Source organism: Chiroxiphia lanceolata, chromosome 1 (assembly GCF_009829145.1).
Source record: "Chiroxiphia lanceolata isolate bChiLan1 chromosome 1, bChiLan1.pri, whole genome shotgun sequence".
Classification (NCBI taxonomy): Eukaryota; Metazoa; Chordata; class Aves; order Passeriformes; family Pipridae; genus Chiroxiphia; species Chiroxiphia lanceolata.
The window spans coordinates 132,289,900-132,361,988 of NC_045637.1; the positions used below are offsets into that span (position 1 = coordinate 132,289,900).

General features: G+C 38.3%; 1 long non-coding RNA gene across 2 annotated transcripts; it reads right to left on the minus strand.

Annotated features, from left to right (window-relative positions):
* Positions 1–6,393: 6,393 nt before the first annotated feature.
* Positions 6,394–53,583, minus strand: LOC116790405. 2 transcript variants are annotated; one of them, XR_004358343.1, is made up of 5 exons: positions 53,506–53,583; positions 51,918–52,181; positions 16,451–16,549; positions 13,395–13,427; positions 6,394–6,499 (listed from the first exon to the last, which is right to left on the minus strand). It is a non-coding gene; the product is annotated as an uncharacterized LOC116790405 (long non-coding RNA). The 2 variants fall into 2 exon arrangements; XR_004358342.1 differs by lacking the exon at positions 6,394–6,499 and adding an exon at positions 10,485–11,384.
* Between the last annotated feature and the right edge of the window lie 18,506 nt (positions 53,584–72,089).

The following is a 72,089-nucleotide window of genomic DNA, read 5'->3' on the forward strand; positions in this document are numbered from 1 at the left end:
TACATTTCATTACAAATGATGCTCTGAAAACGTTAATGTAACTCAATTTGGCTCCATGATAAGACCAAACAGCCCTATATTGTACATTTGAGTTCGAAGTACAAATTAAGTTTTTAGCAGTTTGAGTTACTACTAACTTGTAGGATAAGTTTAGCCAGTTTTTAAAATGATTGTGTGCCTTTCCTGATTTGGTTATGGGTTTTTCTCTTTTTAGTCTGTAGCTAATGTGAAACAATAAGCCTCAGTACATTTTTCTTCTTCCGTCAACTTGGTTGCGTTGAATGGTTTTCTTCTCCTCATGTCCAGATGAAGAACTATGCAAGAAAAGTCATATGAGGGTATATACAGTTTCTGATCCCCATGGTAGTCAGCTGATTGATACACATGAAGAACACTTCTCTAACACAAATGATTTCTGGCTATTAGATTTTCAGTGGGGACTGTATTCAGACTGAGGCCTTCTCTGGCTCCATAAAGAAGATGATAGTGGTGATGCAGAATCACATGAAGAGCAAGTTGGCATGTGTCAGAATGGATGTCAAAATAATAAGACTACAGCCATTGGGTATTCTAAGGAGATTGATGACAAGCAAAGCCTGAAGCAATTCCTGAAGACCAGTCTGCTCATTACCATCATCATCTAACATTAGCCATGAGTCATCTTGTGAGTTTCTTGAAAAACACTGGGAAAAATATTACCATGGGTGATGCGAAAATTAAAAATATTCTGGAAGATTTCCTAGAGTCCTTTCTTCATTGCTGTAGTAACAGCAATGTGGAAAAAAGAATACTGGTTTTTACTTTCTTAGCTTGTTATCTAAAACCCCTGTGATTAGTTGAACAGAGGACTACAAGTATTTTTGAGCAGACTAGAACTGGTTGATGACGTACCTGATGCATGAGGTCACCTGTATGCAGTGAAAACAAAGAGCTTTTTAAATACTGTTTCTAGAAATGTTTTAGTCATATGGAGCAGAAAGTTATTAACTGCACAGAGTTTCTCTAGATATTGTTCTTTGTCAGTTTTCTTCCACAGTTGTGTTTTTCTTACTATTTCATCTTGTTAGGAATGCCTGGGGAGGGAATGGGTGCCAGGAGGGCTTGATCCTGACTACTGTAAGAGAGAAATATTAAGGCAGATTGTTTTTTAGTGAGAACTTTAGTTTTATTTTTGTTTTAACTATGATTCAAAAAGTGTTTTGATTAGAAAGTTGACCCTTCTTCACAGCAGGAAATCAGAGTGCAAAAATAGGATGTTTAATTGTCTAGCTGTTACTATTTAAAAGGACAGGTGATAAAAGAGAAATGGATGCAGTGTTCCTCAGGAATTAATAGAATTGCCTCTTTTTAAAATATAAGGTTCTCTGTATCTGCAGTTGGTACACAATTCAGTTGAGAAGGCTCTCCAGTGGTTTAAAGAGACTGGTTTTATTTCTCTTAGTGTTGTTTTTCCGGTAACCAAAAAAGCAGAGATCCTAGAGACCTACAGTGACTGTGTGTAGACTTTTTGTCCATTTCAACATTCATTTTTATGCAAAGCCATTTTTTTCCTTTATGGTGAACAAATAAAAATTTCCATAAGCTGTGCATTTAAGACAGTGTAATATAGTAAGAGCAATAGTTCTAATAATTACTGTAGCTCAATGCCTGGAAATTCAAAAACGTCAAGCTCCATTTGTATTCCTTGGCTCTGAGAGAAACTGCAGTAAATGCTGCTTTTATAGAGAGTTTTTGCGACCGCCAACAGAAGAACTGTAACATATTCATAGGGAGTAAAAATTGGAATTAAACATTCCAGAGTAGAACAGCAATTGTTTCCTTTTTAGCACTGGAAGATGATTAATATAATTAATCATTAGAACAATAATTAGAGAGATGTTTAAAAAGATGGCTTAATTATTAGAAATTATAATTTAATTTCATGATAAATTACAAATAATTATACTTTTGTGTATCATTCACTCCAACCCAGATTTTTTTTGAGGAATATTCATTTCCTCCTATTTAAGTAATGAAGAGGATAAACCAAAACCCCCTAACTTAATTTTTATTACTGTGTTTGTGAAAGCAGAAATTTTTGAAGGCAAAATACAGCATTAGTAGCTCTTAAATGGAAAAAATGAGTGATCATTGGTTATTAGAAAGGTCGTCTACTGACAGGCAGTAGATCAGAGTATGGAATTGGGAAATAATTAATGTGGTATTCTATTCCAACTATTTACTGTACATATGTAATATGAAGTTCACAGTATGTTTCAAAGCAGTCATGGCTTCTAGGTAACAGAAGATCACCCATTTGATTCTTTGATTATGAAGTCAAAATACACATCTCTGTAGACGCTCAGATATCCTGCCTCATGTAGTCCTCTGAATGCCTTCAAGCCATCCTGGTAACAGGACTAGGACTGTGCTTTGAGACTGTAGGTGAAGGAAGTTGTGACACTGATAAAATGGACAGATCATTGTAGGACCACTGAGACACATTTAGGGAACCGGAGCACCTGAAAATGAGAAGATGGTAAAGGAACTGCATTTGTGTAGCCTGGACAAGGAAAGACAGAATGGGTGGTAGCCCATAATCTTCTGCTCCATAACAGCAGTCACAGGGAAGATGGAACTAGACTCTTCCTCTGAGGTACACAGTAAAAGAACACAAGCCAACAAGAGATTCTGGTTAGATACGAAGAATGAGAATGGCTATGCACTGCAACAGACTGTCTAGAAAATCTGTGGTATTTTCACCCTTAGGAATTTTCAGTATCTGACGTAGCAGGGCCTGTGCAACCTGATCTAATTTTGAAATTAGCATACTGTAAGCTGCATATTAATAAGATGATCTCTAAAAAATCCCTTCCAAACAGAATAATTCTTTGACTCTGGTGTCTTTTACTTGAACTTTGTAAGTGTGGTGGGGAAAAAAAGTTTTCCCCCTGGAGTTAAAAAAAATGGTAACTCCTGAGGGGGTGGCGTCACTTGATGTGGACCCAATGAGCGCTCCTGCAAAATATAAACGTATCACAAGCAGACTGGAAAAGAAGGGTGATGTGGTAGTTGTTGGAGAGAAGTGGCCATGTTCTAAAGCCACGAGGAGAAGGGGCAGGAGCCCCCCTGGGGGGCCATGGCCCCCCCCCCAACCCCCCAGCCGGGGCTGCAGGGACTTGGAACAGTATTGAACTGGGCCGGGTATCTGCAGCTAAGAGCTGGGCAAGTTTTTCCACGTGAGTGGGCAGCAGAGGACTGAAAAGCAGCAGCAGAAACAGCACTGACCGGAGAACAGTGGCGGAGAGCTAGAAGAGATAAGGAGAAGCAGCAGAGATGGCATGAAGCAACACAGAGAGAACTCTTGCAAGGAGAGAGAGAGCCAGCAGCGAAGAGAGAACTAAGCTCTACAGAGACAGGGTTTTGGGGTAAGAACTGAAACAAACTACCCAAACTCCTCTGAGACCTCCTAGAGAGGAGGGGGGATGGACTCCTGTTTGAGAGAAGTCTTGGAGTGCAGCATGCACCGGAGAGAGGAGCTAAGAAGCTCAAGATGTCCTGGAGTGGACTGGGATGGCTGGATAGAATGTGGAGGGGGTGACCTTGCTCCCCCCCCGCTGCTGCTGCCAAGTTCTGAGACAGAGCACAGGAGCTCTGGTAGAACCCTTGAGGCAAAGGCTTTTCAACTGAAAGCTGCCTGAGATGTTCTGACTCAGGGGTGAATCCCCTGAGGAAAGGGACCGTCACGAAGACCCCCTGCATTTCGTGATGTGATGTGATGTGATGTGGTGAGGCGAACCTTTGTCCTGGTTACCGCAGTCCATGGAAGAGAGAGACAGACCTCTGATTGGAGCCGAAGGGCTGAGAGGGGGAGAGGAGACCTCCTTGTGTGTATTGGAGAGAGATCCAGCTACAACAGTCCAGCTACCACTGCTGCATAGAAGAGAGACACTGCTGCCCTGAGAGTGGAAAGGATCTTTCCTTTTCCCTTCTGGACTTTTATTGTAGGGAGAAGAGATTGATCCATTGTAAATACTGATTTATCATAGGAGAGATAGTTAAGATTATGTATATGATGTATTGTAATATTTATTTGTACAGTGATTGTAATATAATTCCCTTCCCCCCACTGAATTGTGTACCAACTGCAGATACAGAGAACCTTATATTTTAAAAAGAGGCAATTCTATTAATTCCTGAGTCTTGTGTTGTGTCTGGAAAACCCATCTCACACTGCCGTGAGATGTGGGAGGGGGGCTTGGACTCGAGAATTGGATTTTAGGGGTCTCAAACCACGACAGTAAGGTACAGAAAAATGTGTATCTTGTCAGTGTGATCATCAATGTTAGCTTAATAGGGAATGTAAAACATTTTGCAATTGTATATGAAATGTACATAAGAAAGATCGGTTGTTTTGTCATTGTGAGGCTTTTTAAAAAAATACTTTCTGGATAAGGTATGTTTCTTAACTTGCAGTATCTTCAGAAAAGCAGAATTATGTTTTCAATGTTCCAATTCTCGATTCTTATATTTTCCTGGAAAATTGGTAAAAATCTTACTGCTAAAACTTTTTGTTCTTCTTTCTAGTAAAGTTTTCTTAGTTTCTATCAATGATTGTAAATGGTGGGTTCTAGCTCCCAGGTGGTTTTCTCTTCACGCATTTTAATATCATAGAATTTTCTCAGTGGTGAAAAACACCTCTGAAGAATAAAATATTCTGAAAAACAAACACCTTTCCTTACTCTCCTCACCACTGTATGTGACTACAGACAGCACAGATAAAACTATTCAATATTACTGGGATGACAGCTATTTTAAAAACTGAAACAAAAAATGGCAGTATGTTACTGGCACAGCTGAGGAAAAATGCTGTGATAGGGGAGGAATGGTGACAGAGCAGAAGTTGCATGGCTGTTAAAGAAGCCACAACATAAATCATGGGAAGGTTCTATGTGGGCCTAGACAGTTAAGCCCACTTTGTCTCAGCATCATGGAAAAGGATTAAAAATCAATAAAAATCCTCTTCTTTTATAGCAGAATACTTTGCTATATTATAGTCAAGAAGGCCAAAACCAGCCAGCCAGATCTGGTAAATGGCAATGTTTCTTTCTACTGAGAATAAATTTCATGAGGGAAACAATTTTCTATCATGGTTTCTGAAGTCAAGGGATTTGAAGAAAACATCTAGACTATGAGATAATTCAGAGCAAAAGCCTGCACATGTGCTATATGTAGGAAAGTGCTATGTTTTGTCTACACATTATATACTTCTAAAAATAATTCCTTGGCATTCTATGGAAATGGAATATCCCTTTAATCAGTTCAGGTCAGCTCTCCTAGTTGTGCTCCTTCCCAGCTTCTTGTGCACCTGCATGGAAAACTGAAAAGTCCTTTACTTAGGGTAAGGACTACTTAGCAACAATGAAAACATCAGTGTGTTACCAACATTCTGTCATACTAAATCCAAAACACAGTACTGTACCAGCAATATAGAAGAAAATTGACTGTATCCCAGTCAAAACCAGGACAAATATGAGGAAACATATAGTTCTGGGAAACAATCTAACACATAAGGTACCTATTTGGTCTAGATCAGGCCGTTGTGTCTTTCACTGAAAATACTTTTGGAGCTGAAAATGAGAGAAAGATGAGTTATCACAGAACTCCCAAAGTTTTTTGCAGTCAAGTGCATTAGAATTTGCAGTCTGTGTGAACTTTAGAAATTTCCTTACAAAAAATTTTTTCTCAGTAGAGATGAGAATCCTTCTCTTTCTTCAGTGGTAGAATAGAGACTTTATGAGAATATTGACAAATTTGAAGGTGAGGCTGTTTTCAACATCTACCAGAGTTCTATGCATTTTGTGGGAAGCTGCTGCTGACAGAAATACTTGTTTTAATTGGTTGCTTCTGCTAAGCAGGTGTCCTTGTTTTCAGTATACTTAGACATTGACCTGGGCTTGTCTTGAGACTTGCTCCTATTTGTAGATGTTTCAGTGTTTCTTAAGCTTCTTACATTCCTGAAGCTCTGTGAGCCCAGTAACAGAGGGAATTAAAAAGGCAACCATGTCAACTACTTGACTTCATTATACTGCATAGTGAGAGGTCATGTTTTCATATATAGGAAGTGTGCAGACATGAACTATAGGAGTGTAAATCCTCTCTGCTACCAGATCATCTGAGATATAAGTTTATCTATTCAGGAAGATCCAATTTACTGTAGAGAGAGGCATGAGTGGTGCTTGAAAGATTCTTTCAGAAGGGACATGATAATTCACTTTATTTTCTTTCCTCTCCCCACATTAGAAAGAGTAATAATAAGATAAATAGAAACCAACATGGTAGTTTGTAAAAAAATAACACATCTCAATTTTGCCAAATAATAAATTTGCTATTATTGGGAATGATACATGTGAATGGCACATAAACATTGCTGTAAGATGTTGAAAGTAGAGTCCTTGTAGAAAACAATATCCTGATTTCCAGTCAAATAAATGCACAATTAGCTTCTCCCTGACATAATCTGAATCAGAAAAACAAAATTTAAGAACAGACTCAATATAGTACATCAGCTGAAAACTTACTAGTTATAAATCTACCTCAGAAGAGGTGACTAGTTTAAGATAAGATGGAACTTTCCTATCTGAGAGAGGCCCTTGAAAAACTAGTTGCAAGAGCAGGAGAAATCCAACTCTCACTTCCCTTAAGGAGCCTGCCTGAAAATTGCTGTGCAAAGGAATGGGTTAAAAATGTTCTAGATTAGCTGAGGTACTGGCAGCCAGGGCAAAACAAGCAAAACGATCTGTTCAGTGGCTCCTGCCACAGATGACTTAGAGGGCAAAAGGAATTCCAAATGTTTCATGTTAACAGACCTGAAACACTGGCACGCAAATCCTATGTTTATGGTATTTTTAAAAGACTTTTAATTATTAATGCTAGATTTCTGGGATGAAGGGGGGACAGAGAAAGTGCTGCTAAAAGCCTCACAATGGTCCCTTTCTGTGCAATGCCAAAAAGAAATTTTAAATCTTTCTTTGGCAGTCAAAATAAAAATTGCTTTGGGCTTTTCATGCCTTAGACTTTTTTTTTATATATATGCCATATGCTCCCTTAAAATTATTTGTTTTAAAAATGTTGTTTCACTTGGAGGAAACCTGGAACAGGAGGAGAATTGCCACCAGCTGGAATTCTGTTATAGCTGTACAAGAAGCTACAAACTATTATTTTACCTTATCAGACTTCACTGCTGACAAATTTAATCAAGTTTTTTGGTCTGCATGACATCCCAAGGAAGGATGGCATCTTTGGCTAAGAGGACTGGGTGTGCACTTTGTTAGATAGACTCATGCTGACACTAATTTTTAATATAACTTCCCAAAACATGGCTGGTATTTAACAAAACTGGGAAGATTGTCTCAAAGAATTTGCAATAGGGATTGACTCGATATAACTCTTAATGTTATGGAAACAAGCAAGAGGGGGAGAATGGAAAGAGGAACTAATACAGTTATTAATGATAAAAGATGTAGTTCCTGTTGAGTTCTATTTTCCTGCTAAGCTTCTGAAATCCACATTTAAAAGAGAAAGTACAGAGTGCACTATTGATTCATTTAGCACAGGACTTGTAGGAGAAGGAATTTTCAGGGCTGATTTGAAGCAGAAATCACCAATGCTGAGGGGGTAGGCTCTTGTGAGATCTTCACACACTGGGGGAAATGAGGCAGTCACAGACTCCTGCTCGTTAGCAACAGCACAAATTCATTCCTAACACAGGTTGGAGCGACTCAGCTGACTTTCATGGCACAGCATGCTTAAGTAAGCCAATGAGACTCTTGTATTGCAACTACCACTAGTAACAAAGACTGATTGCAGAGTTTTAAAAAATTATGATGAATAGTAAAATTATCAGTTCTTTAGTCTCCTTATAGGTGAAACTATCCCAAAAGTATGAGAACAGCAGTGGGCATTTTATTAACTCTCTAGGCTGTATGTGGAACTCATTGCAGTTTGCTGGTTTACAGTCTTATCTTTGTCCCTGATTTCCTGTTTCTCTGCTCTCTCTCACTTGTACAGACCACCAGACTGCATGCACTATCACATTTAAGGGAATTTCTGGAGATGTGGTTTTACAGTCTGTCTCTGCTTTTCTCAGTGTCAGCAAGCTTTTTTCTGCTATCAAGTTTATGAATGGATTCCCTAAACTCAGCTTCCTTTTTTATTCTTGTTTACTTGAAAATATGATGGCACTCTAGGTCCTAGTTAACTGCTGGTCTATCTTAAATTTAGGCCTCTCTTTAATGTACAAGAAAAAACTTTAAAAAATTTTCATTGATTTCTAATCGCAGCAACCCATTAAGTTATTTCTGTTCTTTCACAAAAGGAAACTTTAAGCACAAAAAAATAATGCTTTCACTATTGATTGCTATTTACTAAATTTTTATTTGAAGCTATGTATTTACAGTTTATTAACTGAAATTCTATCCCTCCCCATTCCTCCCTTCCCCTCCTGCCAGTATTTTGTTTCACTGCAAATGATTTCTTCCTTACACCATCTACAAATGACCAATAATGTGCTACAAAAGCACAGGAAACTCTTATAACCTTTTACTAGGCAGAAGTAAATATACAACTAGTTTGTACAAACACAGTTGTTTTGTACCCCGGCTTACTGCCAGTGTGTCCATTACTCCTGAGCCCCTTTTACATGTCAAAACCTATTCCTGCAGGTATCCTAACCATGCTCATTCTCAAGTCTTTTGCCATGCTCTCTGTTCCTTTCTCCCCTGCTCTGTATTAATTCATTCCCTTTGTGTGGCAGTGAGAACAAATGAGACAAGAGAAAGGAAAGAGCAGCTCTGTTGAATTCTTTCTTAGCAAGAAGCATTGTCTGGAAATAAAAGTCTTGCTAAAACTTACTCAGCTGGGAGTTGGACTTTGATGATCCTAGTGGGTCCCTTCCAACTCAGAATATTCTGTGATCTATGATTCTATAAAATGGGCAGAGGAACCTTCCTCCATGTGCCCAGGGGCAAGGACTATGTGATTCTCAAGGAGACTGAGATAGGCAGAGGATATGGAGAGTGCTGCTGTGTAAGCAGATGAGAATTGAGATCAACAAGTTGGTGATCAGCATTTCGGTTGTTTTTCCATAGGGGAAGATAGCGTATCATTGTATTGATAAAAGTTTGAAACAGAGTGCATGCAAACTAAAGAAATTACTTAAGTTTCTCAAAGAATTTTAGTTTCTACATTTCTAAACTCCTCAGCACCTTTAAGAATGCTTTTCTGACATAAGTTTTCTGTAAAGTGCGGAAGTGCCACAACTCTGTTAGCAAAACACAAGAGAATATATTCTCAGTGGGTTGTTAACCAGTACTGAGTGATCACAACTCAAAATGCCTTAAACTTTATTTCTGTAAAAAATAAGATTCTGTGTTTTAGTTAATCCAGATTTATGCTCCTTTTCATGAGGGTAGTTCTGTCTTTGTCTAACTGGCCTTCCTGCTGCTTGCAGCTAGATGGGGTGAGTGCAACACTAAAATTTAGTCTAAACATCAGTACTGAATTGTAAAATATAGTGAGTAGCTAATTTGAAAGTCCAAGAGTATATTTAATATATAGCTACAAAGAAAATTTGTTTAGGTGAAAATGTGCTATTTAATTTCTGGCAATTCAGTAAACAAGATAAAATTTAAATTTTGGTTTTATTACTAGTAAATTATTTTATAACTTCGCTGTAGTCTTCATATTCATCATGGCTTATATCTATCAGGTATACTATCATGTGATATTTCTTGGCATTGTCTATACCTATGTAGTTGACTTGGATGGTTATATATGGAAATTAAAGGAGATGGGGAAAAGGGAGTGTTTTTATTTCATAAAACAAATTAAACAATTGAGGGATAATATAATATTTTTTTATTTTTCCTGAAATGTTTATCCTTCAGGACCACTTAATGGAAGTAACCACTAGATAATCATCTGTCTTGCTGCTTTTATGCCCAATCGTTAAGAAGTTTTTAACTGCTTTTTTTTTTAACCACAGACGGCTGAGCCTTCATTTATCTCCTCTGTCACTTAGCTCGTAAAAAACATGGCAATGAAAGCATGGCAAGACTTTGAGAACAAAATGTTTTCTAATTACAAAACTTCAGCAGCTAAGGGAAAGAAGAAATTGGATGCTTAGGAAAATGTTAAATAGAACCAGCTGAATTTTTTAACTTTGCAAGATTGAACAGTTGCATAGACTTTCTATCTAGAAGATACAGAGCCATAGATTTTATGTCACTTATGCCTTGATAATCATGTACAATCCACAATACTTACTGTAGGTTTTTTTCACAGCAATTCCTTTGTCAGTCCCAGCAGCTTTGCTAGTGAGATAGCTACACATGGGGAGCTGAGGAATGGAAAGAACACTTGACTAGCTCAAGGTTCTACAGGAATATGTAGTAGAGATGGCAGCTGAATTCAGAACTCCTGAGTCACAGGTCAATTTTATATGAAACAACCAATTTTCTCTAGTTAGCACAATAAAACACTACCTTTTGTCAGTGAACATTTTAGCTGCGTAAAGAAGGTTGTCAAATCATGGCAATCATCTATATTAGTTCATTTGGGTCCAGTTCCAGAGCTGAAAAGTGCCACGGAATGAATTAATTCATTTTGTCTATCCTGAGTGGATCTGGAAGACTCCTATGGTACCACCTCTGTGGAAGGTGCCTGCAGTTGTTACTGCATAGTTTTGTTTTTCCTGCAGATAAACAAGCACTAAACCATTACCAGTTTTTTGCTTTCTTATGTAGTATGTTGCATTTTCAAAGTGTGCCGTGAATGTTTAGCACTCCAGTTATGTCAATGAAAGATGAAAGAGTATTATAGCATATTGTTTTACTTTGGGGGAGAATGAGACATGCAAAGGTTAAGTAATCTGATTGTAGGAAAAGCGGCCTAGTGATTTACAATGGATCTGGGTGGCAAGAGACCTGAGCCTCAGCCAGAGCTCTGTCTGTCTCATTATGTGATATTAATAAGTAATCACTTGCCCAGTGTTTTTTCATTCCTATGAGCAAAAGACTTACAGCATTTTGTGTGATGGGGCACAATGCTTTGTCCTGTGATCAATCTAATATACCATACTTGTAAATACCTTGCAAAGGAGGTTATGTTCAAACAAAAGCTACACTGCTTTCTCAGTCAAGGTAAGAGGGTTGTTATACTGCACCAGACATACTGTTTTGTCAAAGGCACTATGTGAACAGAGGAAATGAACCATTTATAGACCTCTGAATATCTGAATGTGTGTCTTGGCTCTAGTGGAGTTTAGAGCAGTAGTTAAATGTCAGTCTGGGTTTGCTGCAGTGCAGAATGTCCTGACTCTGTATTCTCTTCTTGTTCTGATGAATCTGCAGAATAGACAATGATAAAGGGCTCACTCCAGGAGAAAATTGCTGATAGAAGAGCTAGCTCATACTTTCTTCACAATAAGAAGAAAGTTCACTGATGACTGCACTGACCTGCTCTCCAGTCTTGTGCTTCCCACAAAAGCCAAAGGCCCCTGTTTCCGAGGGAGTTGGATACATGATGCATATTGTGTTTAAATACAAGGGGTATTTTTGTTGCTGTTTTCAGATATTTGGGTGTGACATTCGGCTTCTCTAGCAAAGCATGACTCCTTCTCCTCTACCTGCTGATGAAATAGGACACCACTTTCACTGAAAACTGGTAAAGGCAGCTTTCCTGTCTCAAAAATAGGCTAAGATTGCCTTAAGCTCTCATATACATAGTGCTGGAGAGAGTGCCAAGCAGAGCTCAGTGACTGCCCTCTGCACACCATGTTACACAAGCCATGGCATCTTGGTCATGAACGAGGTGCAATAAACACTACTCCCTTTTTGGCATTAAAGATGTTTTCTCACCTCTCTTGGATCTGACCACTGAAAGATTAAATAAGCCTGCAATCAACAAGAAGAACTGAAGATTTAACAACTGTTCTTTGAAAATGGCCTGAATCTGGTACGTCCTGTATCTTATTTGTCTGTCAGTAGGCTGGGTAAGTGACTTCCTGCATTTCAAGAGGAGTGCTTGCAGAGAGGGATGATTGCTCATGCCAGTAGCTCTTTCTGGTGAAAAATGGAAAGCAATGATTGTCTTCAGAAGTCCATGAAGGTTCAGTTAAGGTAATATATGAGACATATGATCAAAGGACTAAAAAGTACACAAATCCTGAGTGAAGGTCTGATTCCATGACAAATACTCTGTTCAGCCTTTACCAAGAGACATAAGGGCACCAGAGAAACCATTCTGGATGATTGAGGATACCCATCCCATAGTTCACTTTAGGAGGATTAAGAGCACATCTGCTTCCTTTTGTCACTACACATATTTCCCAGCCTGTTGATAGATTAGTAAGATGCATCAGTAAGATGCAGACTGCCTGACATGTATCTTTTTATCATCTTGAAGTTTTCTTTTTCTTTAAGAGTCAGAAGAACACTCAAATAAAAAAGTTTAACAAAGTATTTTTTCCTCAGAAGTTATATTTATTTTTTTGAGGAAAATTAAAAAAAGGCTTGTTATGATTTAGCTTCAAACAGTTTTTTCAATCTATTTCATGGTTTTGACAGTGAACTGGAATGTTGATCATTGTTGAATTTCGGTAATTTTTATTTCCTAATTTGTAGTCCAAGGACCTATACCCTTATCTGGTAGAGAATCCCATTAGAGCTTTTAGTTTAAATGAGGCTCTGAAGTACCTTTATGCCTGAATGAGGAATAAGGGGTTTCAGACAGAACCAGGAGTCAGGACATCTTGGGGTTTCTCTGGTTTTAATTCCATATATTTTTCATTAAGTCCCATGTGCTTCCATGTTAGAAAAAAAATGAGGGTATTTTCTATTCTTCTCCTTCTAACCATTTGTTTCAGGACAGCCACAGGCAGGGTTGCTCTAAACTAAACTGCTTCCTAATTACCCTTAAGAGACAATTTCACTTGGGTGATGAAGATAATGGATGAAAGAGGGAGATAAAAGAGTAAGTGAAGTTCACTGTGCTTTGACCCCCTACCCTGTCTCCCAGCCCCCTCTCTTCCCAGGCCTGGCAAAAAGGAGACAGGATCTGGCTCTTAACCTTTTTGTAGCCTGGAGCAAGTCAAATGCTGAATCTCATTGTCCTTTTCTTTTTTTTTTTTTTCCCATTTGTAGGAAATAAAGTAGCAGGTCTATCACTGTGAATATTTTGTTTAGCAATTTAATCAACAATAGAATCTCCACTGATCAGGCAGATATTACAAAAGCTTTTCAGAAAGCAGCACTTGTTTTTTATGCACCATTATAAGAAGATCTAAAAACGTTGCTCTATATGTTTATGTAATGTACTGGGATTGCCCTTCTCAGAACCTTTTTGTTTTCATTTACTTCTTATTTTTCAGCCTGGATGTGACTGCTAGCCTAGAAAACAAAAAGAATACGCATTTATCATTCTTTAGCAATGTTCAGTGTTTAGTTTTCTTGTCTTTTTAGGAAGAAAACACATTTCACAGAGACTATCCACTGAATTGATAGTGCATTGCCATGGTGATCACTATGGAAAACAATAGTTATGAACTATCATGTTCCACAAAACATTAAGAAAATGCAAAATTTCTTACTCTGGTGACAGCTCACCTGTCAACCTGAGGTTCTGTTTAGCAAACTTTCCATTGTAATGAGAATCACTGAAGTAATTTCCTTTAGATATTTTTATCATCAAGGTTAAGAGCTTAGTTTTGGTTTTACAGGACTGTTCTGCTTTTAGAGGGAATGTGGAGCTTAAGATGATGTGGGGAAGAGACAGTGGTGTGAAGCTGCAGCTGGGGACCTGCTGCCTACCTACAGGACTCAGAGGGTGGGATCTCCCTCAACAGCAACCTCTCCTGGCTGTGGATCATGCTCCAACATCCCTCCGTCCCCACCCAGGACCTCATCTGCCAAACTTAATTTGTCAGCAGTCTAAACATATGTATCTGATGTTGGATCCCTGATCTGGAGGGAAGCTGAGGAGCTGTTGTGTGGTCGCCTGAGACTGAAACACCACACTGAAGAGAGCAAGATGGAGCCAGATGGATGTCTTGTGTGTGAAGTATGAGGCTTGACAAGTCTGGCACTACTCACTTCGATACTGCTTTTGACTGAATTAGCTTTTGATCTGAGTTACTCAGTGATAAATCTATGTCACTCTACTGAAGTTTACTTAACGAAATTAGGTATCTGAGTTTATTTTAAGAGAGTTCCTCTGTGTTTTACCAGATGCAATTAGGAACAAAATTCTGTCTGAGTTATACTGTTGTCTTTAATTCTGAACACTTGAAATATAAACAACACATTCAGCAAATTTATGGCATGATGAAAGAACAAATTCTCTTCTTACTCATATCTATGGAAAATGAATGTTTAGGACTTGACACTGGTTCTGTCAAGGCAGAGTGTGGCCCTGGATGTATATTTTAAACAAGACTCAAACTGTGGTTGAGTGAGGCTCACCTCAAATGGAAGCTTAACCAAATCTTTTCCTCTCTTGTAGTAACTACTTTCCTCCTCCTATTGCCATCCACTTTTTTCCATATTAATGATTAATTGCTTATGTTCCTGCTTTCTTACTAAAATGCTGAGTCTTTCACCTACTGTTTCCTTCTGGTTTATTCCTTTATAGTTGTTCCAGCTGAGCACCATCTATATGCAAAACATCTAACTGTTTATATGAAACATGTGGTTCGTGTTTTGCTTTGCTCCAGACATGACGTGTATGTGCATAGGAAGGAAGATGAAGCATTTAACAGTGTTAACAGAAATCTGGGTATTTTAGAAGAAAACCGCTTGCTTAAGCAAACTAAAAAAAAAATATAATCTTTCCAATTAAAATATTCTTAAATCAATAAAAAAAAAGGAGATTCTGGATTAGTATTCCAAAAGGAAATATCTTCAGCATTGCAAATTGTTGCTTTACAGTCTGAAACTACAGTAAGGTTTCCAAAGTCTGGTTTAAATAAGCAGGATTCTTAAGGAATGCAAAATTTAAAGCTTAAATATGGGTTCCTTGCTTTTCTCTTTTCTTTTTCTTTTTTTTTTCCCCTCCTATTCCATTTTTCTTTTTTCCTCTCCTTTTCCTTTTCCTTTTTTCCCCTTTCCCTTTCTCTCTTTTCTACTTCTACATTTTTTTTTTACTTTTTATACTTTTTACCTGTTCTTTTTCATTTTCCTTTTCCCTCCTCATAGAGAACTTTCCAGATATTTTTTTTTAAATCACTCTTCAAGACATGAAAGGTTTATCTCATTTTGCATATATTCAGGAGGCAGTAGTACTTTAAATTTAATTTAACAAGGAGGTAATCCACGGAAACTCTAGCCCTTTTTACAAGCTGACTCTGGGAAACCTTTTACTGTAATCTATATAGAAAATCAATGATGAGGAATACTGGAGCATCAGGGCACTATTCTCAGCTTGACATTACTATGGTTTACAGTGAGGATTTAGATACTTGAGGGCTAGATATTCAAGATCTTACGTGGACGTTGTGCACTTACACATTATTGTGTTTCTGAGCTCCCATACAGGTTAAAATTAACCCAGCCTGCCTTAAGGAACATCATTTAAAGGGAAAGAAGAGCTATATATAAGAGTTTAATGCTTGCACAAAGAGGGAGTAAACTGTTTTTTGAGGAGAATGAAGTGGGGACTGAAGGTTGAGATGTACTACCATCACTCAGAGGTAGGACACAGTTCATGGGTTAGAGTGGTACCTCCATTATCTTTATTTGCAGATCTCTCAGGTGGTAGGACTCTGTGTCCCACTACCTGAATGATCTCAGCAGTCTCTAGGAGTGTTTCTGTCTCAGGAAGCTTTTGTGTTGCAGAACATGTTGTTTAGGACAGGGGTTTGGATTCCACCTATTATTGCAGCAATTGCCATTCTTTCCAAACAGACATACATAGTTTATGGTTTCCATGGTGCAGAGAACTGTCACTTGTTAACCAGAGGCAAGGGATGGAAATTCAATCAATCTACAGTGCATATTGCTTGCAACATCAAGGTTACTTTGCATCTCTCTCAGTGTGTTGAGGGAATGGAGAGTAGAAGTTAGACAACACCTGAAATAGATTTGTTGATTTAGTTCTCTGTAAAGTGAACAGATAGGGTCTCTTATGTTTTGGTGTCTCTGTGCTGCTCTCTGACAAAGTGTGCCTGTTCCCCTTTTTGCCTTACTAAGTCCTTTTGGACAGGAACTTTCTTCTGTGTTTGTGCTGTATCTAGCACAGGGGGTCCTGACCCTCAGCTGAGGCTGTGATGAGTAGCGTGAAAATGCGAACAGGAATATAAAAATGTACCACATAAAACCAAACCCAGCTAGCACAGACTCCTTTTGGACAATTTTGACTCTTAGGGTACATACATAAGATACAGGGCAAGAGTAACAAGACGTTTATAATTCTTTACCTTCCCAATTCTGGCACTCACCAGCTGTATACAGACTTGTGTAGCCAGAGCATGTGCAACAGACACTAATCGACCTGCCCTCTGCATCCATTTTCTTCTCTAAAACAAAGTGTAAAGTAAAACTAGGCAAATACCACAGATTATATAAATATTAGTGTGTGTGTGTGAAACTTAATACTACAGGAATTACATTTAGTTCCAAAGTCCTTCCTCAAGGACTGTAAAGCAAAATTCCCTTTGACTTGAAAAGTTTTTCAGGGTACAGCTCATGAGGAAGGTCTTGTATATAGGGTAAAAATAAAAGGGAGATGTGAGTGAAGATTCCTTTTAAATCATGTGGAAGATTAGCATCTTCCACATTGAGAAGAATAAAAGAAATCTGTATAGTCAAGAACACTTACACATTCCGTTTTTCAAGCAGAAATTTAGTCTCAACATTGGGTGCAGCAAGTTATGTATTCAAATTTTAAATCATGGTACTTGTACATCAACTGACTGGAAACAAATGTTTATTTTCTGTCTGAAAAATGCACATTTTCCAGCTTAATTGCCTAACAGCTCTTTATTTATGTTGGACGTAAATTCATAAATACCTTTTCAGAAATAAACTTGCCTGCAGATGGCTGCTATATGTTTCTGGAAATCTTTTAAAAAAAAATCTGTCTATTTAAAATAGCTTTGGTGGAAATCTTGTAAATAAACTAAAGTTTCAGCTAATTCTTGTGAATATTCTGGAAAGAATGCCATGTCAGGCCAATAATAGGCTATGTTCTCACTGAAATTATTTCACTGCTAATACTGGTTATAATGTTTGGTTTTGCTTATGAATGGGCAATGGCATATATGCTTTTTCATACACCCTCTACTTCACTATTTCTGGTAACATAAATAGCTTGTGAGCTGGCAGTTTTTCAATGCATTCGTTGAAAAAATCTTTGAACCTTGGTTGATTTCACTTGGAAATGTTACTTTACATCATGCATTAAGCAATTCTCTCCACTACTTCCGAGTCTTCAAACACAGCTGTCCCCACTTTTGTAGCTGTAAAATCAGGTGGCTAATATACTACACTGAAGCAAAAAGAGATCTTATTAATTGGTTTTGATTTTCTCAGGGCCAGAGGAAGAACCTAAATCTCTGCAGCCAAATTAAAATTCAACCATTGTGCACAGTCCCACAGTTCGCAGACGCATCTTGATTTTCAGAGCAGATGGATCAGGTCACTTCAGATCCAAAAGCACAAGCATGTTGTGTTTGAATTACAAATTACTTCTTAGAGTGTTGATCACATGTCCTTTATACAACCTTTCCAAGGTCCTTCTCAACCCTTTAAATTCACACCTCATTTCTTACATAGTTTCTACTAGGAAGTCTCTGCCCCTCATCATAATAGCATGTGGGTCCTTGAAGGGGAGATGGCTACATTTGCTGTTTGCAGTTTCTCGCGGGTAGAACATACCAGGGGGGTTTGAGAAGTACTGTCTTAGACACTGTGGTCAATCATTAAAACCAGATGAGAGAGAAAAGGTTATTGCAATTCACAACCTTCTCTTAGACCACTGCAGGAGAGCTGCCTGCGCTGCTGGAAAAGCAAAGAATCCACGATACAAAATGTCTGTTAGACCCATGTAAGGTAGAGAGAGTAGTGACGGAAGGCCAGCTTTACTACCCATTGCTCAAGTCCCAGCTTTGAGGCACTTACTACACTGATAGATGTGGTTATGTGAGCAGAATATAGCCCACTCTGTGACGCCACCCCATCCATATGCAGTTCATTGTTAATATATAGCTAAAACAGGAAACTTCTACAATCAGATAAAGAAAGCTCTACAGTATGTGATTATGGCTTGGTCAGATGTGAGTGTCTGTATGAAAAATAATACCTCAGGTTGAATAACAAAGAACAGCTTGTATTTGAACTTGGCTGTGGTGAATTAAAATGAATTCCCTGAGTCCCTTTGCTCATGGTAGCTTTCAATTTTGTAGCATTTTTCAACCCTTTTGCTCCTTCAGGGTAACGAGTGATTAATTTTATTGACTTAATCTCAACCTGATATTTTTACTGTAAATCCTTCCAATGTTCAGAGTATAATTATAGTTTAATGATTTAAACTTGTGGATTCTATTCCCCAGAAAGAAAGGACTATATTTCACTTTATGTTTTTAAAGCTGTTTTTCAGTGTCTCTTACAAAATGAGCAAATAAGACATAAGGAAATTGGGAAAGTTTGTTTGTTAGTGACACATTAATCACTACAGGTCTCCATCATTGATTTTTTCATGTGCCCTCAATTTATAATTTTATAATGAAATCTACAAGCAATTTAGTTTTATCCTTGAGGAGAACAGGTAGCAAAAGAATCAATACTTCTATTAAACTTTAGCTGAAGTTTAATACAGAAAGCAAAATTGTGATTCTTTATCTTCAGTATAGATCTATATTGTGCATTCTATGTATCAAACCAGTATTGATATTAATGAAATTTCACTGTGTGTAATGAGGGGAGAATATTCACTGGCGATTTCCAGCACAGTTGAAGGATCCATGGCATTGACTTTGCCTAAATGTAGAGCTCTGAAAACAAAAATATCCAATTTTTAATATTTAATGTTTAGTTAACCTTAAATCTAGCTTGTTACAATGTAACAAGTACAATACTGTTCGGATAGCATAAGAAAGAAGTATTGCAAATTTAGTGAAGGTCAAATTTTTGGAGACTTAGTGTGATCTCCATTCATATATGCCTAAGTCACTCGCATGTGCTCTTCTGTCCATTACCTTTTGTGTTAACAAATTTATACCTGGAACTCCTGTGCACCAGTTGTGTCTGCCCTTTTTTTTTTTTTTTTTTTTTTGATAGCCTGATTGGTATTAAGGCTCTCAACTGTTAAGAGGAAAAAAGGTACATGCAAGAGATTTTGCTTCGCATAGCTAGACACTGAGCTGAGGCATATTTCGAACATCTGGCCTATAGAGGGGTTACATTCCATAAACAGGATAATAATTGTTTGACACAATAACAACTAAGGCTAATCAAGATGACTAAAATAAATATTCTTTTAGTAAGTAAAGATTTTTTACCTTCTCCTTGTCTTTGCTTTCACTATACCTCAGATATCCAAAATGAAATATGAACCTGAAAAAACATGGTGAGAAGGTGAAACTTTTTTCACCTTCTTTTTACCAGCATAATTACTTTTAGAGCATCATGCTACTCTCTCAGCAAGTTACTTCAAAGGAGTCTAGGAGGATGAGTATCCAAACTGCTCTTAAGTTTTCACTTATGTTCCGGTTACTAACATTCAAACTGAGTAGTATTGCTACTTGAATAATTCAAAATTGCAGTGGAAGTTTGTTTCCCTTTGTAGAATACTGTTTCTGCTCCTGAATTTACATTTTGGGGTACATGTGGCTGGGCACATGCTTTGCAGCCAAACAGTCGATAGAAAGTTTGATAAGAAGCTAAAAGCAGCCTAATCTGCACCTTCTCTGAACACAGAAAAATTTTCCATTCTTCATTGCTGCATGGTTGGATACTAGACAAATATTTGGCTCATTTTCCTTTCTAGAGGAATCCTTCCCCTGTCATTTTTCAGGAGTCAAGGAAACGCAAAAGATTTTGTTGGTATAATTTGTGTAATGCAGACACAGTTAATGTCTTCTTCTGATGGCATTCCTTAGACAGGAGCCCTGAATGAAGGAAGTAGCACTGGTAAAGGGGGTTTTGATTGTGGAACTGTTCCTGCATTGGGACTTTCTGTTGATACAAAAGTAGGGCATAGTCCCATTCCTAAGTGAACACTGTTTCTGATGTACAAACATACTTAAAAAAATAATGTACTTTTTGTAAGCCTCAAAGATTCACAAGTTTTCTATTTGGAATTGACTTTCATTTCTTTCTGAGGCCCAATGCCAGCTCTTCCTAGTTTGTTATGAACAGTCACTTTGTAAATAGATTTAATGTAACTACTTAATTCATCATCTTGTCCTTAAATCACAGTAGCAACAGTTTTCATCCTACCTTTTCAAAAGAGTGCTGTTCACAATGAAAAAGAAAGCCGGGAGCAACATTGTGTTTCCTGGTTTCCACAGACAGTATGAGACAGAACATGGACACTGGCTTCTACTCTCTACAAGCAAACTTTGCAAGTATCATGCACAATTTAACTTTCCAGAAAATGAGAATCAGCTCTTGAAATTCTCAACCCACAGAAAATTCTCTGATCCAAAACAAAGTCTTTTAGTTGGGTAAAATGAATCAAAAGGCTTAGGAGTTTGCAGCTCCTATTAAAAGGATTGCCATAGTCCTGTGTCCCAAGTGGATATGGAATGTGTTCTGAACACGTTAGAAGAGAAACACATTAGTCAAAGAGAACACATTAGTAGAGAAACAATTAGTTTATAAATATCTGCCTGTCTATTTTTCTTCAGAAACAGCACATCAGGTTTCACAAGCATTGCTGGATGAACTTGTGAGGTCTTGTCACGAATTCACTGCATTTTTTTCTGAGCAGAATTGAGGCTTTGATGAACTGTGGATGCAGAGACACCCTGGTTAGCAGGGCTATTGGATTTCAATCTATGTGAGCTGTATCCTGTAGATTATTTGTTTGTGGTGATGGTCATTTATATCTGAGTAGGGGGAAAACTTCACAAGTTAGTCTCCCCTATGGATCAAGGGGAGAGTAGGAAAGCTGGCACTGAAAGAACAAGAAATGGAAATGAAAAAGAATAGTTTCAATTTCCTGATTAACAGGTGAGCCCCTCTATTGCTTTTGGATTTTGGAAGGAGGATCATCATGGCTGGGCTTCGCGAATGAAAATTTGGGAAGGGCTCTACCCACATTTGCTACAAGTGCACTGGTGGCTAAATAGGCCAATGAGAGATAGACAAGTCCGGTTGCAAAAGGCAGAGCAGAAAGACTCCTTAGATGATGTTGACAAGACATGATTCTTTCCGCGTTGTCTTTTCTCTTAGAGAGTGATCCTGTGGGCATTCTCAAAAGAAGCAGCAGCGTTGTAGGTAGTGTGTCTCCAGACCTCCCGACTGGAGGCCAGAGTAGACCAGTTATGTTGATCAATGTGGCCAAGACTGAGATGTTGTTTCAGGGAGTCCTCGTATTTCCTCTTCAGGGCTCCTCTCTTGCGGCAGCCAGTGGCAAGTTCACCATAGAGCAAGATCTTAGGGAGGTGGTGGTCCTTCATCGTGGAGATGTACCCTGCCCAGCGCAGCTGTGTTCTCAGTAACATGGCCTCAATACTTGTGACTGCTGCTTGTTCTAGAACAGATGTATTGGCCACATAATCTAACCAGTGGATGTTTATTATTGTACAGAGACAGTGTTGGAACCGTTCTAGGAGTCACAGGTGGTGGTGGTAGATGACTCATGGTTCGGATCCATATAAAAGAGTAGACAGCACTATGGCGCTGTAAACCCTGATCTTTGTACTTTTCTTCAAGCGTTTATTTCTTGCCAGGATTTTGCCAGCAGTGGAGAGCAGAGTAATACCTTGATAATTTGAACAGTCTGATTTATCTCCTTTCTTCTTATACAAGGTGATAATGACTGCATCACGAAGGTCTGATGGTAGTACACCTTGTTCCCAACAGCACACCACACACTCGTGAAATTTAGCATGGAGTGCAAGGCCCCCACGCTTCCAGACTTCAGGTGGAATTCCATCAACCCCAGCTGCCTTGCCAATTTTCACCTGCTGTATGGCCTTAAGAGTTTCTCCCAAAGTAGGGGCAGTATCCAATTCATACTTCACTGGTTGTTGTGTAATGTATTGAATTGCTGAGTCTTGAACTACACGGTTGGTACTGTAAAGAGTCTGAAAGTGTTCAGACCATCGATTCAGAATGGAGGTTTTATCTGTGAGAAGCATTTGACCATCAGTGCTGAGTAGAGGGCTTTGGACCTGGTATGTAGGCCCGTATGCTGTTTTCAGGGCCTCATAGAATCCTCTGTAATCACCCATATCTGCGTGTAATTGAATTTTTCCTGCTAGATTGATCCACCACTTCTTCTGGATGTCACAAAGTTTCTGTTGGAGCTTACTGCATGCAAGATGAAAAGCTGCTTTTCTTACATGACAAGATGGCTGAGCAAGGTGTGCTTGGTGAGCAGTTCTCTTCTTCCTCAACAATTCCTGGGTCTCTTGATTGTTTTCATCAAACCAGTCCTTGTTCTTCTTGAAGGAGAACCCTCAGGATTCTTCAGAGGACTGCAGGATGCTATTTTTAATATGTTGCCAAAGTGTTTCAGGAGATGGATCTATGGAAAGATCTTCGAGCCTAGTTTGAAGGTTTGCCTGAAAGCTATCTCTCACTGTAGCTGTTTGAAGATCGTTAACTTGGAGTCTCCTCCTTGGAATATCACTCCTTTCAGGCTTGAACTTAAGGTCAAAGTTAAGTTTACAGCACACAAGTCGATGGTCTGTTTGGCATTCTGCACTAGGCATCATGTGGGTACGGAGGACATCGTGGTCATCTCTCCGTTGCACCAAGACATAATCAATGAGGTGCCAGTGCTTGGATCTAGGATGCATCCAGGTTGTCTTCAGTCTATTTTTCTGCTGAAAGATAGTATTAGTGATGGTGAGCTGCTGCTTTGCACAAAACTCTAGCAGAAGGCGACCATTACTGTTGCAGTTTCCAACACCATGCTTGCCTAATACTCCTTTCTAGGCTTCATGTTCTCTAAGGCTGCCTTCCTCACGGAGACGAACTTCACTGAGAGTGATGTTGAGACGTGATAGTTCGTGGGCAATTAGGGCATAATGATGCTCAGGATGTCCATTATCCGCAGTATCAAGCATGGTTCTGATGTTCCAGCATGGGAGTGTCAGTTTGGGTACACCTTTGGAGGCAGGTTCATGCCTTTGTCTTCTGATCTTTGTGTGACCGCATTTGTAGAAGATGCCCGTTGGCTGCAGTTAACCAACCGGGTGAAGGGGGAGATGAGCTTTGGTTAGGCTCCCTTTTCTAGGCCCCTCTCCAAGTGGAGCAAACAGTGCTCTCCTTGAAAAAGGCTACTTGGTCATTCAGGATGTTGCCAAAAGAGACTGTCATCTCCGGGATCAGTCTCAGGTGACCAATGTCCTGAACTGCCTGCATGCAGGGTCGGATTTGTGGCTTCCAGTGCACCTTTCACCTGCCGTTTCGACCCTCGCCTGTTGCTACAGGGCTTTACAAATTTGGGTATAACTTTCAGGCCTGCACAATGGATTTTTTAGGTGAGATGCAGCATGCACAGAACTGGACCCACCCTTTAGTCCTAGGGTTCATCTGCCAGGACCGAGCAAGCTTGGACGGTGGCAGTGAGGTCCTCAGGACATAGGTTTAATTAGAGTATCCTTCTCTTAGATGGATGGCCTTACAGGGCTAAGTGAGTTTCATCTACCTGGGTTTGGAATTGGAGTTGTCCTTCTTCTAGGATGACTGCCAGAAGGCTAGTGAGCCCATCCTGCCCATATACATATTTTACTACAGGACTTTTCGTGCACTGCCCACCCACAACCCTCCAAGCAGGACTGCCCTATCCACCCTCCTGCCCGTCTGGGGACCCCACAGCCCACTGGACCCCCTCCCACTCCCCCAAATTGAACTGACAAACCTCTGTGCGCCGTGAAGTTCCTCCTCTCCTCTCCTCCAGGGCTGCAGCCCCCGTGGTTGCTGGAAGAAGCCCCCTCAGCGTGGCTGGGGCTGGCTGAGCCGGAAGGAGGATCAGTCATGGAATAACAGGCTTGTGAAAATTTTTACTTGGAAAATTGCAACAGTTTCTTATAAGTATAAAATGAGACTGTTCTTCTGAAAGTCAAGCCCCATATCAAGATTATGATTTTAAATGTAGGAAAACCTAGTAGTTGTTTGCAACGAGCACAATTTTCAGAGTTTAAATTCTCATTATATATCTTTGTGGAATGTTCAACTCAATGCTTTTCACTCATTTTATATCACAATGGAGCAGGATAATAATAATGCTTGGAAATGCTCAGAGGCACTGCATATTTAAAAAACTGAAGTCAGCTATCCATAAAGACATGTAGAAATGCTTATCTCCTTTAAGAGCATCTTTTAGAACCACAGCCTCCCATAAACACATATACAGACTCTGCTCAGCAAACATTTAATAGATTCTATCTTTTTTTGATACCCTTTCAGACCACATTGCAGTCCTTGTATGTGCCCTTACACACCTTGGGGTTTTTTTTTTTTTTTTTTCAAATTGCGCCATTATACAAATACATGGGCTTGATAAGAGTTCTGTTTTCTCAATTTCCACATATAATTGCTGTCTTGTGCTTGCAAACTTGAACAGCCAAATACTTGAGAACTAGAACTGGATGATGAATTGAAAATGTTTCAACCTTTAACCCCATATGTCTTTAAGTCCTGTCTGCTTGCATAAAACTGACAAACCCACATTTTACGGTTTGTTTTCTGTGCAGCAGAGGAAAAGGGAGGTAGATCATATTCTACTTCAATTAGTATCAAAGTAATGAGAGAATTTTGAATTACAGAAGCATAGTGTGTTATTGAAGAAAGTGTAAGAAAGAGAAAAGATCTAGCTTTTTTTTGCAAACCTGAGCTGAGAACAGAAGGTTGACAACTTTGGAAAGAAAAAAATCTCCTTTCCTATAATTATGTGCCCCACTATGAATTGCTTAGGAGGTAATTCAGTTTAGGATTTCCAGTCACTGCATTCTGCTTCCAGCTTCCCAGCTTCAACTAGAGATTATTCACATCTCTCTAGATTATCTAAATTTTAAATCTAGGTTTCATATCAATTCTTTGATATGAGATTATTTCTAGATGTCTTTTTTTACCTTCTACCTCGATGCTTTATTGTGCTAGCGAGATTGACATTTGAACTGTGTGAGTAGCAAGGATGTCCCTACGCATACTAGACAGAGAGATAACTTCTAGCAGGGGTGTATACAACTTACAATAACCCACAACTCAGGCTGTCATCTCTTATCTGTTTCTTTTCACACTTGTGAGACCCTGTTTTTTCTGCTTTTTGTCCTGTCAGCAGTTCTGCTCATCTTTGATAAAAATAGCTAACTAAATTTGGGAAAAAAACATCCTAATGCAGGAGAAATGCTGCATATACTGAACTGAAGCCACCTTCAAAGAAGGTTGAGATGCCGCTTTGAAATTAATGTTGCAAGCAATGTTTTGTAACTATATGTTACAAAGAGGTTAAACTGCACTAGGGATAAAGTAGCAACAGAAGGAAAACTGTAACAGGAAGAAATAATTATTCATATGAAAATAAAGAAGACTACACGTATATAAATTATTTTTTGTGCCAGAGCTAAACAGGCCCCTTAGGAAGATAATAAAGGCCTCTTGAACCTCAAAGGCTTCTTGCTGCTTTCATATACAGCTTGTTCTATAATACCTGTTTTGTTCAAATTAAAACCCACGTTCCTGTTGCCAATACAGAAATCTTTTCAAGCACGTTGAAGGTACAGCTCTTGGGACTAGAAGTGGGGTAAAGCATTCTGAAGAAATATTTTTTCTAAAGTGAATTTGTCATTTCTTTAACCTCATCCTACAAACTCAAACCGTAACAGGAATTTTGATAAATATGTTTATCTTCAGAAGAATGTAAGATGTGAATAAAATGTGTCTTGCTTTATTGCTCAGAATGAATAGTCTTGTAGTGTAAATGCAAGTGACAGAGATTATTTGAGCTGAAATGCATTAGGTTATTTAAGAGGTATGATAAGAGTACAATATAAAGTATGGCTGCACTGGAAGATCTTTCTGAATAATGATGAAACTTGTGAAATTAATCGTAGCCATACTGAACAAATGAGTCCAACAATAAATTGTGCATCAGTAGAGTAGTATAAATGGAGGCCAACCGTCTAACTTAGTAACTGCCAGCTGATGCTTTTGTTACAGAAGTTATGAACAGTCCACAGACTGTGGTTTTCTCCATAATGTTGTTAATTTTTGATATATATATCAGATGACATGATAACAACTGAAAGGTATCTTTTACTGTTTAAAGAGCCCATATGAAAGTAAAGGACAGGATAGTTTCCCTATGAAAGAGTCATGATCCCATAAAGAAAGAAATGAAAGTTGGAATGATACGTCCGAAAAATTTTCATCAGTGCAGGATTATGTCTGGAGGAAGAAAGCAAGGTATCTAAGCAATGACAAACCTGGTGGTGGCATGAGCACTGGAAATCTTGTGGGATCATGCATTTTGTCCAGATGAGATGTTTTCTGAAACCAAATTTTTGTTAAAGATATTGTGTATTATAAGTATTTTAATATTCATATGTTTCACTGTAAATGAAAAGTAAGGAAAGAAAAGCAACAGTAGAACTGAAAATCACTCTAAAATGCAGAGAATGTGATTTAGGGAGAAAGAAAAAGTATATAATTTGTTAAATGATTCTCAGAAGTAGAATGCCAGCAAAAATGAGGATTTATCTGGAAGTGGTAGGAAGGCTGAAGAACTGAAGAGATCATCCTACATTCCAGAAGTGTGCATAATTCCACCATGGTGCAATTTGACAGTACAAATATGTGGTGGTGAAATACTTTGGGTAAAGATAAAAGGAGTAGAAACCAAAAAGAGAAATAATAACAACCATCTGTTACACTTCAGAAGATCTGTGAAAGAGTGGGGAAAAAAGAATTCCTGGAGCCGTTCTTTATGCTGTGGGACGCTGCACTCCTGAGGAATGTTTACAACTCATATATTTGTTGGTTAGCCAACCCAATAATCCTGCATCACTGAAAAGATCTGTAAAATATGCAGAAAACAAATTTTGGAAGCAGTGCTTAATTGTGCTTGTAAGGTAAAGGCCTACTGTGAGGGACCGGTGAAGAATCATTTTCTTTAGCAAAACCCACATGTTTAAGATATAGTCATTATTCTGAATTCCACCCATTTTTGGGTGGAATTTTTGATGACCTGGCAGTCAGTTTAGGAGGAAAGTGTGGTATGAAGAGATAAACATTTATCAAGTCTTTGTTCTTGCCAAGGCAGAGCTTAGCTGAACTGTTCTTTGAAAGGCCCAAATCACCTGAGCCTGTGAGACTTCACAAACTGATAAAGTTCAATGCAAGTTTGAGCTTTGTTGTATCACTGTGGATGTTTGACTGCACTGAAATGGCACACACAACTCAAGGCACTGCACAGCTGGAAAGGTGAACTGCAAGTAATTTTCCAAATATACCTTTGAAAGAGCTATTTTGCCTGAGTTCCAGGAAATGCTGAAACAGAGGTTTGAATTCTGTTTTTGCAAAATAGAGATTACTATTTGTTGCTTTGTATTATTTTCAGAGTTACAAAAAATCTAAATGCAAGAGACACAGTTTTCTCTGTCTACTGTGTGACTTCTCAGGTTGATTTATATGATGACAAGCTGGCTTCGGGTGAGAAGTGTTCACTGACAGAAAGAGAAACACACTATTATTGCTAGAAGAAGTTAAGGTCAGATCGCAAATACATTCTCTCTCTCTTTTTTTTTTTTTAATATGTTTTTGCAAACTCCGAAGTTAATCTGGTCAAGTTCTTCATCCACACCAGGGTCTCTATTTCCTGTCCAGAGAAAATTTAGCCCCACAAGGTACATGTTTCATTCCTGACTTATATTGAAGTCTTCTCTCTGTGGAGCTTGGTCAATACAGGAAACTGCACATTTTGGTAAGGGCAGCAGCAGCACACTCAAGATACTCTTAGAATTGGTTCTTATGAATTTTTGATTCTTCCTTAACAAAAATAAATAACCAAGCTATTTACAAAAGAATCCTGGTGAAGAATCTTGTTCAGTCCCTCTTCAGTGCTAACTATACTGGAGACCTCGTTCAAAAATCTGCTGTAATGCAAACAACGATTTAAAGGAAGAAACAGCTTTGTAAAGAAACATGCTTGACTGCTGTGACTAATTCTTATGGTCATAAAATTCATAATCAAAATGAAACTAACCTGGAATAGTAATGAAAAAAATGCCATTATATAGGAAAAATATGAAAGGACATTTTTTCCTCTTGTAGTTTGAGAAACCTGTGAGCAGTGCAACTGTTTCCAGGGTTTTCTGAAATACAAAATTATATAAGTAAAACAAAGGCATTTTTCTAAGCTAAATTAATACAGTGTTGAAATTATAATTTTCCCAGTTAATTCATATTTCTCTCAAAATCAAACCATGCTCTTTCAAAAGGCAATGTGTTAAAGGAGGAATGAATTCTTAAACATACTTAAGGTGTCTTCAAGCTGTTTATTTGGGAAGAAAGCTCTCAGTAGCAGAGTTAGACTGCAACAACATCTACAAATACTTTTCAGGAAAACAAGGGGACATCAACTTAACATGTCCAATATTGCACACAAAACTCATAAACTTTATGATAAGAAGCACAGCAAAAGGGGGCTTGTCCCTATTATGATTTTTTTAAAATTCTCCCATAAATTACACTAAGCAGAAATATTGGCTTGGATCATAAATCCCTCTCAGAAACTTCCTTATCACAGATTCCTCAAAAGCACTAACCTACGTGACCTTTGCGTGAGCCTCAGATGACTCCAATTATTCGGCTGTGAGCTCATTCTTTTACACAGCCTGACCTTAACTTTAAAAATTGAAGAGGGAGGAGGTCTGGGGGGAATGAAAGCTGTATCGCATGGCCTGACCACACTTTGTACCCTATGAGACAGGCCGCCAAAATCTTGGAGAAGTAGAGGGAGGGATTTTATCTCCCATATCTGTAGATATCAAGAGGAACGAAGTTCCACCACGCTGGGGTCAACTGTGCAAAAGCACTGTATTTTGACACAGTCAACTTAAAAAGTGATGCGGGAGCGGAGATAAATGAGAAACAGAAAGTAGGTTACGAAAGGAAACAGAAATGTGGACCAGGTTATGCAAGAACAGAGGGGTCAAGGCTTGAAGAACCTTGAAAGTTATCAGTAAAATCCTGAACTCAAATCTCAATTTCAGAGGGGACCAATATTGTGGTGTGAATGAGGGGTCAGCATGGTAACAGCAGGGGCAGCAGCAGTGGGATGAAAGCGAGATAGGATGCTTTGATAAAACATGTGTTGCTGATGCAAATCCTCAAATCAATGTTACTTCTATGCAGAAATTCGAGGCCAGGTTAAGGTCCCATCTAACCTTCTAGCAAAATTTCCATCCGTTTCACTAAGGTCATGTTTTGTCTCTTAAATTTAAGTAAAGTTAGATACAAGATTGCTGAAATACACAACAGTATACACTTCAGTAGGTGTCACTTCAAGGTTTAGCTTCAGGATTCTGTTTTAGGGGTTTGTGTGTTTTCTTACCTGTCAAAATACCCCAAGTATACCTGTCCTCTGCACTACATCGCTTGTTAATCTGTGGCCAAAAATAGCACAGGATGATGGACAATTCTGAACTTAGATTTAGGCTGGAATTGGGAGGAGAATCAGTTTGCCTGTTTTGTAAGAGTATCCATTTGTCAGAGTCTTCTTGTCTAAAAGCGGATTGAAAAATCACAATGCATTTGTTAAATTCATTTTAGGAATTATAATTCAATGGGTAATCAGAGTGCAGTGGCTGAAATATTGCAATAGGTTCACCATGCCTTCTTTCAATTCCGTCCTTATAGGTTTTATGTTGTTTTTTTTTTTCTCCTTTTTAATACTTCAAATATAAATCAACTCCAAATTTGAAATTTTAAAAAAATGTTGAAAAAATGCCAAAAAATGTTTTGACAGTTTCAAAACCTCTTTCCAAGATTTTCTTTAAAAAGGAAAATTAATGAAACTTAGTATTTTACAGGTAGATAGATAGATCAACATTTTCCATTGGAAGGTCTTATGCTAAAAATATTTTCACTTGCTCTTGAGTTTTAGTCAAAACTTAGACCTTAAAATAAATGACAGAATTTGGTATTGACTTTGACCAACAATAGAAAACACCTTCCTCCACTGTCAAGCTGTTATCCTCTTACAGAGGAGCTACTCATTTGGGGGTGAGTGTGAGGTAAATTGCACAGGCATATGTGCTACATGTTGAGAATTACCTTGTTCCTACACCAGTATGTGGTAGTCTTGATTTTGATGGAAGCTATGATGAGTCATTTCTATGACTAAGCTGCATAAAAGCTGTAGCTGTTAGGCATAAGTCCAGTACATGTCACTGTCTCTCCTCTGCACGGCAAGTGGGCTCTGACCACCTTAGACTCACTCCCCAAAATGTTTAAATAGGAAAGTGCATCATTCTAGCTCACACAGCCAGAGTTCTTTCCTATGAAAACCTTGATGAGGAGGGAAATGCTTTTGACTCTGTGTGGCAGGAAGCACTCTCGTCTAAGCAAATAAGTGTAGATGTTGTTTATTTGAATCTACTTTTCGTTATTCCTTTTTGCTTTATTTATCAACCTCTGCTTCAAATAAAGGATTCTGATTTCACTAATGTTTAGCTGAAATACAACAACTTCAAAGTCAGGTTCAGCAGTATCTAATCTATGTTTTTACCCCATTTTATATATTAAACTGAGCTTGCTTGAGACAGGGAATGTTTATACTGAATTGTCATATTTTGCAAATAAAACAAGTGGGGCCAGATTATGGTTCATAGTTCACAGATGCTTTGGGGAAGGTAAAGAAGATAAAAAAAAAAAGAGGGTTTTGCTCGACTAGCAAAGATTCATTTTCACTTCTCATTCCGAAGAAGGAAGAGGGGAAGGTTATTGAGGAGAGTGCACTGGGTGTGCACAAATCCTCCATGAATATTTCAGTGCTGGTTGGCCTGTCCTCACACTCTCTGTATGTAAATAGCTGTGATGTGGTAGAAATAAATATTATGAAATCAAGATTACCATCATTCCACTCATCATTAGACAGTAAGAAATAAATAATAATTTGTGGTGGGTTCACCTTGGCCAGATGCCAAGTGCCCACCCAGCCTCTCTATCCCTCCTCAGCTGGACAAGGGAGAGAGTAGAGTGGGAAAAGAAAACAACACAAATCATGGGTTGCGATAAGGCAGTTTATATTTATGCAAAAGAAAAAAAAAGCAAAAGCAGCGTGCGCACGCACAAAGCAGAAGCCAGCAGTTTATCTTCCCATCAGCAGCAATGGTTGGCCATTTCTCTGAGAAGCAGGGCTCCAACTCGCGTAACAGTTGACAGCAGGCAGCCATCGGACACAATGAGTGCCTCCAGTCCTGCTCCTTGCCTCAGCTTTTATATCTGGGTTGACGTCATATGGTCTGGAATATCCCCCTTGGTCAGTGTGGGTCAGCTGGCCTGCTTGTGTCCCCTCCCAGGATCTCACCTTTGATTGAAGGAGTATTACAGTGCTGTGCCCAGCAGTAGCCAAAACATGGGTGTGTTATCAACATTCCTCTAGCTACCAATGCAGAGCATGGCACTGTGAGGGCTACTAAGGGAAAATAAATTCTGGCTCAGCCAGACCCACCACAGATTTTTGAATAATATCCTATATATCCCCCTTTTTCCCCCCTGCATTACTTTAAGACAGTAATACATTCGGGATAGTACCATAGCTGACTTGGTTAATGGGGTGACCATCCTTGCACTTTTTGCTGAAGGGTTTAAAAATGCTTTTTTCAACACTATGATCCAACTATAAAAGCACAAAAAAACCCCCACGCTGTTTAAAGCTGTATTCACTGTAGAAGTTTAGATGGATTCTTGCTCCAGAATATTTTTTAATGGGACGTCTCAGAAGATCTGTTATAGAATGAAGTGTAGGCAAAAAAGAGTTTTTTGAAGAAAATAGATAACAATTGTTAGAAATATTTTGAGGTTTTTTTACTAGAAAGAGTAACAGACGAGCTGTAGCATGTGGTGCTCACTTAAGAGTTATATAGGAAGTTAGCTATGAAATGAGTAATTTTGGCATACAGTCTTCTAAAATTTCGTCCTTGCTTATGAAGATAAAATTACACAATTTGAAAAAGAAAAGGCTTGATGCTGGAGTTGAGGATATAAAAAAATCTTAGTAAATCTGACAAGCAAATTGGTGGTAGTTATAATAAAGAATAGAAACAATGAACATACATGAATATGATTGTTATAATAAAGAACAGAACCAGTGAACACACTTACATATAATTTACTGAGTAGGACACAAGCCTTGTGTTTACATAGTGAATTACTCCTAAACACTGTGGATTTCATTGAAGGAATCAATCAGCACTGTATGGGAAAATCCTGTTGATATGCTCTACTCTGTTTTCCAGAAGGCTTTTGAGGAAGTTTTTGTCAAAAGCTTTTAGGGAAATAAAGTGGCATGGCACAAAAAGAAGGGTCCTAACATGTTTAAATTCAGGGTAGTTTTGAAGGGATCTTAAGGTGCTGTTGGGATGATAAAATGGAAGATATAATTCAGTGTTGGAAGATGTAAATTGATGCACCTGGGGTTGACTCTGGAATTAATAGTTGAAATTCTTAAGAGAAGGATGGAAAGCACTGCATAAGTCTGTGAGTTGGACGTACCTTGAAGACTGCATGTGGTCTTGTCCTCTGCATCTCAAAAAGGATAGAGCAGAACTAGAAAAGGGTGACAGCATGCTTAAAGCTATAAAATAGCTTCCAGATGAGGATTGACTACATAAACTTGGTATACTATGTAGAAAAAGAGTTGCCGGAGGAAGGAGGGAATAGAAATCTATAAATCATGATTAGCAAAAGGGAGGTAGCACAAATAGGGCCATGGAGTAGCAGGTTTGACAAAGAAAAGTAGGGGTTTTTTACAGAAGGAGTAGGTATATTGTTGATGGCATTAGCACAGGATTCTGAGAATGACAGAAGTTTACATGGCTTCAAAAGGGATTATATAAATCCACAGAAGAAGAATCTATTAAAGGCTGTAAAACACACAGATGCCATTTTTGGCTCAGAAAATATTGGAGGTCATTGAGTGCTCAAAGCCAAGGGGACATTACTGCATGTTTGTCCTCATTTCCATGCTTCCTCAGCCGCTCTCGGCCACTGCTGGGGCAGGATGCTGAACCAAATGGGCCCTTGGTCGGACTTACGATCATCCTTATGTGTCTGTACCTGCTTTCCCTCTGCCATAGCTTGGAAACTCGTGTTTGCTTCTGCTGAGGTGTCTGGGGCAGTTGTTAGTGTTGGGGACAGAGGGAAGATGTACCTTCTCAGCTCATTCTTTTCCTTGTTCTTCCCACTCTAATAGCAGCCTTAAGTGCTGACTTCTACATCTCTGGTAGGTACAGCACAGTGCCGAATCCTGACATCTGAGGAGGTAAATTTCCATTTTCTATGTATTACAAGAAGCTCTGCACGAACTTGTCCTGTGTTTGGAGCCTTTCAGAGCCAGTAGACCTGACCAGTAGAGTCGTTCTCACCTGCTGAGAGATTTTAGCACCCAGCATGAAACCCCTTGGAGTTTCCAGCCAAACATATAAGTCACTCCAGGATCTACGGGAAATTGGCCTGGTTTTACTTAACCAAGCAAAGTCAGGTCAAGCCAAGCAAATAAACAGTAATTTTCAAAATATTTCCTGAGTCTTCAGGTGCAGAATTGAACTCGAAATAGGAAGTAGCTCCTGGTTTTTACTGAAATTGTGTGAAGGGTTTTGTGTTAACAGTACAAACTAGAATATTTTAGAGGACTGAAATTGCTTGCAAATATGATCATCTGCAGATAAATTAAACTGAATGAAGCGTAAAATAGATATTATATTGAAAAAGAAAAATTTAATCCTGAATTTTCTGAAGGAAAAAAACCTTCTATTTTAGAAATGATAGAATGTTTACTTTTGACATTTTAAAAATAAACTTCTTTTTAGTGTTTAGTAATAGCTCACTGAAACAGAGAGGTTTTAAAATGATAGTAAAAATCATTACAGATTAGCTTGATCCCCTCCAAAATTCCGTATTTTTCAAAAAACCGTAAAATGTGTGTTTTGATCCAAACTCAACTGATTACATTTTGTTTTCTTTTTTCTCTAGTGACTGAACCAAAAAAGCATACTTGTTTGTCTAGCTCTTTTTTGGGTTATATTACGAAAGTTTTGCAGAGTGATTCACACTAAATTGAATGCATTCATAGCAAATTAGAGCTACATTTTCCAGCAAGAGTAAACACTGGTTTTTATCTTTGTTTGCAAATAATGGTTACTACCCCATGAATATCAGTGAGGAAGGGTAGAAAGGAGAAGTTCAAAAATTTAAATTTGCACAGTTATTGAAGCTTCTTATTTTAAGTGCTTAATGCCGATTAATGCAGATGCCACATTTTCCCTTTCTTCTTCATGATCGTTTTGACTTCCTCAGCTTAAGGAAAACATTGAGAAGAAATAATTTTCCCTCTTCTCCCCCCTCTCTTCTCTTTTCTTCTTTTTTGACTGGCTATGGCTCCCCTAATTCTTCTCTTTCTTTGAATCCTTCAGTGCTGATAAATTCTTTTAAACTAAAATTTGTTTAATGACTTCACGGAAAATTTGCTTTGTTGATTCCTTTAAAAAAAGTGAGTTTATTTTAACAGAAAAATAACTGACTTTTTGTGTAATCATTCAGTTCAGTAGGCGCTTGCCAAGAGGCCTGTACAAATGAAATGCTGTCTCTAATCTCCCTTGGCCATGCAGAGGAGTGAGGTCCCCACATGCTTATTTGCAAGTTGATTTGGGGGACAGCTGCAAGGGAAGGAAGCTTCCCTGTGAGACTGTGAATCCCTGTGAGCCAGAGCTGCTACTGCTTTTCTCCTAGCTAGGTACCTGGGAGGTATGTGAAGTGGCATAAGCCTAAAGAACATGTTAGTCCCCACAGACATTATTAGCAAGGACTTTCTCTCCCCCATGCGGTGCATGACACTTCTGGCTGAGCCAAATTCCTTTTTCCACCTTCCCTTGGAGCAGCAGATGTCAGTCACTGCTCTTGGCTGGATACTGAGGTAGTTTACTACAGGTATGTCTCTGTTGCTAATTAGAGATGGTTTTCACTCACAGAAAACCCTTTGGCAAGTACATAACACAGGCCAAATCCCAACCTTTCACCCCAAGACCAAACGGCATGGCACTCATCGCATCCATTCTCTTCCCATTCAAAGGGGCGTGGCTTCACTCTTGCCATCCTGTCTCCAGCTCCTTAACTCTCAGATGATGCCCAAGCCAGGAGAGTGTTCTGCACCCCCTCCGTGATTAGACCAGTGCTTCACCCTGCAGCCTGTTCATTTACACAGATGAATGTGGTCATTGTGACTAGACCTACAGAGAGGGCTGGTCCCTTGGCCTCTGCTCTGCCATACATGGCAATGTAGTAGAAGGCATTTTGGAGGTCTTTGCCCAGATGAACAATACCTGAAACCATTGTTATTACTATTTGCCATTTTATTGTGTCAGCCGAGAGCTACCTCCCAAAGGAAAGCAGACACAATCTATATCTGTCCTAAGCAATTTATAATTTTATGGCCCTGATCCTATGTTGCTATTTGTGATGAGTGTAGTCTATATTTGCATTAGATCTTCACCCAGATTTACTTCTAGAGTTTATCAATCTTCGTCAGGGTGAGGGTTTCTAAAGACAGCACAGCTGAGAGATTTGGAAAGTTTGGACACATGTAAAGCTTCCAAACCACCATTATAGTTTACACCAAAAAGTTTACTCTTATTTTTAGATTCATTCATAACTGTTCCAAAACACATATCGGCATATTTAGTCTTCACCTACTTCAATACTTCTTGTTCTTTAAAGTCTTTGCATTTTTATTTGCTTCACTGTTGGTCACTGCAATTTCGCTTTCAACCCTTACAAAAGTTTAGAATTTTCACTTCTCCTTTTCTCCTCTTTTCAGTGGTGGAGATTCTCTTCAACCAAACACACACATTTTTACTTCGTGTTGATTTTCTGATATCGTTTTTTTAAAAGTATGGCCTATTGTTAGTGTGGGAAAATATTGCAGGTTTTATTCTCTTGAGTTGTTTTTATCCAGTTATCTGCTTGGTATCAGTGGCATGACTGAATAAGGAAGAGTTATTCACATGAAATGTCTGTGTGATCAAGCCTTTAGTTACGATGACTGAGAGACCTTGAAGCCTGCAATAAGAAAGACATTTTTCTTTCACATTTTCAAACCCAAAGTGTCAGATAGTAATTTTCTGTTGCTGGGCTGTATTAGTTTCTGGTGTAATCTCATAAAATGTTGGAGAGTTACACCAAGAAGGAATTTAGACCCCCCACTTGAAATTTCAGTTCTGCTTCACAGAGCTGTAAATTACAGTGGTCTGGCATAAGCATCAGTGGAAATAGTAATTGCTTAAAACTAAACGTATGTTGTTGTGTACAAGGGGGTCACACAGCTCTACTTACGTTTTTTGTGATTATTTACATTAAACATCCAAGAAGAAAAAAGCAGACCATGCCATATACATGGAAATACTTAAACGAGCACAGCAATGAATGATTTAGTGCAGATTATCTGAAAGATATTTCCACATTTTGCACTTTAAACACTACCATGTTGTCTGAAAATTCTAGGAAATGTCCATGAACCAGTGCAGAACAACTCCTGTCAGAAGCACAGGTCAGTAATGGCAACCTGGAATAACAAACTATAATTTTCAGTTTGTGGAGTATGATTTTGGTGCATTATGGGTTATTACGTTATTATATGCAGTATTGTAAAGCTTAGAGGCTTCAATGAATTTGGCACCCCCTTAAACAAGGCATAGTAGAATCACATAATCAGAGACAATCTTTTCTGAAAGTGTTACTTAAAATCTGCAAGACAAGAGTGAAAGAGAAGCACAGAAAAATGAAGCCTGTGAAGATCATAGTGTAGATCAGGGGCTGAGTCAAGAATATAAACTGAGTGTCCAAACCCTCAGTTGATCCTTTTCTTTATTCAAATCCCACTGCCATATTCATGAGATTAAATCTAAGCACTGGGAACCAAAAGCTTAATTTTTCTGTAATCATACAAATCAATAACATGCGATGGCCATAACTGGAAATAAATTAGTTTAACTTTGGAACTTTCTCTACATAAATTGATGGATTTTGCCACTTCCCACCATAAACATGTCTTGTGCATTACGCACAATGCTGCTGCCAGCTACATGGCGAGCACGGGGGAACTTACACATGGGAAGCTGAAGGACTTTCCACAACTGTTCCACTGTGAGGAACAGTTTTTTTTGTCTGGGTTTAGTGACATACTGAGGGATTCAGCTACAACATAAATAATTGAAAACATTCCCAGGACATCTGAAAAAAAAGTGGTCATGCTCTCGTCTTGCTAAAATATCAGTGAGTGCAGTAAAAGCAGTATCACATTACTTTAACAGAAGCATTTAACATTTTTACTGACAGAATCTAAAGCATGTGGTTATGGAGTGTGAAATCCTCATTAAAATTCCTCAAGGAAAATCAGTTGAATAAATACCCAGTAATTGTCACAGTGCCCTCACTGCTGTAGTTTTACAATATAATAATTCTCTCCATTGATCAGCTTTATTCTCTTATCATACATAGAAATCAAGTTCTTGTTAAGGAATTTATCACCCATCAGGAACAATTCTGATATTTCTAAGTCTAAAGAAGTAAAAATATGCTGCAATAACTGTGGTCATACTGGTCCATTCATGGAGCTCCCCTGTGCTACTCCTGTGGAGTGGTGGCAGTTGCCTTTCCATGCACATCTCTCCCATTTTCCCCTTCATGAGATGCATACAGAAAATACAGACAAGGCAAAGTGGGATTCTGAAATAAGGGGGTGAATCAGAAGCGGAAACACCACCAATTCTACTCATCATGCTCAAGTCCTCTTTAGGTTTCTCCCTTTGCTTGTCTCTGTAGAGAGGATTTCTGTAGACCATAGTGTGCTTTTGGACTATGTAGCCTGTCAGTGAGGGGACAGGATGCTGAACCACTATACAAGGGGTGTGCCCTCCTTCTAAAGGATCTTGGAATAGATGAAGGTTTTAGGGAAAATTTCAGTATCTTGAATTAAGTCCTAGAGTTTCTTCAAACGTAAAAGGCAATGGATAAACCCTGCCCCTGGACTGAAAGGTATTGGAGAAATTTGATATCTCTGTGTGTATGTGTATGTGTGTCCAGTATTAATTATTAACTCTTCCAGCTATTCAGTTTAATAAGCAGTAGCACTACCTTTACCTTGATCCTGTCACTATTTTAAAGTTCAAAAGGACCAGAGGAGTGAGGTATTTAAGGTATATTAAAAGAGCTGGTACCTTCCCTGGTGGCAAATGTTTCTTATTTTGATTAAACTGGGAAACATTTAAATCTTCCATATCTCAAAACTGCTATGAAAATGTCTCTGCATGTTACAGAGTTAAGAGTTTGTGGCTATATGACTCTAATAACACATGAGGCTCTCAAGAGAAAATTCACAAAGGCCTAATTTTAAAACATTTGTGCTGCCAAAATTGACAAATCTTTGAACAAGGAAACATTATTAAAAAATCTGATACTTTATGAAAAATGAGTATGTTAAAATTGGAGGCCAAACCCCGTCGCTAGCATATGAAATAGAGAGATTCTTGTCTTCAGATATAAACCTGTACTGAACTTTAACTGTTGAGTAGCAAGACTCTGCCTTTAGGCTGGGCTCCAGAGAGTTCAGTGGTGGATATATTGTGGTCTACTAGTCCGAGCAATCGAGTGTATGGCTGTTGTGAAATCATACACAAAATAATCCAGTTGTGCGCATGTGTAAGTAGATAAGTGTTCAATTCAAAGCTGGTATATTTTTAACCAGGAGGTGGCATTGTATCACATCTTTTGCAAGAAAACCATCATTGTTTTATTTTTATTTTTCCTTTACAAGAAGACTAGGACTTTAGAAACAACACTAACTAGTGTTTTTCTGTTTTGCTCTTTTGGAGGGGTTTATTTGTTTTCACAGATGTGATGAATCGTCACATTGTCACATACATGTTTCTTCCTCACTGACAATGTGCTCTAGCTGGCAGTCTGATACTTACATTATTGTTTTACTATCCAATTATATTTCTGGTAAAAACAAATTGAAGAACTGTATCTAGAGTACTACCTGTATATACTCTGTTGTGAAATGTTGTTTCTGTTCACATCTATGTTTCAAAAAATGTGTAGTGGTGCCAATAGAAATTACAGTCCATTAATTCACAACCAGGACAATTGCATATCACTGAATTACAAATCTCTTATTTATGGTGACTCAATAAAGCTGTTCTCCTATAACAGACACAACACCTTTGTAAAGGTCAGAAACCAAAGCAGGGAGCTGAAATGATCTGAATCTTTTACATTTTACGCACTGCTTAATCAGAGTCCTCAGAGGTTTGAGCAGGTATCTGAAATCAGGAAGGAGTGTCAGCTGTTTGAAAAAATGTGTTTGTGTATGTGTGTGATTTTTGAAAGACATGGGATTGGCAGATACTGAGAGTCAGATGTCATGTCCCTGTAGCTGTGGACTCATGTAGATTGTGGGGAAAGATTTCTAAAGCAGATGACAGTCTCAAAAATTGGATCAATCTCTTCAACCACCCACGATGTGCAATGACTTCTCCTCTGAGTCTGTGATAATTTTAGTTGTGTCCTGTGCAACTGTCCTTTCGAAATCACACAGCAAATAATTACAGGAGGTTGACAGTTGCTTATCATCTGAAGTAATGCATCATCCTCCATACTGAAAAGCTATTTTACCCATCGTTAATCAGTCTCTCAAACAATTCTCTACAGGAGTTACAAATAGTGAGCCAACAAACACATCCCGCTGAGCTGCAGGCCCCACACAGGAAGAAAGCATCAATAACAACTTCTCTGGTACTTTGCTAGAATATTTTCACATTAAAATAGAAATAGAGCTGTATCTGAAAGTGAAAGGTATTTAATTTTTCTATGGTCCCATAACCAACACCTCTGCTTTTCACATTGGGAAAGGCATATGATTCTGTCGTTTAATTCCTTGTGCATATGGGATCAGGGTCAGTTCATAATGGCATTCATACAAACCTTTAAATACAGCCAAAATCAAGGAAGTAGAGGTGTCAAAATCAGAAGTGCTATTGCCCTAATTTTGCAAGGGTCTGTGGTCAATACGGCTGCTTAAGATTTCAGACTTTCGGAAGCAGCAGCCTGACTCACCACAAGGAACTCATATAAATGCTTTTGGAAACAGGCATCATAATCATCTCCTTAACCACCAGTTAGCAAATCATGTTGACTGTTTGACATAGAAAAATCCCTGCAGCAGCATAACAAAAATCATATAATGCAATCATCAGGTTTGATGTTTTCCTGTGCTGTAGAGGGTTACAAACTGTATTTATCCTCTACAATGTGCAATCCAATCCAAGATATTACAGTAATACAGTTGAGAACTACTGATACTATACTGCATCAGCTTGAAAGTACTGGCATGGTCTGTACTTCTTATTTTGAGAAACAAATACTGACATTGCCAAATCCTAAAATCTATGGGCAGTGTGCTTTCACTGTATCTCAACACTGAACCAAACCTATCTGTATTCTGGAGGGTACTGCAAGCACACAGCTAAGACCTTTCCATTTCTAATTATATATGATGGAAAAGGTCATGAGACAGATGAGAAACCATATTCAATCAATACCAGACTGATTTTTCCCCCCACTGATTTTGGAAAGTGTTTCATGGTTAGTAACACTCTGGGATACACAGAGAAAGAACAGTAAATGATGTACCTATAAATATATTTATTTGGCATTTTGCTTCACTGAGCATAGAAGTCATCTGGCCAATCTTAATTTTTTTCTAAGGGACCATCACAAAAAGTCCCTGTAATACAAAGGAAAAACAATCTGCAAATTCTCCCTTGAAATGTGGCCTTTCCTACCTAGTTACAGAATGAAATCGATACAGCTGCAGATTTGTTGACCTGCACATGAGATTGGAACTACAATATGAAAAAAACGAAATTCTTCCCTGATGATAGGTTTTTCTCTATTTAGATACTACTAGTGGGAACAATATAATGACTGGAAGGATCTGCAGACCCCTGTATAATGTTAGAGAATGTCATGTTGAGAAAGGGCATATGTTCTCTACATCACTGCTCCTTAATCTTCTCAGATTTTCACAAAGAAATCATATTAATCAAATCTGCTTTCAGCTATATGAAAAGCGTAGTTTGAATGGTTCACAGCTTAGGAAGAAATTGAATGTAGAAGGAAACGTTGGATAGAAATAAGCCCAGAACTTAAAATAACTTCCTGTTGTCAGTATCTCACTTTGTAATTCTGAATAGATATGACAATTATGCACCAGAAAGCTCTGAAACTGCCTCATACTGTGGCTGTGGAGTGGTCCATGAAGGCAATGCAGGAGCAGGGGAATTGCCAGATGAAATCAGACGGGTGAGCCATCTGCCACTGGCTTGAAAAGAAAAAAAACTAAACCCAACAAAACATCCTACCCAGAAATACATCAGCGAGGGGCAGAATTCTGCCTGGCACTGAAAAGACACCCTGCTCTCCTACCTCATCTGAAAATCTGCTTGGTAGTTTGAGGATGACTGGGTTCCATATGCATGAATTGCAGGTTTTGTTCCAGTCTTGCTCCTTTTCCATTGTCCCATTTGGGACAAAGTGAGGGGGTAGAGGGGGAAAGAGAAGAGGACTTCCCTTCAGTTCCATGCAGCAGGGGTATGGGTATAGGGGGAAAGTGGTTGGCACTCTGAAATGACCAGGATCACCTTACAGTGCTCTCTCTGACATGGGGTTGTTTTGCAGACAGTCTTAAACCTGTGATAATGCATTGTTTTATTAGATATACCAAATAAAATCCACAAAATTTGTTGTGATTTCCTCATTGCTATTAGTGTTTAGTGTCTGCTTGGCACAACTATTGTGTTTGGCATCGTTCAGACTACAGAGAGAGACCTGATCCCTGTGCCCATAACCCAATATTCTGGTGTCCCAGTCTTGCTCTCATTGAAATCATGGGGAAACTACCCTTGCTTCTGACTTTGGATATGAAAAATAGAGAGGGCATGAAAGTGCACTCCTTTCCTCTCTGTTAAATGTGAATATCAAACTTCTAGCTAAATGATCATCATATCACAAAGTAAACTGTGATAGAAATGACAGAATGTTGGTTCTGGCAATAAGATCTGAAGAGCACTTCACTTAAAGGTAACAGGATTTCTTTTGAAGGCAAAATATATTTAATTCTAGAAAAAAAAAGGAGACACCAATCTAATGAGAATTATATTTTAAATTGGTGCCAGAAAAACAGGATATTCCTGAGGTCTTTCTGAACACATTTACTTCTGTCTGGACTCTGGAGAAAATCTACTAATAACAAAGGCATGACATTAGATTGCAACCACAGAATTACAGCCTTAAGACTAATGAAAATGGGTTAAATCTATACCATTTCTTATTTGTAATATAATCCCTGCCATAAGAATAGTCTTTCCTGGAATTATTGAAAAGGAAATTCTCTCCTGCTTATAAATGTCATTTCATTTTTTCTCTCACTACATTTGTAAAGATAGCTAAAAATGTTTAGCTTACCACTTCTTGGAATGCTATCCAAATCTGGAGGTGGTTACTATAAATGGAATCTAGCTTGGTCTATATTATTATACTGCGATATTTGGAATCAGAAGTATTTAATTATGTACAGATACATGGTAAAGTCAAACTTCTGAAGAGAAATGAGATTTCTAGTCTATGTGGCTTGCAGACGCTTAGGATTACAGAAGCTGTAAGATTTCTGTCTGCTCTGGCTGCTGTTGGTAATGACTACTTGCGTATCCCATGGAATTTCTTGCTCATGACGGGAAGACAACCTTCAGATTTGCAGGTCTTTTGGTGGGTGGAATATGATAAATCTCAGTTAAATGGGGGAATACATCCATGCTAGTGCTAAAACAACATGATCTTACAGAAGAACTAGGTGGAGAAGTGAACCAGAGTAGCCCAGCAGAAAAGGACTTGGGAGTGATGGTTGATGAAATGAATCCTGATCTGTAACAAAAGGACCGTGTCCAGCAGATCAAAGAAAGTGATTCTGAACCTCTACTCTGCTTTTGTGAGACTCCACCCAGAATGCTGCACCCAGCTCTGGTGCCCCCAACATAAGAAGGACATAGAATTGTTGAAGCAAGTCCAGAGGAGACCCGTGAAGTTGATAAGGTACTAGAGCACCTCCTTGTGAAGACAGGCTGAGAAAGTTGGGGCTGTTAAGCCTGGAGAAGATTGGATGGAGACCTCATAGCAACCTTCCAGTATCTGAAGACAGTGGACAAGGAAGCCAGAGAGGGATTCTTCATTAGGAACTGTGATAGAACAAGAGAGAATGGGTTCAAACTGAAAGTGAGTAGGTTTACATTAGATGTTAGGCAGAAATTTTTGGCTATGAGGGTGGTGAGACCCTGGAACAGGTTGATCAGAGATGTTGTGAATGCTCCAACCCTGAAAGTGTTCAAGGCAGGCTTTGCTGTGCGTGCTGCAAATGTGCACCTGCAGAGGTGCTGAGTTAGGTCCTGTGGCCTGCCTTTGTGGGGAGCCTGGGCACCTCTCATGTATGCCACTGTTTGCTTTGAAACAATCACTCGGACATAAATGACTCACTGTGAGATGCTGGAAGTCATGCTGGTTGGTGTAGCATTCACTGGTCTAACAGCCTGAAGCTCAGTGCAAGAAAAAAAAAGACAAATTTTTCACAGGGTTCATAAAAAAGTAAAGAGAGGAACATGCTGCTTACACTGCCTTTTTGATGCTATTGGAAATCAGTCTATCTAGAAATTGCACTAGACAATCTGATGTGAGCTATGATGTTTTAAAAGCACTGATCGAAGGAGATGATGCAGTTTGTTCACGTAGAGTCAAGCTTCCTGGCATGTTAAAATCGATGGCTGAAAGTATAGAAGAACACACTTGACTTGAGAGACAAGGTTTTAGAATTATTTACATTATTTTTATACCGCTCTTTCTATTTTTTCTGGCTCTTCAGTCATTGACTTGGAATGGCCAACTGATGTGCGAAGGTCTGTGGTGTCCTGCAGCAGACTAGCTGTAGAGGTAACTTAGCAGGAAACCATGATTCAGGTTTACTTGACTCTTCAATTTTCTTTTTGTCCAGAAAAGTAGTTGGAAGTTGAAACCGACTCTTTTCAAAGTTGTACTGAGTGCAACATTGCTGGCAGCAGTGGAGGGAACCTGAACTCATCCAGGTTCTTTCTATAGCAGACATGACTTGTTGAAGAGATTCAGAATGAAAACATGAAATTGTTTTTATAGATAGCCAAACGCAGTCTATTCAACGAGGGGTTTGGACACATGTCTGTTCATGACCACTAACTTCCCTCTGTCTCAAGAAAGCTTTCCTCCCGGGCAGAAAATACACAGTAGGCAGAGGTCACTTTGTACCTGTTGTCTTTATTCTGCTTTTTCTCTAAGGAACTGGTATTAATCACTGTCAAATACAGGATACTGTGCTGACAGTCTTCGCTCTGACTCCGTAGTATTCTGAAGTTATATTCTTATGCATCTCAGTTTCCATACCAACTGCTTCATGTTGCATGTTCTTGTGAAATGTTTACTGCGGACATGGTTTTCCAAAAACTGAAACCTGAGAATGTCCTACATAAAATTCATAGACCTCCCATTTTATAAATCTCTGCCTATCTCCCCATGTAAGTTTACTTTCCTGCCTACCTTTTTATTCCCTCCATTGCATCCTCTAAAATGCCAGGTGTCTTGCTCCTTCTCCGGATACATTCCTGAATATTGATATTTTCTTGCCTCTCTGTTTCATTCTCAGTAACGATTTCACTTGTACTGCTTGATCCACCAGGCCACCTACCTTGGTGAATACTACATTAGATTGTTGTTCCTGGTGGTCTTGGACTTCACCAGAACTAGGATTAGTTTTGGTTCTCTCATGTACCCACTAAACCACAGTACAGTTAGAACATGCTTTTTTCTGTATTCAGTAGCTTATAAAAAAAGCAGCACATTATCCTAAACTAAATGCTAAAACTTACTATATTTTGAATGGCTGGTTACACCTCCTCTTTGTCACAGATGGTCAGGTTCATAAAAGGAGAGGAAAAAGAATTGTAAGCATACTAAAATTACTGAACTTTGAAAAGAACATCTAGTATAGTCCCTGTCTGTCTGTCACAGAATGGTTGTGTCCGTAAACATCAGAGTACAGAGGACATAGAGAAAAAATTAATGTATAATTAATGAAAGTTGAAAATAGAAAGAAATCATGCAGTCTAGATGAGGCATTTGTAACAAGAATCAGACTATCAAGATGGGAATAGGGCTGACTGGAAAAAGTTTTTAGGTAAAAGGGAGAACCCAGAAGTTTTGACATTAAACACAAAAATTGTCTAAAAATCAAAACTCAAATATGCACCTAGAGACTTGATAAAATTTCTAGTTGATTTTCTTGTTAGTCTGTCATTCTCTATTGCTCAGTTTGTTTATTCCATGATATGCCATCCCTTGCTGATCCATCACGTAGTCCATCAGGAAAACCAGGCTTATGAGGACCTTTGGGGGAAACCAATGAAAACCTTAAAGTTTTTGTTGAGAACTAGATATTGAAAACTAATTTATTTGAAAAACAATAGGAAAGGAAATTTATATGTAACCACTAATTGAGACCAGTCTTCTACAATCCTAACAGACATTGTGATTTTTGTTTTCTTCAGATATGCTATATCATGATAAAGTAAATTACTGGAGGAAATGTATATAAAGGACAAAAAAAATGTTTTGGTTGTGATGCCATCTGTCCAATGCTAGATGACTGCTGAAGCAGTGGAAATGGAAATTAATATAGTACAATTTCTGTAATCTTCTTAAATCATAAATTAAATTAGCATCATGTTTGACACTTTTAGACAGAGTTGATGGCTAAGATTATGGGTCCTTCTTGCCTTCTCCAGTTTCATTTATTGTTAGTTGTTATTACATGTTCATTAAAAAGTGATTTAATAAATAGTGGGGTTTCCTGCCTGTAAAACAATTACCAGAATGAAGAGTGACAGCAGTGGCTGGGGAATATGCTGAAATTTGGTAACCCTTTGTGAAGGTAAAGCAAGACACAAAAACCTAAATATTTTATAAAAAACTATTCAGCATAATAGTGCTTTCCTCCACTCTCCATAAGTAAGTGAAGCAGAATTTGAGGCATCTTCTGGGTTCTAACTCTGTCTCTGCCATCGATGAGGCCACTTGTGTCAATACTTTTGTGTACCAGTGCTGATTAATCAGATAGAAGGACGACTGGGCAAAGTCATGACACTGTGGACAGGAATTCACAATTCTCTTACATAGGTGAGTTCTGAGGACTGTACTGAAATAATTTGGACGAATCACTGACAGATTAGTTTAAGAATTTCAGAGGCCTGTGGGTATCCAAATAGAGACTCTGAACTTCATTATGGCATAGACGTATGTGAAGCCATTCAGGACCAGGTGTTTTTTAGTAGCCTTTCTATACTGTTTGAATACCTCTATTCAACTTGCTTAAAAGGTCTCCAATCTCACAGTGAGAGTGAGGAATGGTAAAGGAAGCAAGGAAAGTTTGGTGACAGTGAATGGGGGAACCTGAGAGAAAAAGAGAGAGATTGTTCAGACAGGCAGAGAGCATATGAGCAATAACTGGGACTGTGTTTATACTGTCATGTTAGTTTAGGATTCAAGGTCACACTCAATGGTTTCCTCATTGCTTACACATTAATGTTCACCCTGGCCTTACTGGCTCTCAGGCAGACCTTGAGTCTGACCATGAACACAGTTGCATACACACTGCAAAAGCCTAAATGATTTTGAGGTCTAGGGAAGAGTCAAAATTAATGTGGAGAGAGCTGAAAGAGGCAGGCTGAGGGGTGATGAAGTGAGATAAATGATGGAGTGCTGGACAACGAAGAGTTAATCTCAGGGGAATTCAGGAGAAAGTGGAATGGTAGCCAGACCAGCCTGAGGGACAGAGGAGGCAGTTGTCTTCTCTAAATGGAAACTGTGTCAAGAGGTTTTTCTATAACTTCACTGAGATGCAGATTACCAGGAGCCAATCTTTTTACAGGGCAAGCTCATGTAAAGCGTGGAGAGAGCTACTGACAGCAGTCATCTTCTCTGACGTCTCCTCTGGTAAGCACATAGCCAAGGGCAGTACCCGCACTTGTGTTTCCCATCAGCAGGGAAGAGAAATTCTCAGCATAAAGATGCAACAATGGCAATAGTTTTCTTTCCTGGAGATCAAAATAAATAATTCCAGTTCATACGATAGCTCTTTAAAACGGACAAATATTTCCTCATAATAGTTGCAGTACAAGGGATTAGCATAACTTTGAGCACTCTCTGAGGACAGTGCAGCCTTCAGCGCCAGAGAACACACCTACGCTGAGTATGATGTGTGTTTGTATGAGTCAAAAATAATATTCACAGCTGTGGTGGTTCAGTTCCACAGAGCATGCCATGAGCCTTCCTTTCACACTATATTATCCTAGACTGCATTGTTCTGGAAAGGAGACATGGAGTCTGGCTCCCTTTGGGGATTCCAGGAAGCCAGAACATGTGCATGTGGTGCCGACTCCTACAGGATCACTCACATTCATCTAGAGGTGGCAGGCTCGTTGCAGCTAATAATTCCTCTCTCAAAACCTGGCTCCTCACCATCTTCATAAACCCTGAAGCAAACATAATAGTACCCGCAGGCCCTCAAGAATGCTTATACAGCAGGAATCTGGCATCTTCCAAATGTGATTCATAAGCTTATTCATTACATCGTGCCCCTTAAAATATCAAGAGGAGAGTCCAGGTACCTACTGCGTGCATGAATTTATTCCTGTTTGATGAGAACATATGTTTACCTGACCTGGAGGACTTGATAACTCTCATAAACTTCTAATTGTAGGAACTGGTGAAGAAGCAGTTGAGAGCGCAGGTGGGGAAGAAGAATTAGGAGCAGTCAAAATTTATATGGAGAGAGGTGGATCACCTGAGGATAGACTTAAATAAATAATGATGATAGACCGAGATAAATGATTAAATAATAATTAGAAATAAGAAGATTTAGAAGGATTAAGAGAGTGAACAAGGAACAGCAATCAGATAGCCTCTGCAGACAGGGGCAGGCACCATGGCTGCCTACTGAAGTTACATTGAAGAAGAAGAGACAAGATCCCTGTGGCACTTTGCTTTGGATGTTTATTCAGCCACCATAAATTTGAGAAGTCAGTTAACATATGAAGCTTAGATACAATAACTGTGACCATCCAGTGCTCAGTATCCAGGAATTTGCCTGTCAGGTGCACAGGGCAAATTCTCAAAACCAGTATAGACTGTTCTCATGTTGCAGTTATTAAATAAATAAAAACTATAGATACTTTTTTTTTCAGGATAGTCAAAATATATGACAGGAGTCTGCAGAAGGAAATAAACACAAGTGACAGGATTAATAATATTGACAGGTACAAAGTTTAAGTTGTAGGTTTAGTTACTTACAGATTTGCAACGTCATCTAAGAGACCATTTTAGTTTTCACTGTTCTGCATCTTTTACAATGGAAGATATTAATTGGTTAGAAGATATACTTTCTTCAAAGAAAAGTCACAGTAAAAAAATTATCTTTACTTCCTGGAAATAGAAATGGCTTTAACACAAAGAAAACTCATCAGTTTGCGTTCAGTGGTTCCTAGGTTATTCAAATACCGTTTTTCTGCCTTGTTCACCTGAAGAGGCTGCACAAGACACAGAAGGAGTTGTTTAAAAAGGCTTTAGGCAAGAGGAATAAGAAATGACTATAATGGTAAAAGTCCTTAGCAGAATGTAGGGCTGGACAAAAGTGCATGGTGAAAAAAAAGAGGTAGTTATAAAAGGAAAGGCAGTCTTGGAAGGAAGACCTTAAAGATGGTACTAAACAAGATAGGACACTTTGGAGGTAATTTGGAGTATCAGAGGGAATTTCATATCTTGCAAATAAAATCCACAGTCTTTTTAAGGACCTGCATAATAATTTGCTGGTGAGAGAGAAACATTTCTTCTCACTATGCGGTCATTCAAACCATGCTAACATACTGGCACCCTGTGCTTGTTATGGGATTGCTTCTCAGTGAATACTGAATAATTACTCTTACCACTGGAGAGATTAATAGAATGAAAATTAAGCTTCTCTAAATGCAGTCTTGATTATTAGGGCTCTGAGTGTGTTGCAGGGAATGCATTGCTCAAGTGTTCAAAAAAGTGCACAGTATGTACTGTGTTATCAGTATTTTGAAAGTTAAGAGTTTGACAGGAATTTCAGCATTAAATGTAATCCCATATGAAACACTCTCCAGGAGCTAATCTATTGCCATTTCCTGTTTATATAACTAGATCAACCATAATGAATTAATAAAAATACATAGCAATCCTTGATGCACTTAGCAAAGCATATACCACTGACACATTCTTGAAAATACTACTGGTTTATACAACATATTTCTTTTGCCCACTGCCTAGAATTTTGGAGAGTGTCTTGTCTTGAAGTTTAGCTCAGGCACAGAGCTACGTGGAGGAGGATGTTCCTCTCCCATGCCCAAATTAGGTCCTAGGACAGTACTCTTGGTTCTGCACCCAGAACAAGGCCAGACTTTTCATCCTGGTAGATCTGAGGTACCTTTGTGGAGAATCAAGGGTCTGAAAACACTGAGTAGAGACATAGCCCTTCAGTGTCAGACTTTCTAAACCTCATACTGGCCATTACTGACCCACTTCCACATCTTCTCACACCATGAGAGGGAATTGTGGTTTCCTATGCAGCCCTGAGTGAGGACACAGAGCCAGCACAGATCAAGCAATGTGCCCCAGCCCCTCTTCGAGCAGGGACCATGTTGTGTATTCAGCAGGACTTCTAGTCTTTGGGAGATTTCCATGTTTTACTTCTCAGCACATGCTTTTCCTATTGTTGGGGTGATGTTTTCTGATAACTGTTTCTCTACCCAAACACACAGATACCTTAAGGACCTGGTCCCAGCAAGCCACAGTGTAGGGGCATTTTTGATGTGGCTTGTATGAGCTCAACTTAGTCAGGATAAGCTTATGAGTTCTGCGTCAGCACTGGCCAAATTACACTTATGCTGGATCTGTGGTTAACTAGCACCTATGTTTCCCACATATTTCCATTACCTATGGTATCCTAGACCTTTTTCATTTCAGATAATGGAGGTTCTTTTGCTGTAATTTGCTTTAAAAAAGAGAGAAATGTCTTTTAAGGAAAAGACATGTTTTTCACTTGTGGATTTGTAAAACACAGGAAGGGGAAGACCCATACTAAAAAAATAATAATGAAGAATAGAAAAAGAATAACCATGAAAAGAATCAACTCTGAAGTCATTTGGAAGGAACAGACCAGGGCAGAAATATCTTGTTGTAACTGTTCTCTGGTACCACACAGCTGGGAAAAAAGGGTTCTTTTATTTAGCATTTATTATTCATACTCAGTTACTCAATGTTTAATTAATTCTTTAAACAAAGTTTTGCAATGAATATTATTTTATTTTCTTTTAATTTGAAAGGGCAAACCTCTAAAGAAGGACATGAAGAAAAAGGAACTGAACTTGTATGACGAAGTGTGCCACCAGCGGCAGTGCCACTGTAACTGTTCTGTGAATTTATTCTGATAATGAATTTGTCTCAGATAAAGATCAGCAGATGTCCATGATTCTCTCACAAGTGGCCTCATCAAGTTTCTTTCTAGAAAGTTATAAAAATATTTTAAATCTTAATTAGTAATGAAAAGGTTGCATAAATGGTTTTACTTTCATGTGACAATTACAAAACAGCTGTTTAGCCAGTTGATTGCAAGTGAAAAAAGAAAGGAAAATTTTCAGCCTTGAAAGTTCTGACCAACATAGTTTTGGTTTTGAAAGATAGGAGGCTGCTATCAGACACAAAATGCTGGAGGTGAAGGGACCCTGCAAACATAATTATGTAGAGATCTGTTTTTCAGAGTTTTTTGCATTTATCTAAGATGATAGTCATCTGCCAGTTAAGTGACAAGGATTAGAGCTTTACTTTTGGTTTCATTCCAGGGAAAAAGTAGGATCATTAAGCTCAGAAACACGCATGGTTTTCTTTAAAGCAGCGATTGGTAGAAAATGAGAAGTTATAACCAAAAGTCCCTAGCTGGTAGAACAAACTTATTTTCAATTTAACTAGAAATTTTTGAAAAAGCAAACATTTACTCACAAATTCGGATGTGTACACATTGTGAAGTCCTTGGAAAGGCAGGAAGAAGATAATGTTGAGCAAGTATGAAAGCAAGGCACTCACGAACCTGGTACTCTCATGAACATACTTTTCTTTTACTTTTCATAAACATGCTGGCTTGGTAAGAAATTTACTGACTGATTGTTTTCTGAGAGTTCATGGGATTGTTGCAAAATTGAACTTGCTTTCTTTGAACATTTCTCTTTTTAAAATCTGATTAAAGTCAACATTATGGATAAGAGATTTCAATCATCCCTACTACTGCACCTGTTCTCTTGTTATTCCTATCTGTCACTGTCATTCTTTGGAGCACTAGAGCTGAAAGCAGATTAGGGTATCTTTCAGAACTGTTCCCAAAACCAGCAGAGGTAAACGGTCTTGGTCTATGTAGTTTGTCAAATGGCTTTTCAAATGGCTTACACTGATACTGAGCTTACTGCCTGCAGCTCATTTTTTCTCTGCCAGTACTTCTTAGGTCTCTGTTTATGGATTACAGCAGTCATTGGAGTGCTGCAGGAATCAGCAGCCCATCTGTTGTGACGGAAGGGTGAAATGTTGTGATTATAAACACAGTCTTGAACAATTACATGGAATCGTGTGGACATGGATAATGGTGATAATAAAGGGCCACAAACACAGAAGGTTCAACTGGAGATGCCATGCATGATTCCCTGTTCTTTTCTTTTGATTGTATGCAACTTGGTTAAAATTTCCAGGTAACTGTAAGTTCTGACTCCAGTCTGCACTCTCTTTGCAACATAGGCCATGTACACAGCTCTGCCATGGGCTGTCTATAGCCCACAGCACAGTGAATAAGTGTGAGGGAGGCATTTTACTCTTTGGATGACTAGCTTTACAATCCTCCAGTTCCTCATCTGGGGCTGCCACACTGGAAATCTCTGCTCCTTAAATTGTCCTTAATCATCACATAAACAGAAGGCAGGAAGTGGAGAAGGCAGAGATTGGAAGGCTGTAATACTGATCACGCAAAATATGGAAAAAAAATCAGATATAAACCATGTAATTTTCCTTGAAAGCAGTGTCTAGCAGTGAGATCATAAAAGACTGGACTTTTTTTTACCCTAATAAGGATTAGCAGCACTTTGTTCTGTTTGTTCTGTTCCTTATCTGTTATGATTCTTGTTTCTTTCTAACCGTTTTTTTTGAATCCTGTGATGGATTGAATGTTACCCCAGTTCTTATGACTGTATTTATTACCATCAGCCTCAGTATTTTTAGATAATGTGTAATTATATTAGAGTTATTTCTGCATTCAGTGGCTTCTTCTGTTTCAATAATTTTGTTTTGCACCTTATAGAGACTTTTTTCCAATACTCTGAACATGCCTGCATTTGATGGTACTCCATTTAGATAACCGCATAATCATTCCACATCTCACTGTGATGGCAAGTCTTTGGAAATTCTGAGTTAGTACTGCCTGCAGGATTAATGCATGAAAGAGCTGCCAAGCTCTTTGTGAGTACCTGAAAACAGGAAAACATCTACCATCCATCTCCTGAACTGGTCACAGCATCTTGTCCTTTTAGGGATAAAAGACGGTAGTGAAACCCTGAGTAACATTCTACAACAATTTCCACCAATGCAGCTCTACCAGAGGTGATTAATTTCCATTACTAAAACTGATAATGAGCCAGTTACATATGATGGTCCAGGTTCTTAAGGGTTATTGCATGGTAGAATGGGGTGAAGTGTTATATACAGTTGAAATACTATCTACAATCCCAAAAGGGAAAGGGAAAGGGAAGGGGAAAAAAAGGACAAACCCAAAACAGATATGCACAATCAAAAAACTCAGGATCTGGTAAAGCAAAGAATTAGCAAAAGAATATCTTACTATTTCCTTGGGGTAGCACAATCGCCCAAACGCCACCGCCACGCTCTGCCAGACTCTGGATCGGCAGAAACAACAGGAGCGAGACCGGCCTGCAGGACTCTGCTGTCTCCAAACCTCGCCGGAAGGGAAGAGAGAAAGAGGCTTCTCTCTCCATCTATTTATATGCTGGATTATGTAAAGGAATAGGATGGAATACTTCCTTCCTGGCAACCAGGAAGGAAGGCCTAAACTCAAAACCATTACAAGTGTCCAGGACATAATTAAGAATAATTCCCTAGCTGCCAGAGAATTGTTGGGAGACCATGCTGGAGACAGGGTAATAGTCCCTTACGGTATTTTCCATGCTGTTTCTCATGCTCCAAAAACCAGACAGCGATTTTTTATCTTCAAAGAAATGGAAAAGAAATTAGCAGTTTGCTCAATATTGTATTAATTTTGTGCGTATATGTGTAATGTGAATTATCTCTAATAATTGCTGACAAATCTGAAGTGCCTACATCAGTATATTAACCATCAATAAATGAGAAGTGACAGTGGATATATGGTTGGCTGCTCCACACATTTCTGAACAAGATTGCTCTAGTTAAGACCGGAAAATGCAGGACGAAAGGGCAAGCTTTTTTGGTGGGAAAACATCTCTAGAATTTTATTTATTCTTACAATTGTCTTTTGAATAACTTTATAGATTACTACTTTCCTAGTGTAGGTTAGTCCTTATTTAATTAGAAGATAAAGACAAAGAAGAATCCCGTTTATAACTCTTAATCTATTTAAGTTATTATCTAGCCAGCAGTCCTGAGAGAATATTCCAAGTATTGAACTGATTCGTGCATGCTTCATTAGGTCTTTATATCTTAACTGTATATAATCATTCCCAGCTCTGTCATGGTTATCATGGTGGAATTTTCACTGAAGTCAGTGAACTCTGGTTGTAAATTGCCTGCAAAGCACTGACTGGGACAAATTCTCTTGTTATCTGAAACCTTTGAAATGTCACTGGCTTGAGTGGAATTGCTGGAGACATGACTGAATTTGGTTTAATTTTCTGGTATTTATTCAAGTTAGTGCCTTGAAGACCTGGAGTTCTCTCATTTAATTTTAATATTTTCAGCTGAACTTGACAAACATTGATAAAAATAGTGCCTTTAGGGTTTGGTTGAGAAATCTTTTTGTGACAACTTGAAAGATGTCTGTTAGGATCAGCAAGACCTTTACTGAGCTTTTAGTGGTCATAGAGGAAAGGTAGTTGAAAGCATCAGTCAACTAATAGGGTACTTGAAAAATGGTAATTTTTAAATGGATTTTTAAAAATACACCTATGAGTTTATTGCATTCAGATTTGTGCAAAATACAGACAGTTAAAATAGAGATAAAAATAAGTAGTATAATTTTGTTCCAATGAAAGTTTAGGCTAGATTTTCTGACCTTTTCTCTCCAGAATAAAGGCAAAATAAGAGGAGAAAGGGAAGAAGGAGAGACCTAGAGGAATCAAGAAGATAGCCAAGTGAATGACAAACATGCTGAATATGGGCATATGCACTTCCACCTGAGATATCAGAGGACCCATTAATTTCTCTTTAAAGTAGATTCAGCAAGTATGCAAGAGGGACTGTGTATCACATTGTGGCATGCAGAGTTTTTCAGATGGTTCTGATCAGAAAACAGTTGTCTTTTTTTTTTTAACTAAAGTAAAAATATTAGAGACCAATTCTATTAAAGTGGAAGTGTATTTTGCAGCTTTTTTTGTTTGTTTTTGTGTATGTTCTCTTCACACTTACTTCTTCTGATGCATAGAAGAATCTGTACTTTTTGACTTCCACAGATCTACATTGTGGAGTTGATTTGAATTTCACTTTGGTTTTACATTTTATCTACACACAACATTTACTCACCTTACTTTGTTGATACTGTAATTTCAGGATTATTGACCCAGCCAGGCATAGTGATAAGACGATGCCACATTCATTCAGTTCATTGTCTTCCAAGCAGGATGCTGACTGAGTCACTTGCATACTAATAATTCTGCCATCCTTTTCCACAAATCTCCCCCTTTATGCTCAGAAGACCCGACAAATCCTATCACAATTCATCATTTGGGGAGAACTGTGGAGGCTTTCTGGAGTGTTAAGTCACTGGCTATGGCCCCTGAATTCCCAGCCATATGTGAGCATGAACACTGTACTGGGAAGGACCAAGTGCTTAAAAAAGGCCTTGCATAATGTCACTATTCAGAGCAAAATGAAGAGTTTCTCAGAATCAACGCATCTTTTTACAGGCTCCTATTGTCATAAGAGGTCCCCAGCTTGTTCTAATTAAGCTACATATTTGTAGTTGCACAGAATGATTGTAGTTAGAAGTTGACAGTCCTGCATCCTTTTTCAAGAGCAGTGTTAAAATGTTATTCCTGCTTTCTGAAAGCAGTGAACTGTACTGCAACCCGAGCAAAATTTGCAGGGTAAATACACTCTAAATCATTAATACTGCTTCCTAAAACTACACTGAGGTTTCCCACCCATAGGTTGATTTAACCCAAATCCAGCAGGACCTGTGGTATGTATTGAGATCACAGTATTCATTTCTGGGACTGTAGGTGCAAGTTAAGAGCCTATCAGCATTGCAGTTGTGAATATATTTCTGAGGATTTATAATTTAGATTTACATATGCATCAATATGAAACTTGGCATAGGTGTGACATTTGCTTTTAAAGAGGAGAAAGGTAATCAATTATTTTTTAAGTTTTGGGAATTTTTGCTGACATTCATGCTTCGTGCTATAGTAATAGAAAAGCAGTCACTAAAACTGAAATATTACAAACTCTTTCTTTGGAAGATATGGTGTGCTAGCAATTAAGAAAATCTAAAGAAAAAAGTCCTTAAATAAGATGCAAAGACAGACACCTTTTTTTTTGTATTTTCATTTTATTTGCATGTTATGTCATGTGAGATATTTATGACAACACTTGCTGTACCATATCCAAGCTATATATTCCCATGACAGATTTTTCCTTATGCTTAAGGTGAAAATATATGGGTCTCCACTATGCTCTGCTGTACCAAATGATGCAATGAAGCCTTTAATGTTGTAATTCAGAGCTTCCCTTCCCTTTGCTGCTCTGAACCAAAACTCCCAAGAGAAAATCAGGCACCTAGATGAGTCCTCTTTTAACAGGTGGTACTATTCAAAATTGTAAATAAGCCATGTAAAGAATTTAATTTAGTTGTATTCCTACAACTAAGCTGTCATTGTTGCAATGTACTCACACATAGGATCTGAAATGTGAACTGTGTACCCAGGCATGGTGAAGAAGAGGAACACAGGAAAACACATGGAGTTCCTGATTCCAGACTGGGCAGTAGTGGTATAGTTCACAGCAGAAAGGATCCCTAAACTTACTGTTAAATCTATGGTGTCTACTGAGTGTCAGAGAAGCTTTTTTCCCTTTACATTTGATCCAGGCATCAGCTGGTTCTGCCCCACTGAGGGCAGCTTCTTTTCCCCTACCGCTATCTCCTTTAGTGATTTAAGGTCACACAGAGATACCATATGCTGACCAAAAATTTTAAACTTAACTCCTTTTCTGCACTGCCCATCAGAGTTCAAGTTATAAAAGCCAGTATACATGTTCTAGTTAGCTGATACTATTAGCTCAGATCAGGCCTGGTTATTGTCTTAGAGGAAAAGACACAGATTTTGTCAACATTAATGCTAACTGCCTCCCAGATCCAGACCACTCTCACCCCTTTCCTCCTCCTGGCACCTGAGGGTAGCAGGCATCTCACCTGCTCAGGGCAGCCAGGGTGTTGTTCCAGCTTCAGCCCCAGTGAAGTTAAATACTTGTCTACACTTGGAAATTAGATGGGAGTAACTGAATGGTGTGAAGTGAGTGCGCAACAGCTTCTTCAGGATAAATCCACATGTGTGTAACCCTAATCTCTTTCAGCTGGCTGCAAAATCCAAAGGGACATCCCTTGGCAGCTGAAGTAGTGAGCTCTTTTGCCATGTCCCCTCTCTGCCACCTCTCTGGAGCAGAAACACAGAGATCCGCACTGATTAACTTTTGCCAAACTGACATTTTTCTACTTGTTCATCCAATTTGTTTTTTTTCTCCTAGACAATTTCTTATCTATAAGCATATTTTGCCTTATACTGCATGATCTCAGTTTCCTCTAGAGGCTCTTGGGAGGGACTTGGTCAAAGACAGTTCAAAAATTAAAATAGTTACATCACCCTGCTCTCTTTTCTTTTTTTTGACATACCCAAAGTGTTCTACTGGATTGAGACAGGGTGCTATGATAATGGAATGGAATTTTCAGTACCACTGTTCCCCTATAGAGCAGTACCTTTAATAGTGCTTATTTAATGCCAGGTTTTGCATTTAGTTAATTAATGGTAGAAGAATCTTTTATATCTTTCTCAGTTTTGTGTCCTGGTGGCAATCTTGGTTTGACATTTTCCTCAAATGGGTCAAAAATTATTTGAGCTGTTAGAATGAAAAAAGAATTTTTTTTAAAAGTAAACATCAAGAGCATTTCTATTTTTTCCTAGCAGAATTTAATGACACCTTTATAGACAATTACAGAGTTTTTCATTCCATTTCATTTTCTGTCTTATGTCTTTCTCTTTTTTCTCTTTCTGTCTTCTTTTTTTTTTTTTCTGTTAAAGCACTGGGGCCCATAAATGAGGAAAAGATAATGGTTTACAATCAATGCTCATGGACCAGACAGCTAATCTGAACTTAACTAAAAAGTCAATATTTAGCTGTACCTTATCAGTGGAGAAATGTCAAGCACAGAGATAGACATGAACAAATTTCCAACTGATTTCTCTTTCTTATGCCTCAGCGTTCAAAGCTTCATGGAAGAGTTTCAACATCAGATAAGACAAAACTGCCTTTGAAAAAAACCTCATGACAAATGACAAACTTGCATCTGCAGAGACTGGAGTTTATGAAATGAAAGCATACGTCAAAAATTCATTCTAATCTCTCCTTGCACATTCCATTGGTCACCTTCTAGTCTGTGTGATGCAGCAGTTGATAGTTGAACACTACAGGCAGCCTTTAAGAGATAGCAGCAGGAAATGTTTTCTCGCTGAGTGAAGTCATAATTTGTTGCCACCCAAAACAAAATTGACATAAATCATTTTGAATTCTAATATTGCTAAGGCATTTAATATATATGTGATGTACTGACTGGGTATTGTGCTGTTGTGCAAGAATAAATCTCACTGCAAACAATTTGGTAATTAAAATTTATTTGGTAACTTATTTATCAGCTCACAGTGGACATCACTTCTACTGCAATTCATTTAGCTGTCTTGATTTTTGTGAAGGAACAGCTAATGGAGTTATACCAGTAAAGAATTTAACCCTTGGCTAGCAATTGGAACAGCTTCTTTATTCCTTGCTATTCACTTCACGGGTGATTTCTTAATTTTAAGACATGATGATCCAGAGGTCTCAAGCATGGTCATGGGGCTTCCCAGACTAGAGGTCAAAACAATGTTTTTAGGAATGGTCATAACCCACGGAATCCACTAGGTCTGTGTTTGGGTAATTTCAACATCTGTCTATACTGCTCTTTGTGTATGGGACGGAGGGGATGGATGAAAGGTGGCCTGTGGTGTGCAAAGCTACAGTTTTGCTGCTTTGCTTTATGCTCTTTTTTTGGTAAAATCTCCTTAGGGGAAAAAAATTTTTAGTTGGACTAAAAAATGTTATTAAAAATATTGGTAAGAATAAACCCAATAGGCAGTAAAAATAACTGCATGACTAGCACGAACTAAAGCTTAAACACAAAAGGGTTGCCGGGGACTCCTCAAGATTGAAACAGTAATGGGAAAACTCCAGAAATTAATAGCTATATTGGGATCCTCAGAACTGGTCTTCATTCATATACCAAACATGCAAATTTTAGGTTTGCACCACTGTTATGAATATTTTTAAAAAACTAATGACATCACCAGATTTCCCATGGTCCTCAGGTATTTATAATTTTTTAAATTTTTGAAGAATGCCTGCCATAATTAGAACCTTAACTTTTAAATTGTAAATGCTTTTATTCTATGAACAAATAACGTTCAAGATAAGAACAGGGGTTAAAAAAGACAATAAAACATCTTGGTAAAGTTTTCAGCGATGCTTTTGGAAATGCTACACTTATGAGTCCACTTTTTCTCTGAAAGCAGTTGAGATTAACAGTTTATATGGCCTTTATCAAACAAACATCTTGGAAATGTAGACAGTACATATATTGTTACTTCTCTACAGCCTCTTCAAAGGTATTTATACTTTGGTAGCTACACACAGCAGAGCCAAAAAATGAATTAATTTTTTTTTACAAATAGGGATTATTTTATAATTAAAAATATTAATGTAAACATTGACATTTTCCTCAGAATGCAATGTAAGATAAATACGTGATAATTTAATAAAAGAAACATTGCATTATTTTCTCAGCCTGATCACTCATATGACAGTGCTTTATATGCATTAAATAACATCCTTTGCTGCTATTTATGTCCAGTTCATAAGGAGTCTGCAGAAAAACTGATACATGGTTTGCACTGCAGTGTAACTGTGCTGTTATTCTCTTTTTGTTTGCATGTGCTTTCAAGATAACCAAAAAGCCCTTATGGTTCTGAAGGGAATCTTCTCTTCTTCTCAGGAAAAAAGTACTGCAAATGATGCCAATGTTTATTATCACACCTCTGTTCCACTGGAGATTTTAGAAAGTTTGGAATCCCATGGCCAGGGTGTGGGTGGAAAGGTGCCACTCTCATGGATGAGTGCAGGACGTTTGGAAAAAGTAGGCAGGGAAGAGAAGGGAAAGTTTTGCTCCAAATAAAATGACTCTTTTTCTGCACAGACCTCCAATGTGAGAGCAAAGAAGTGTCTGCACACATTCTCTGCATCAAATCAGAGGGCAGGGTAATACTGCTGAGACTGTGGAGAGGTCTGATATGGGCTGCCTGACCCAGTCCAGTATCCCTACGCTATTCACTTTGCTAACAACCTACACCATCCTGTATACTTGGTAGTCAAAAGACCATGAGAAGGTGAACTAAATTCAGAAACTATCAGTTTTTCCCAGCTGCCTGTAGAAATAGTGGAATTCTTATAACTCCTGAGTGAAACGTGTGGCTGAGCTTTTTCTGTTGACCCTAGATGTCTCCTAGTGACACATTTCTGAGAAGGCTGTCATTGCATTCCTCATGGTTTGACAAGCTCTATAAAAGGCAGAGAAAGGTTGCTCAATCAAAAAAGGGAAGAGCCTCCAGCCCTCCATCTGGACTGGCTATAGCTGCTCTAGGGGAAAAACACCCAGAGTGAAAGACATTATCAGATATGTCTGCCTGATACATCTGTAAAGATTTCTTTTCTATGCATGTGCCAGTTAAGAGGGTTCAGGATTAAAAATTATATATGGGAAGATTTACCACTTTTTCCTAAGATAAGGAGTTGGTCATTTGATGTAAACCAAAGATACAGAAAATTTGCTTTTCATAACTAGTTGCAGTCCTGGTATAGGAATATGTTTAACACATAGATTAAGTATATTGCTTTGTTCCTTTAGTAGCTCTTTCTATCATGCCTTTAAATCTAATCCAGATTTTTTTGCAGTTGAAGTGCAAATAAAAGAATTGAAAAATATTAATTGTGGATTTTTGCCTAAGAGAAATGCATAAATTAAGGTAAAATAAATCATATTTTGAAATTCTCTATAATTCAAATGCAGAATTTCACTCATTTAGAACTTCAGTATGTTTGTTTGTCCACCTGGGTTTATTTTATAGAAAGGCTTTCTGTTTTGATTCTCAGACACAAAAAATGGAGAATCCTTAATTTTTCCTGGCAACTTTTTCCAAGGAGTAATCTTCCATAGCTTGTAAGAAATGTTTCCTCTTCCTAGTTCTGTTTCAACCATTGGTCTTTGATCCATTTTTCTTTGGTAGGCTAAGGAGCACATTATTAACATCTGGTAAGTGCTTAAAGAATAGTGTCAGGTAACTCCTGCATCTTTCTTTTGACAAGTTGAAGAGATGAACATCTTTAAAGCATTCTCAATAAGGTATTTGCTTAAAGTCTCAAGTTATTTTTGTGGTCTCTCTTTGTAACATCTCCAAGTTTCAACACCCTTTTTCTAATGTAGATACCAGAAATGAACTTGATATTCCAAAACTGATCTTGCCAGAGCTGCCCACAAAGGCTGAATGTTTTCCTTGCTCCCAGCTCTTCTTTTTTCTTTATCCAGGGCTCAAAGAGCACTTTGGATGCCGCATTGTACAGACTCCTCGTGTTTAGCCTGTAATCAATCATAACTTACAAATATGTAGCCGCTGCCTCCCAGAGGTCTCATCCCCTCCAAGTACAACCTCTGTTCTTTGTTCCCAGCTCTATGACTCTCTGACTGATCAGAAAAAAGCCTTGAAAGATGACAAAGTGGTCTGGGAGAGTGCCACCACTGCATACTTGTGCATGTGTAGACCAAGGCTCCCATGCATGGGGGACTTATGGCTGGGCAGGGCAGGGCTGGGGGGAGCTGGAAACCAGTCCTAATGTGGATTCACTGGGGCAGGGTGGTCCTGGGAGGGGCTAAATGGGGTTCTGGGCTGTGGGTAGGGTGGGGGGCCCCTGGATGCTGGGGTGGGTAAGTCAGGCCTGCCGGTGCCCTGGGGAACAGTCAGTTTGTCCAGCTCTTATGTGTCTCTGGCTGTGTGTGGAGGTAGGACACGGTGGAGGGTAGGTTTCAGGTCTGGCCAGGTACAGCCATTTTTGTCTTGTTTTTGTGAACTAGGTTGAAACTGATGGTCCTTCCAGACACCTCCAGTGAATGCACTGTCTGCCTTGGTGCTTGTGCTTTTTGCTTTTCTCTCCTCACTGGCCATAATGGAACACAATGTTAGCTTTAACACCATTAACTGAGATGATCTACTCTAGACAGCTGCACAGAGTCAAGATAGTTATGATTTATCCCTGAATAACTTGTGGCTTTTTAAATTTTCCCTTAAGGAACCTTGGAAAGCAGACACCATCACCTCTTGGTTTTTTTCTTTTGCCATGATTGCCTGCTTTTGTCATTTAGAAAGTTTTCATTGCCTCTGTCTTTTATCTTTTTTACAGCAAAATAAACAGATTTGTTTTGTTCCTAACCCTTCTGCACTCAGAGAGCAGTTGTCTTGGAAGACTGTTCTCATGGCCCTCACAGATCTCTGTGTCTTAGACTAATAAATCAAAATTCTTTTAATCATCCCACAAAAGTCATGCTTTATAAAGATCTTATTCTTTTTTCTTCTCTCTGTATTTTATTTTTCTCTTTGTTTTTTTTTTCGAATACAGTGCCCCAACAGATTTCCTATACCATAGTTGTGATAGACCTTACATATGACACTTCTATAAATACTTAAACAGAATTTAAGTAACAATTGCCTTAAATATGAGGGGTATCAAGGTAAGATATGAATATAATAACTATATAGATAATTATACCCAGAGTCCAGTGGATTTTGTGCTGTTTGGTCCCTTGAAAAGCTCACTTAAGTATATTTTCTTTTACATTAATTGGGGAGAACAGTGCAGCAAATTAAGGAACAGGAACCAAGATCTTAAACATTTTTCCCTTTCATTATATCTTAGTGTAGTTTTTTCTGTCAGAATGCATGTGTAGGCTTCATTGTCTGCTTTGCATCATTCAGCTGTCTGACTTGGTATGCTCCAGGTCAGGTCACATATATATCATTTCTGAGCAAGGAAATTCTTTATTTTGTATCAAGTAAAATAACCTTGACTTATCACTAAAAAGAATAATTATCTGGAATGTCTGCTTTTAACTCTGCTATTATGTGCTGCAAATAAATTATTGTGTGAGTGATACAATAAGCAGAGATACTTCTGAGTGACAAAACAAGAAATACAAGCTATAAGTAGTGTGAAATCTAATGTCAACTCATCATGCTTATCATTAGTCACATAGGCAACAACAAGCAATCAGTCATTGACATGGGATAACTGAAAATTATATTCTAAAACATTTCTTGGAAATAGGTCATATTTCAAGATGCTGGCTCCTAGTGTTTCTTTGTGCATGTTTTGGATTATTTGTGGAATACAAGCCAGCTATAAAATATAGTAAAAGGCATGATAGACTTGACTTTGACAGATGATGTCTTTTCCTCTATTCAAACACCATCAGTCAGGACTAACATGGGGTTTCAGCATTACCACACTTCACTCAGTGAACTAAAGCACATATGCTTCACGAAAAATGTGTGTTTTATTTCTGAAAACTAGTATTAATGTTACAACTAAAAGAAAAAATTATCTCTTATGGATATTTTCACTCAATAAATGACCTTTTTTATCCTCTTCAAGATTTTTCTTGAGGCAACATTTTTCTCCAGTGAGAACATATTTTGACCATAATGTTTACTCTTTTAAAAAGCACTGATGTGATGCCAAATATGAGATGCAGTCTAAAGAAGAAATGAAATTATTTGTCGTGTTTTGAACATTGAAGTGAACATTAATTTTTGACCATTTCATGTATTTAAACAGGAATTTGTTTCCTAAACAATCCACATTTTCTTGGAGACTAGGATTACACATAAAGAAAATGGAAAAAAAGGGGTGAGGAATGCAACTTGAGGTTCACAATTGAAAGTCATTAACAAATTGCTGCTAGTTTTGGATTAAACAAATTTATCTGAAGAAGAGTTAGAAATGACTTCGCATTAAGTTAGGTCTTCTGTTAAAGTACTTGCAATCCTGTTAGTTGAACAGTTGCAATTAGCAAACATATTTCTTTCTGGAACAATCTAAATAACCTGTCTATGGAAGAAAATGAAAGGTAATTTTTTCAAACAAATCTATTATGATTAATGGTTTGCTGATAGACATTACTTTGAAGAAAAAAAAAGAATCACGTGCAACTGCTGAATTTGATAAGCCCTCTGTATAAGAAACCCTTTCCCTCAAACACCTCAGATCATAAATCCTGTTTCAAACCACCCACATTTAGGTCAAATTCCATTCTGGCTGTGAATTTTGTAATCTTGGACTATTTCCAGCTATTTATGAATGTTATGTTTTTCAGCTACATGAGTAGTTGGAAACTGTTATATTTGTGTGAGCTTCAAAGACAGATCCAGTGTCTTTCACTAGACCAAATGATACAGATATTTAGATTTGAAAAAAAGAAGTCTTCAAATGAATCAGTTTACAATTACACATAATAAAAGGAAGGAAAAAGACAAATGATGAAAATAAAATCTTCACAAGACCTTAAGAAATGGATTTATTTATAAATGTTTTGTAGGTTACCTGAGACCAAAAGCAGTGGCTCTTTCTGCTACATGGAGGTTGACTTCTGGTGATTTGAAGGTTCAGTCCACGGTAAAAAAGCTATAACAACTTCTACATGTCACATACCCCCGACACCAGGTACCCTGGCAAAAAACTACAACCTTGATCTTCTGGGAACTCTGAGAAAATTGTGATAACAACTCAGCTTCCAGAATGAAGAAATATGGATGGAGAAGTGATTGGAGGACAGACATCGCCTAGTGCAAGGAGGTGATGCAACTCTATGTTCTTGCTTGTGTCTTTCCAGAGCATTCCCTTGGCAATTGGTAGAGAGTCATCCTTTTCCTGGGACAAGATTTTGTTTCCCTTTGTGGTCGGAGATGTAGCAGGAAAATGCAGTGTGAGGAACCATTTTGGGCTAGAATGGTGAGGGGAATGATTGCACTAGATTCAAGGTGACACAGTTACTTCTGACTCTGGATAGTAAATGGGTATGAATGACAGGAACAACTGTAATGGATCACACTGAAGAATCAATGTGGTACAAGAGAGAGATGAAGAGAAAATATTTAAGGTACAGTTGTTCAAGGAGAGTGGATATATTTTTAAAAGCTCAGTGCCAGATATAGAAGCAGCTTTAACGTCAAAGCAAAAAAAAAAAAACAAAACAAAAAAAAAAGAACAACACCAAAACTGACCCCTTCCATGAAAAAATTGCAGTGCTGGTTATTCAAGTGGCTTCAGAAGATGGAACATCAGTCCACAGAAAGAGGTCTAAGTGGTGGGAGACAATGTTTTATTTTGGAAAACAAGAAATATGCAAACAAGTTTGTCAGGAGAAAACTAGTAACAGGAAATATTTTTTATCAGAGACAGGAAGACTGTGAACTTTTATCAAAGCAGTCAAATATTTTTTTTTCTGCTTTCCTTATCAGCAAAAAAAAAAAAAAAATAAAAAAAATATGTGGAAACGACGATTTTCTTGGGCATGTTGACATATTGATCTTGTGAAGCAGGATGAGGGAAAAAGGAATTTTTTGGGTCTTATAGCACTGGAATTAAATATTCAACAAAATTAAACCAAAAATTTACTTAGGGCTGGAAAATCATGGAATAATCTCAGTTGCAAGGGACTTCTGGTCCAACCCTTCAAAAGACAATACTGAAATTAGTGTGGATTGTTGAATAGCTCCAAGAAGGGAGATCCAACAGCATCTCTAGATAACTTACTGTTCAGAGTGATTTTTCTTCACCTCTTGACACCTGGTGAAGCTTTGGTGCCAGCAAATGGTGACACCTATCATAGTCCAGGGAAACGTAACAGCATGTGAGATATTCTGGATAGCAAAACCTGTGATTCTCTGGTGGTCAGGGATGTCTCCTGTGACTGTTCGCTGAGACCTTGCCCACATTTTCTCTAACAGAGAGCTCAATCTAAAGCCTGATGCTTGATGGGAGCATTTCCACTACATCAAAGAAGGAGCAACTAGCAGTGAGGAGACAGTGGAAAGGAAGAGTTAAAGATCATTAAGAAGCAATTACCACCTGAATCTTTCTGTTTACTGCAACATCTGTGGCAGCTCTTCAGAATCCACTAACTTATGGTAAAAGATAAAGACCAAAGTCCCAAACTAAGAAGCATAAATATACAAGCTTATCCAAAAAGTTTTTGAAGTGGATCCAACAGCAGCTGGACTCCTAAGGCCTTCATGTTCCCTGGTGTGATACAGGGGATGGTCAAACCATGATGGAGGGGGAAGGAAGAACACCCTCACCGTGAACTAGAGGACCAAAACACCACCTCCGTCCTTCTTCCTCTGAGGTCTCTGAGTAGACAAGTACTTTTTAAAGTCAGAGTATAGATTGTGATTATTGTAACCTATGTTGACTATTAAGAGTTTGACCCAATTTACAGAGGGTCCAAATGAAAAGTCTAAGTAACTGAAGTGTTAGGCAGCAGAAAAGCCATGATAATTGCTAGAACTTCTGTGTAGTGATAAGCTATTCTGATTTGCTAAAGGCTCTATATAATAATAAGGCTCTAAGTATAATAAAAGTCTGGGGCCATCATTTTACCAAGGATCCTTAAAAGAACCTATCTGTCCCTGTAGTGTCATGTAGCATCAGGTGACACCTCCTAGTTAATAAGAATTTCCTTTGCTGCAATTTTGTCCATTGGACCTTCTCTTTTCCCTGGCAAAAACATGTCTGTGTGTTCTCTACCCTCTATGCCCTCCTGCTACAAAGCTGAAAACAGCAGTATAATCCCCTTTAACCAGCTCTTTTAAACAAAGAACAAAACCTTGCACTATTATGCTCTTTTTTTTGCACCTTGAGCTCTAATCTTCCATATGAGTGACCATCCACTAGACTTGTTCCAGTTTGTCAATATCTTTCTTGTACTGGGTAACCCAAAACTGGACATGGTATTCCAGATGTGGTCTCATCAGTGATGAACACTGGGGCGTAATAAATTCTTTTGATCTCCTGGCTCTGATTCTTCTAACACAGCCCAGTATCTGGTTTAGTCTTCTTTGCTGCAAGGGTGCTTGGTGGCTCATGTTCAACCTGGTGTCTACCGGGACATTCAAGTCCTTTTCCGTGAAGCTGTTTTCCAGACCTCAGTCTGTACTGGCTCATGGAATTTTCCTTTTCCAGGTGCATGCAGGAGTTTTCATTTGTGTTGGTTCAAATCAAATTTATTGCTTGAGGCTTCTAATGAACAAATGAATTGGAGGACATAGTTATAAATCACTGAAAGGATGTAAATATATAAACCTGAGACAATTTTCATATGCACAAAATTGCTTAATTTGGCAGGATTATGGAAGACTCTGGGAAACTCACAACATATCTAAATTGGCAGTACTGTGGCAGACAGTTCCATGTGGCCAGCAGCAAGATCGCACAGACTGAAAGGAATAATTTTTATGTTTTGTGCATCAGGCTGGGCTCTAATTCATTGTAGCCTAATATCTCAAAAGAATACTTGGAGTTTGTGCTAAGACATCATTAAAAGTTTCTGTGTTTTGAAAAAGGCCTTCTTGCAGCAGTTATACTAATTTCTGTTCAGAAAAAAAGTCAAGAGAGACATGGGTAGACAGGAGATGAGAGAGTTTTACATGTAGGAAAAAAAGAGTTACTAGAAAGTTATTAGAAAGTTATTAGAAAGATAGAAGGTCCCACAGAAACAAAAAACATGTAAAACCAAAAAATAAAATGTAGGAATTTCTAATAAAAAGAAAAGGACATTATTTAGTAATAACCAATTTGACTGACCATAACAAATAGAGTAATTATGTATAAAAAGACTCTAAAACAATTGACAAGCAGAATTTATATTGACTGCCAAAAGTACAAGAGCAGATATACTGAATAAAGGAGAAATATAGGAAACATAAAAGGCTTTAAAGGAAATATCTTGCATTAACAAGCAAATGACCTATGGAAATGTGTGCTGCTGTGTGTAGCTGAAAAATACTAAAAAGGAAAATATTTACAGGAATAAAGAGAAAAATCACAAATGTAGAGGACAGAGACTATGAATCTTTTAAGTGTCACATTTAAAGGTACCCATCAGCCACTGAACTCAGTTGAGCCTGGGAAGTTGTATGTCCTGTGTTCAAAGATTTTGACCAGCTGTTTTCTATAGACTTTAAATGAGAGATAGGCTGCTTTGTAAATCTCCCATTCCCGAATCTTTATTTGAAGCTTTTGGTCCTGGGAGCATCAAAATTTTGACTTTGGGTTAGGTAGGTCCTAGGTCTGATCCAGTAGCATTTATATTCCTCTTATGCAATTGCCAAGAGAAGGGATTGAAAATCTTATGTAAAAACTGATGTGGAGAGTGCTGTGCCCTTGGGACGGCATCTAAATGGAAGTGTGTTAATTTAAGAATCGGAATATCTCAGCAAGGAGGAATAAAGCTTGATGATGGTGATGATGGCGAGTTTGTACAAACTCTGAATACAAATGTCTCCAGCATCTGCAAAACATAAATTTATAAAGTCATACTCTGGAATTCTCTGAATCACCTTGTCCAAGTGTAAAGGGCAAAACAAGAACTGAGTGATAATCCTGTAATGCTAGGATAGGTAAGATAACCAAACAGATCTTTTTTATTTTGATTCTGATGATGATAGAAGTGGGTTCATGGAGAAAGCAAAAACATCACCTGTAACTCTCCTTCTGTGTCATGGCATTGCTTGCAGACTTTTTCTACTGAGAGAATTTTGCGTTGCAGAGGCACTGAAGAGTGAGCTAAGCACAAGCTGTCAGCTCTCACTGTAGATTCTGTTTGGGCTCACACATTTTTAAATGCATCTTTATGGTTCCATCACCTACAGATTTCTTCATATAACCAACAATAAAAAAGAAACATCAAATAAAAAGGAGAAACCTTTCACACATAAAAACATTTGGAAATTACTTCACTTTCAGAGCAGGTTAAAAAAGAGTTTATCAGAGGCAACCCATCATCTACACAATTTGCATGTTTTAAGAGGTACCTACTACCTTTCACAAGACTAATTATGATCTAATATGCAACCCTAAGGTTAACAACAGCAGTAGTTTTGTCAGTTAACGGGAACTAATAGGTAATATTTGGAAAACCTTGATATTTTCTTTCCAGTAAGAGCTGATGTGCGTGATATGGTACAGAAAAGCAGAGATGTCACATCATGCGTAGCAATTCTGGTGGATCTGATTTGCGGGACACCTATAATGACACTTTTTTTTAAGAAATGTACACTTTTTGGAACACAGGCACATATACAAATAGATATTAAAAAAATTACTCAAAATGTTTCAAAACCTTACGGTTCTGTTCAAAAATCACCACACTATGGGATATGATTTAATAAAGCACAGTTATCAGGACTCCAGGTGAATAATTTGTAGAGAAATGAATTTTGAACATTCCATTTTTTACAGACTTCTGTTTTCTAAATACCATGAGCTATATCTGAAAAGAAGCCTTGGGCCAAAGCCACTCCCATTCCTATGTTTGTATTTAAATTTCAAGGCCAAATTTTTAATTTTAATCCAGGTTGGAGGACATTTTGTTTTTGTTCATGACAAAGAAAAAGTGTTTCTATTTTTTTATCATCCCAGGTTCACCCAGAGCTAGAGGTAAAACAGTTTTGAGCAGCAGAGGAAACATACTGGTTTTTTATAATACATTTGATGGTATTGCAAAGGTCTAGTGTGGGCTTCCAAATGTATGGTCTTTATCACACGTGTTTTGTACAATTTCTAAATTTATTCTAATAATTCGGTGATAATTAGACAACCAGACCATTTTGATTTGCCTAAACCATATCTCACATATATTGAGACTCTCACGAAACTGCCAATTAATTGGCAACAAATGTCACCTTTATAGAAGATATAGCCATCCCTTTTTAAAAGCAAGAGACATCGCTGAAACACTGACACGTCTTGCAGAGATTCTGTGCTGCACATTCTCAGTCTCTGCACCTTCTTACCTTCCTTTGATGTCATAAAGTATTATTTCTGATTCTAATCAAAATGGGGCAAGTGAGATATCTTTGATATGCCCCGAAGATAGATATAAATTTTTAAGTGAAAACCAGATATATATTGCCATTCTGCAGTAGTGTTAAGTGGACTTCGTGTGTTAAAACATCTGTGAAGCTGATGAAATAGTTGGTTTTGTTAATTAATACAAGACTCTTGTAATTCATTTTCAACTGAGTAACACACAACAAAGACGTTGCTGTGAGAATGCATGTTATACTAGTAATAGATTTTCAGATGTTATATTATACTTAGATTAATGCAGAAATAATTAAACAAAACAACAACAACAACAGATAAATTTCTTTATTATTCATTACCTTCATGGTACTTCATTGTGGCCAGATGAGTCCAGAAATGATTCCCAGAAAAAAACCAATTCATTTTGTGTTCTTCAATCTGTATTGTAACACGATTTTTTGGCACACCTTTGTGCAAAAACACTCAGGTTAGTTGTTCATCAGCATCCATCCGCCTTGAAACAAGAAGAGAAACTCTGATTTGTCTGGATTTCATTTAAAATCCTAGATACATTCCAGATCATCGAGAAAAAGAGCTAAATATGTGTCTTAGTATTGTTGGTTATAAACTTATTTATTATTTCTAAGTAAAAGATTCCCTGATTAATATTGTCATGGTTGTTTGTCTTTTAATCTCATGGAGCTTCACTGAAAGGTTGCTCCAGTATTGCAGCATCAGTGCTGTAATGCTACACTGCTGTAAAGCTGGGGCAAGAAAAGGTAATAATCTTCTTAAGGCAGAGATATGGAGTGACTTGCCTAGAATAAGATGGCTAAAAGATGATGGCATGTTTTGGATGTAAGGTCTGCTGCTGGATTCCCTGCAGATACACCTTTTCATGAAGGAAAGGGCCAGATACCTGCAGAATAGGGAACCTTTCATCTTTATCTCTTTCTTCTTAGCCCATAAAAATCTCCCCATGTAAAGTTTGTGCATCTGGGTGGCTGGAGCTTTTTAGAGGAAAACATGTCTGGCAAACTGTCAGGAGGAAATTATTTACTAGGAATTGGTGAATTGGCGTCAGTCTCTTGGCATTGGAAAGTGTTATGGGAACCTGGATTCTGGCTGAATTTCTGTAGGAAAAGAGGAATCTGAAAAGCAGCATGCATTGCAGAAGAAGTGAAATAAGTGTATGCATTTTTTTCAGCTTTCTCACACAGATTGTTGGGGTTGGCAGCACTGGGAGATCACCTTAGTGCTTCTGCAAAAATGAGAGATAGCAGATACTTTGCTCCCCACGGGCAGATTGCTATAGGAATGAATCAGATCTGAGCTGTAGGGTCTAAGGGATGTTTTTACCAGGTTTGTGGAGCAGTAGGAGCAGGAAGGTAAGTTGCCCCCCAGCTAAGGTGGGAATCAGGGAAGGGAGCCAGAAGGAACTTTGTTCCTCTCCTGGTTTAATAAATAATGAAACTCTGAGATGAGAGCAAGATGTCTCACCTACAATGTGCTAAAATCCTTAATGGCTGAGTCAAGCTTCACTGAGTGCTTTTCATCTAACAGTGAAAAATTAGGGCTCTTGGGCTAAGTGCTTCCCTGCTGTGCTATAGCTAAGGTGAATGTTTGCAGGAACTGTTTAGACGTTTTGAAGGCCTTAGTGATAGCCCCATCACTGAGTACCACAAGAGAGCCACTCTGCTTGCTGCTGAAGAGACTGTCTTAGGGATAATGTTGGAGGCTCTGCATGAAAATCAGCCTTGGTTCTCCACTTGGTCACAAGCA